Here is a 72,089-nt window from a genome sequence, read left to right as displayed (position 1 = left end):
TGGGTAGAGTGTTAACAAGAATCCCATTGCCTAGAATTGTAACTACTGCATTAGCTGCAGAACTGTAGCGTTATAGTTTTATATATTTCTTTGACCATAACGCTACAGATCCAGTAATACAAATACGAGGGGTGATCAAAAGGTTCGTAAACTATCGACATAAAATTCAAACCGATTGACGTAAATCAATGAATTTTTTTCATTTAATAAGTATCACTTTTTCTATCTATAATATAAACCATAAATCATAAGTTTTTTAATGTATTGTTAATGTTATTAAGCAATGGCATGTCCAAGCGGCGCAGCTCCAACATGAAGCATTTTCTACATGAGTGTAATTGAGAAAAACACTTTTGATATGAGCATTTGTCATCCCAAAAACGTGTCAAATCACTCATGTGGTATGACACGATTGTTTCCTAAAAAAGGTTCAATTTTTACCTCATTCTGTACCTTCTATAAAATTTTGTAACAAAAAATTTATTTGGAATGTCCAAATAATTAAGGGGTTAAAATGACGTCAAAGGGTGTGTGAGTGTGTCATTTTCCAACATTCTTTTAAGCTTCAGCCCCTGGGAAAACTGGCATAGACCTAGAAAATGTTTAAATGGGCTACAGAAAAATAAAATGTATTCAAAGTACTTGTTTTTAAATTCAAAAACAGATTCAGGGAGAGAAGAGAAACACAGTTAATGTCGATTTGTAGACAGGGTGCCAAAAGTGATTCACGTCGAAAAATGACGTTGATCATGTGTGGTAGACATTGAACTCCGACAAGCAAATTAAGCAAACTGCATAATCAAGCGAGGATCTTTTCCTTTGCATACATCTATATACATGTACAATATTTTTGCATTAAAACCAGCTGTTCATGACATTGTAAGGTCATATAAACAAAACGGGTTTAGATCTTCACTTAATTCTAAGGTATCTCATCAAGATAAGTGTATTGAGGCAGAGGGAACGGACATTTAGAAAATAATGACGTTGTCAAACGTCTTGAAAATAAACGGTGACAGCGCCGGTTAATCATATAATGTCTTTATTTAATGATAATTTGGCAAATTATCAACGTATCAAGCTAAAATTTTCAACACTTCTTTAACTTTTGTTGCTTTATGTTCCTTATAAATTATGTAATCGACTACATTGTATTAATTTTTATTGCATCAGTCCACGAATCTTTTCATAACCCATCGTGTAGTGCATTTTACAGCGCAAGATTTTCTGCCAACGGTTATGGTGAATTTCTCAACTTTCCAGCATAGGTCAATCAGCTATCTTTCATCACCTAATTCTAAACATTCTATTACGAACCTGTATGTTTTATACACCTCCTAACTCATTAATAGTCATTTATATAGATTATCAGTAAAATTTAAGATTCTCAGAACTTTTTCGTCCAGTATAGTGTCCATAATCTATATCAACAATTTAAATATTAAGTAAACATTTTTTTTATAAAAGCATATGGTCATTGCCAAAACAATGTATATTTTTTCCTCAATATTTTTTACCGAGAGAAGAAATGTAGAAACAAAAATCATTTAAAAATATGAATAATTTTATCAAATTGTTAAGAAATGGCTACTTACAAATGTTTATACCAATGAAAAGCCGAAGAAAGTTCATGAATAACGACTGAAATATAGCTGAAAGGTCACTGTGAGGCGAGGGATAGGTAAATGAAAGATACCTGAAATGTTTCCGCCCAAGGGTAACTGAAATATGCCTCAATTGTGTCTGAAAAGTAACTGAAATGTTACACATATATATCTGCCATTCAATGACTGAATGGCCACTGAAAAGTATGAAATGTTGAATGGTTTCCTTTCTTCCTATGAAATCATTATTAACTAAGGAGTTGACAGCAACAAATTGAATACACACTATTTTTTTACTATACCATTTACAATATAAGGCGAAGGCAAAAACTGACACCTCTCTATGAAGTTGCTGGTGGATACCATAAGTCAGTGACAAATCAACGCTCAAAATCAAATTTTAATTTATTTTTCTTTTTACTACACTTACACAAGGTCCTTTAAGTTAAAATTCTGGTCATACTGAACTTTGAATCTGTTTGTGAACTGAACTGGATATATAGAGTTTGTCATTTATTTTGATACAAGCAGCAGTGACAATTTCAGCAGTTTTAATTTAAGTAAAGTGATTCCAGGTGGTCTCTCAGAAGGGTTAGCAAGAATCTGTGTTTCGGTCAGACCTCAGAGCATTCTGCTCTGATTTGATCTTTCTATCCTGAAACCTTGAAACACACACACGCATAAATATCTTTCACTTGAACTTAATTATTAAGTACATCAAAAACTTCCATTAAATCTTGCCTCATAGCAACAATAGATGATGTCACAAGAACAGTTAGACACATGCTGACATACGTTTTACCCCATCCTTCCGCTAAAGTATAATTTTAGAAATTTAATTCCTTTTGATATAACTTCAAAGTAAAATATTTTTAAACAAATGGTTAAATTGTATGTTTAAATAATTAGAAGGACACACACTGGATTTGAATAGAATGTTACTTCCTTGGAAGTTGGCACTTGCTTGTTTGTCTGAATTGTCATTTCTATTTAAAGCAAAATAAGGATTTCTGTCTTACACTTACCTATGGAAATTTCCTTTTTCATTTTGACAGAGAAGGAAGATATCACTTAAGTTTTTAACTTTTCAGATGCCTTAGAGTAGTAAGAGTCACACACGCCGTATGCTAATTGTCAAGTTCGGAAAAACGGAAAAATCATAATAATAAACATAATACCACTCTTAATTTTCTGTTAAGACCTATGGAGAATGGGCTATTACATCCAGTATTCTGATCTGTGTGGCAGCTTGAATTTTGTGGAATGGATCCACTGAGAAAGATTAAATTGTTGATATGCATTCAAAGCAGACTGGTAATTTCCTGAGATTTGGTGACAAATTCCAAGAATCTGAAATGAGATGTCTCTGATGTTCTTGCTTATAAAGTCTCCTTGTCCGTCGTTGACTATGACCTGAAGATTGTATAAAGCTGCTTGAAAACTACTCATGTCAACATGTTTGTAGCATAAGAACCCTAACATGTATAATAGGACCAAATGCGGTATGCGTAAAGCTGGCACATAGTTTTGAAAACTAATATTGTTCAAGCATTAATTCATTTATGTATGTGACTTTATTAAAAAGTCTGACGCGCAGGGCTACAATTTTTCTCATTTTCATACTCCAGGAATGACCACGGGATACTTCAAGGTACATTTCTGAAACTTCTGAATCACGTATGGCTGTGCGAATTTGTCTTTTGTCATCTTTAAAATAAATAAAGCCTCGGTATATCTACATGTTTTGTAATAATACATAACAAGATACAGCATGTCAGAAATATTTCCAAATCTTGCAACAAATTTCAGCATGTTGGAGGACATTTTGTCAACAATGTAAACCATTCTGTTGGTCAGTTTTGGTACATTAGAGCTTAAAACATGTGATACAAAGTTACCGTATGTGCTGTGTAGTAAAAACGCAGTTCTCTGAAGAATTGAAACCGTTACTTTCTGTAACATGAGAACTTGGCACTCCTTCAAGGGTAAACTCATGAGCTGTTCTATCGAGTTCAGGACCCTTGCATTAACAGAAAGAGTAGTTTTCTGATTTAATTGTATCGTACGTACTTACTTCGCGAAACAGTTATTTATCGAACTCATCCTCAGAAATAAGTGTGTTTTCATCCATAAATGCATCGAAAAAGGGGGTTATAGAAAAAGTGCAAAGTGTGGGACCTCATGGCCGAATTTTCAAACATACATACTAAACCTTTCTCATATAATACATTTAGTCTGAGAAAAAAGTTTTCTTTGTGCTGCACCAAAAATTCTAGTATGAAACGTTATTTTCTAGAATAAAGAAATTAGGACAGTAACCTTCATACACCCATTTTAGGATAACCTTTAAACACACCCAGAAACCCTCCAGAAAATTTTGTGGACACAAACAAGGAAAAGAATTGTTTTGAATTGTCCAAAATACAGCTGTTTTCATATAATAGAAACATAATAATTTGTTTTCGTCTGGAATTTTATTGATAACCTTCTTCAGGAAAAGCTTCAACAAACCATAAGTTAAGAATTGGCAGTGATTCATCGAGTGTACCAGTTTTTGTTCGGCCAAAGAGAAAGAAATTCTCCATTCGATGTCTTCATTATTTCCAAATTTGTGTCTTAGGGCAACGAAGTGACAACCGCCTTCGACTATATATTTAACAATGTTAGATGAAGGCCAAAATTGGCACCTTTTTATCCATGAAAATGCTGGTGGAGGCCAAATATTACTGACAAAACATTCAGTAATGTCAAATTCCTGATCTCCCTTATTTATATTCATACATGGTCCATGTATTTTAATATCACGTCCATTTTCTAAACAATTCATCTTTCTGCGTTATGAACTGGATATAAAGAGTTTATCATTTATTCTTACACTGGCCTTGAGAAGACATGTGCATTTATCAGCTCCATGTATAAGTAGTTCAAGTAAAGCAAATCCAGGTGGAATTTAAGAACAGTCAACAAGAAAATATGATAACTTGGACTTCACCGAGAAATGGGGACATCATCTGTTGTTAGTATGAGACGACATATGATTTATATTATTGAGACTTTATGTAATAAATCCGACATGAAAGATGGTTATATGGTGAGTGGAAGTAACAAGGAAGGTTTTAGAATGGAAGAGTCCGATGTGGACGTTATGCTTTGGCCAAAACACGATCTTGTGATCTGGGATTTAACTCAAGCTCAGCATCATTATTCTTCCAAATCCCCCCCTCCCTTTTTTTTTTGCTATTTTAAGATAAACTTATAAAAATGGCTTAAATCTCATATATTTACATTCAGTGTAAGTTTCTTCATGAAATCCATTGGATCAAATTGGGAATCTACAACATTCAATACCCTATAAAACTCACGAAACCTTGTCACTGAGCGGTAGAATACACAGTAGGAACTATATGCATTTTCAATACTCTAGGAACACCAAATTGTATATTGTTTTGACTCAATTTAAGTAAAAACAATTACCCTGTTAAATTATCGTAAAAATACAAGAACTTAATAATTCAGAGTTAAAATTAATTTGTCATTTTCCCCCAAGCAATGATCATTTGCGTTAATTAACTTTCCGCGTTATTTTCTCAACCACTGTTTTTTTCTATCAATTCATGATGCTAAATTGTTTGTTGGTTTCTTTGTTTATTACTCTCAAACCATACAATGGTACATGAGGTACATTAACACATTTATATATATACAGAATATCAGTTCAAGTAAGGAAGAGTAGTATATATAAAAAAGAAGATTATTACTGAAAATATGCCAATATTTTTGTAATTTTTTTTAATGTTATTAATACACATATACTAGAGCTTTTTTCTGTGATGTAACTATTTGATTTTATTTTTTATTCTACTTTATTTTCCTTGTATGTCTCTGCGTTTCATGCATATTCATTACCTTTTTTTCTTTTCTTAAAGCTTTATTTACTATATTGTACATTTATTTTAAAATAAGCATATTTTTTAGCCCCTTAGGATAATTTTTTATTATATAAGGTGCTCTAAAAATGTTTTATTTATTTAGACCTATTATTCAATACTTTTTTTGGCACGCCCCCATATTAATGTTTTCATAATTCGGTATTTGCTCTAATATGTACAGTTTGTTTTATTTTACCAAATTTTGGAGCATGATACATGTAGCTTTTTTTTTATTTCTTCAATCCCCCCTCTTCCCCCGAAAATACAAGAGGTAGAAAATATCTTTTTAATCTATACATTTTAAACTCTTTATGCTATATAAACACAAAACATAACAGCATATTCACCTGGGGCCACTTACAGCACTTTAAAAGACACTATCGAAAAAGGAGCTTTTTAAAAATATCTAGACGCTATTTTATCTCAACAATCGGCCATATTGTAGATTCTATTTTGTTTAAGATATCGAGCCGTTCGAAGGAAAGGTTTTACATGGATTTGGGTAATTATGAATATAATAATAAGGAATTCATTCATACATATTGTATGTGTACTTAGATACAGATTGTTTAAATTCTGGATTAATTTTTCTAATATAATAATAAAATGGTACTAAAACGAAAGTAAACTGTAGGCTTTCCAATAAGGTCATCATGCACGTTTGAATTGCATACCAAATATACTTGTTAGAAGGAGTATTTAATTGTCCAAATATCATTTTTAAGAAGACATATAAAATTTTCATAATTGACCTAGTGCAGCTACAAAACATCGTCTACAATCAAACTTGAATAGATACCATGCTATTCATATTCAGCATTGAACCTTACAACGAAGAAAAATATTAATGTAAGCACCAGGCATTGATTAAGTATTACAACTTCCTCTTTGCCTGTCTAGAACATAATTAAAAAAACATTTGACTCTAATATTTTAAATGCTATTGCAACAAATACATATAAAAACAATCGCCATCAAACCATCTGATGCCCACCCGATCCGGAAATGTTGGTGTAGTATAGGCCATTATTTACACACTGAATTGTCGACGGATTTTTCCGTTATTTCTGATCCTGACAAGGAGCACACGACGGGTGTGACCGGTCGGCAGGGGATGCTCAGTCCTCCATGGCACCTGATCCCACCTCTGTTTTCTGAGAGGTCCGTTTTGCTCTGCTCCTATTTTGTAATGTTTAATGGACTTTTGAGCTCGAATACTAAACAATTATGGACATATACAATTCACCTCGGTCAATGTTGATATTTTTCTGGTGAATAACAAACCATATTCACCACCGAAAGAGTCCATAATAAAGACATTGAAGGCTGCATGATGATACCACTTTCATTTACGAACTTCTGTCGTGGAAAAATTAAAAAAAAATCCAGATTTCAAGTTATAACTTCCGTGTTTTCCTATTGCTGTTTGTAAGACATACAGATGTTTAGAAAATAATCCTGCGATAGGCTTGGCTAATCTTTTTTCCTGCACAGATACACAGCTTGCTCCGGCCGTTGCAACTATTGTTTACAACGTTGTTTGAGGTGTTGATTGTGACGTCACAATGCCGCTGCACGCGCACCGACCCTCCGGTGAATACGGCTTCAAAACCAGTGAATATGTAGTGTTATGAACTGTTTGCGTTTGTATAGATTATATAGGAACTATAAATAGACTACATAATAAAGTTCGTTATCTCAACATATTTCATACAAATAAAGTTACATGTGAAAGTATGATATATGTAAAGAAACAAAATGAGAACTGTATCGTTATGGTTTTATATATTAGTCTTGGACCAATCATAATGCTACAGTTCTGCAGCTACAACCAAGCCAAATCAGAGAATCCCTTGGTAAAGGGGATTCAAGTTTTTTTTTTTCAAATGAAAGGACACATTCTCTTCCAAGGGGAGATTAATTAGATATACTAAAATTTTTCTAGGGTCATTTACAAATCTTCTTCTAAAAAACCACTGAGTCAGAAAAGATGAAACTTTTGTGAAAGCTCCTTGACATAGTGAAAATTCATGGATAATCAAACCATGACCTCTATTGTCACTTTGGGCGATCACACTTTTACATAGGTGAATTTAGGAATCAAAAAATCTGAAAAACAGGACAGTCAGGATCAGTCATATTTATATGGAAGCATCCATAGGTAGTGTGGATTCATATTTGATTAAATCATAACCCCCCTTCCCTCACCGGAGGTAGGGTGGGGCCACTGTGAGCGATCAAAATTCTACATGGGTATAAAAAAGAAAAAAAATGGTACTTTTAATATCTTCTTCTAAGGAACAGCAATGTCATAATCAGTCATATTCATATGGAAGCATCGTCAGGTAGTGTAAGTCTGTTCAAATCAAAACTCCTGAAGGTAGAGTGGGGGATACTATGAGGGATCATATTTTGATATGGGTAAAAATAGAAAAAAAACAATTTAAAATCATCTGCTCAAGAAGAGGAAAGTCATGATTAATCATATTTATGTGGAAGCATCCTCAGTAGGTACTTAGATTTTAGATTCAAGTTTGCTTAAAACATAAAACTCTGAGGGTAGGGTAGGGCTTCTATGGGCGACAATGCAGATTCAACTCTGCTGGTGATGAAGTTTCTCAGGTAAGTGCTGAACATGTTGCCCATGGGCCTCTTGTTACAAAATGTTAACATTATCAACGCCTATCTTTTTTGCTATGGAAGACCATCCAGTAAAATCCCCTATAAAATTATAAAACTTTGAATATCCTTTTTATCATTAAAAGGTAAAATCAGTCAAGCGTAAAATGAACAGAGGAATGGACATGTTTGTACCGCTGATGATTTGTGTAATTATTGTGAAGGTAAAACGTTTTTAAACAATTTTCAAATATAATAAAACACTGCTACCTTATATAGATAGAAGTTTATAGTAGAAAAATATATTGACATGTAATAATACAAACTACACAATTATTTGTTAGATAATATGGATAGAATTTGTTTCTCTCTCTTGTATTATGAAAAGCAGATGCAGAAGCTCATTTTAAGTTGAGCTAAGGGAACTTATTTCAGTATTGTTGCAATTTTGCAATCAGAATCAGGCAAAAGATATATTGATTTTTCACTGAGATAATCTAAAAAAGATTAATTTATTTAGATTTCTTCCTTGTCACAACCATGCCAAGAGTCACTGAGAACAGTTGTGTTCGTTAAATCTTGCCCAGGAAGTCAAGAAGAATGGAAATATCGGGCAGCAAGAAAAAATTGTTCAAATATGCCCCAGTCCTGTGTGACATCAGAGGAATTTTTATACCACTGTCTGATTAATGAATTCATTAATGATACACTAGAAGTATGTGCACCGGAAGCTATCATATTAGGTAAGTTTTTTAGTATATTTAAATAGATTAAGATTTGAAAATGTAATGAAATAAAATTGTAGTAAATGAGGAAGATGTTTCTTTTTTTTTTTAAATATAATCTAATAATTTAAACTGCCTGAACACAACATGTCAAAAAATAAAAATGAAACTGAACTTAATATATTAAATGAAAGAATATTTTGAAAAAAAAGATCCTTTTTTCCCGCGTATTTTTAGTTATTTTTCAAATTATTATATACGATTTTAAGTCAATGTCCAAATGTGTCTAATTCTTATACAAATAAAATCATTGTAACAAGCATAAAATTATAAATATATTTTAGGTCAAAACTGTGCAGAATTCAACATGCATGGGGCAGTTATTCAGGATAATCCTTATGCTAAATGTAACGACTCAGTTCAACCTTGTCCATTTAGGTACAGCTCAACAGAGTCCTATAAATGTAAGACAGGCGAGAATTATAGACAAGTTTAAAAGACATTGATGCAATTCGTGCATATTTATTGTATATGTACATAGTTGAACATATATAACAGGAAAGGGTTATATAAACACAAAAAATATGGATTGTGTATATAATAGAAAAAGGTTGTATAAACAAAAGAAATGCATAAGTTAAAAATGATGACAATAGGAACAAAATATTAGCATTTTCTCTCTGTATATACACCGAATCATTTTTATAACTCGTAAAATGTGTTTTAAAATTTCTGTAGTTATAAAATAGTGGCGGAATAATGATTTTAACAGGATGATCATTTCGTCTTATTATCTATGTTAATAATATCAAAATCTTACGCTATTGGCTCAATATTTCAGATAAAAAATGTTACGATTACATCAAAAGAGAGGTCAACACAACAAGGTACTCTAATTTCATTTTTCTTCGAATTTTTTCGACTTTCTCAGATTATTAAAAAAAAATCTTGTATATTTTTATTATTTTACAGAGACCAAAACAACTGCAGAAGTGAATTAAATGTATGGCTTATAATTTCAATAATATTAATGGTTCTGTACGTTATATCTATAATTGGAGCTATACTGCTGTTCAGATATAGGGTACCCTGCATGGAAAAACCAACAGGTAAATCAAACTTATACAATGACCATTACAGCATTAAGGGTATGTTGAAGTTAGTTGTAAATATAAATTTGCTTTATGTACTCCTAAATTCAGACAAAAGACAGAGACAAAGCAGAAAGTAATCCTGTAAATTTACAGGATTCAATAAATGTAAAACATTAGATCCAAATTAGGCATAATACTATATTATGCCCCCACCCCTTTTCCGTGAAAATTTAAGGTAAATATTTTAGTGACATGTCCTTCAATAACATACACAGAAAATAAATCTTACATGAACTTATAAAAAACATGCTAAAGATTCTTTTACATGGGGGTTCGGAGTTTTTGGAGAATTTTTCTCATTAACGAAAGGATTTTAAATACTTGTTACCTCATCATGTCTGATGTTCAGCCCATTTTATGTTGCAATGAATGGAATATATTTACAACTAAAAGATACCGAATTCATTAATATAGGTAGGGAAAACACTCGTGACTCAAAGATTTTTATCTTTCATTACAAATTGTATTCCCTGAAGGTACAGTGTAATATGTTTTAATGGTTTCCTTATGATCACTCAGACTTATTCATTTATTTATATTATCATCAATATTTGTTATAACTCATTTTGTTTTTCATAATTTGCATGATACAAATCATAAAGGAAGAATATTCTAAGCTTATATTTTCTCAAATACATGTATACGTATATAATTATATTTTTTACCAGAATCACCAGATGACGACAAACAAGGAGTAAAATTTAGTGACATTTCAAAGAAAGGTATACGGTATATACTTATAGATACTTAGATAAATTAGATGGCTTAGTATGATGTATGAATTAAACATAAAGATTTTATATGGACAATGAAAAAAAAATATACAGTGGTGTTTTTGACTGAATTAAGTAATTAAATTCGATTCATTCTCAAATAATTTACGACGTAAAAATTATATAACATTTTTTTTTTCTTTTATATCTTTGAATTCCAGTAATACAATCGCATTCAATTTCCAATAAGTATAGAAAATAATTATTGTAAAAATATAAAGATCTGTACAAATTTAATTAATTTTAAAACATTATGATCTTTTCCCACAAGATAACGACGCGAATGACGAGGAGGTCGGACCAAAAACCCCACTTATCAAAGATGAACATACAAATGAAGAGGGTAAAGAAGGCCCATCATCCTCAAAACCTTCTCAACGTCCAACGAGAAGTATGGATGTTTTGAAATAATATATCTTAACGTTTAGACAGATTGCTTCTTCAAAGTGCAAATGTAGAAATTTTCAGTTGCAAATGTCTGAATGATAAAGCTCTGCCATTTAGGCACATGTACCTGTCCAGACCTTTAAGTGAACATTCAATTGACTGATTGACACAGTTTCATTTTGTAATGCAATAAGGAGCTGAATGCCACTTTGCCTCCGCAACTAACTACATGTATGTCGTAAGTTTCTGGGTTGAATAAGCACACATTGAATATTTTCTCCCTTTTTATGAAATCTCTTTTTTGTTATCAATCTATTTGTATCAAACTAGAAAGATCCTATTTCGAGAGCAGACTTATTGCTTAATTCTTGTTTTGCGTCCCTTGTGAGAATTTCCTTCTTTCATGTAGAAGGTGAAGATAACGAACAGTGATCGATCTCGAAAAAATCTATAAACAATATAAATATTTAAAGAGGGCATAAAACACGGACCGCTGGAAACTCCAGAGGTGGGAAGCATCCCCTGTTGATGTAAGATGACACAATATACCGATGAAGGGCTTCAAATTCAGACCTTTTCTAGGCACAAAATCATTGAGCAGTGAGTGTTTTTGAGATTACCAAATTAATGTCTTCTTTTCATCAAGTATGTAAAGTAAAAATGTTAAGAATGTGAAATGTAGCGTCCGTACCATTTATTTTTGAGAATAAGTCCGGATTTATTTGCAAGTCATAATTGATTTTTTTTCAATTCATCATTCATTAATTTTGTGATAAATTTATGTAGACTTGACTCTAATGCATGCTTAAATGTAATAGTTATTTCGAGATATTTTTGGGTGTAAACATTATACATGTACATGGATAAATTTTGTACAAACTTTCTATTTAAACTTATCAAAATAGAAATTTTGAGATATCCTTCAATCTGTATTTTTTTTTTTTATAGTTATACATGTAGGAGGCCTATACATTTTTTAAATGATTTATTATAATTTGATATTTTTATTTTTGAAATGTTCGAAATTTAGAATTTAAAAATATCTACCAACATTACAGATCTGTGAACATGCATAAAACACGGGCACCCTCAAACTCCAAAGGTGTTATCAGGGACTTTTTCTGTATATACAATAAATTTCCAATATATGATCTCACAACAACGTTAATCAATAACAGGTACATGAAATACATCAATATCCAGAAATCGTTTAAGAAAAGCTTTGCAATTTTAATTTTTTATGTTTTAACATTGAAATTTTTTAAGGATTTTTATTTTTTTCTTTTAATGCTAAAGGTGTGTAAATAACAGATGTTTCTCTTAAGAAGGTGAAGGCAACGAACACTGATCGATCTCAAAAATCTATAAACAATACAAATCTTTAAAAAGGGCATAAAACATGGACCGCTGGAAATTCCAGAGGTGGAATCTTATGCCTAGGAGGAGTAAGCATCCCCTGTTAACCAGTCTCAACCGATGTAAGCCCTATGTGTTGATCTGGTAGACAGAGCATTCAGTAATAAAATTCAGTATAAAAACAAAGGCCTTACAATTAGTATGAAACATGTCAGCTAAAAAATAAAACCAAGAAATGATAGATTATATTTGCTAAGAAGGTCATAATAACGACCATAGAATTTACCAAATGCCGACTTAACAGGAGGTCGTTGAAATTCCTGTAAGATCAACTTACCTGTCAGTAGCCTGCCTCGGTTGAAAAATTGATCGTAATCTGAGCATGATCTTGAATATTGAATAAGTCGGGACTTGTAAACACCATATGTAGGCGATAGCATAACATATATACGAAAGTTGACGATGGAAAAGTTGGAGTCATCTCGTTTGTCATACAATTTAGCTGTTAGTTGGCCCTAATCGTCTCTAGTCAGTAAAACATCCAAATAGGAAACAGATGTGACAGATGCTGTGGTGTCTTTCATTTCAAGTTCACTGAGATATATCGAATCGACATATGAATGAAAGTAACTATTTTTAATTGATAATACATCGTCGAATTATCTTAATGTCGAGTTGACAGCCGTAGCAAGTGTTTTGTTTAATTTTCTCATGTAGAAGTTTTTAAAATAAATTCTGCTTCATAGGAATATAAAACACATTCCTGAAGCACACTAGCGCTGATTCTATTTTTTATTTTATATTAGCTAAATGGGTATCATCGATTTACATTGGTGACAAATATTGTGGACTGGCCTACTTAAACCCTAATTCTCCGGAAGATGTTATACCCGTTGGAAATGTCGAAAGAATCGGTGTTCTCATGAATGAAAAGGGGAAAGTAGAGGAATTTGGAGACAACGCTCGCGAAAAGTATATTGAAAATTGCGAAGGAAGCGACAAAAGTGTGTTTTTAGATGAACTGGAAATTGATAAAAAAGTGGTAGGTTCAAGTAAATCTATCAGCTTTCTTTCGAAGGATGCATTAAATATTGTGACTATAGTCAAAATTACAGGGTTCTGTTTCTTTTAATATAGTTTGAGAAGCTTAATTGTTATTATATATCATTACAGACAGAGACTGGAAAGAAAAAAAATGGAAACAACAAAAATTTATCAGGAAATGATCCGTTATTTGCGTCGGAGGATTTACAAAGAAATTTCAACATCGAAAGATAAAAAAAAAGAGGAAGATGAGATACTTCATGTTATCACAGTTCCTTATCATTGGCATGACAAAATCGAGAATCTAAGAAAAATATTCGAGGAGACTTTGGTAAAACATCTATTTCTAATACTTACATGAACATTCGATGAAATGTATGGAGATAACGAGCAAAATTCTAGCCCAGAAGTCCATTAAACAATACAAATTTTGGAGCAGAGCAAACACGGACCTCTAAAACATTCAAGAGGTGGGATCAGGTGCCATGTATAAAGACTTTCCTTTTAAAATTATGCAAAATGGTTCATGTATTGATGAAAAAATAATTAGTATACAGCATATTTTTAGTGTGCATGTATATACTTATCAATGTCAAATCTTAACCAACCAAAGCAATGATTTTTTTAATGACATTTGAATGGTTGGCGTTTTGTTTGTCTCTTTTTTAAATCGTTCCAGTTGTGGTGAACATAAAACAAATTTCAACAAAACCAAAAGAAAAAAAGAAAACAAGCAATCACATACAAAAAAAAAATTCTTCTTAAATCAATTTTTTTTATTCGCGTGGATCATTTTCTGTGGATTTAGTAAAAATCGGGGATAATGGGCACACCCCCCAAAAAACTTAGCTAACTCTTATTTCTAATCTTTCTCCCTATTCTTCAGCGGGAATCCTCATGCCATTTACAATGTTAAGAGTACGTTAATAATTCAAAACAATTGCTAAAATGTGAAAAAACCCTTTAATTTCTAATTAATATTTTACTCATCGGTATTTTTGAAAGTCGGAACTTTTAATTATAAGCGTTTACAAGTTACAAATATTATTTAGTAGATGGCATTTAAATTTACATGGTGTTAAAGACTGATTTTCACATGCACAGCGTGTTGTTTCAGGACTTGACAGTGACATCCAGACCCCCTTGTTTTAATATCTCAGAAAAAACCACCCCGGCATCCGATGCCTATTAGTTGCTACTATAACAAAGTTATTGGTGTTATTTGCAAATAAATAAACACATTGCAAGCAATTAAGATCTATCTAAAGGGAAAAATAATGGTAACGAAAATAGGCCTTGTCACAAGGATTGCATATGCCATAATACAAACAGTTCAAGAGCGTCTTTTTCAAAAGTAGGTCAAACCTTATAGACAAGGTCATGATGTCAAAATTGTTAGGCCTAAAGAAAGAACTTGCCACAAGAAACACACATGTAAATTTGAAGCATCTAACATGCTGTTTTCACAAGGCATTTTATAAGAGTCGAAATTCCAAAAGAGCCATTGAACACATAATTACAAAGAAACGTGTAATTTTTTTTCTTCCACTAAAATATATAAGGTGATTTTTTGTATACAATGCCTAATTAATACACATGTACTTGCAAAGTATTTGCAATTTTATACTTCACGAATATCAGAAGCTGATATAATGAGGGACTTTAAAAGAAAATAAAGGCACGAATAATCGGATAAATATACCTTACATGACTATTTTTTTGTATTTCGTGAGCTTTTCAGTTACATGGCACATGTACTTAACTGCTAACTTTAAGATCCTGAAGGATATACAACCGTGTTATTTGAAATCATTTCATGCTACTCACTTATGTTATAAGAATAAGCATAAAGTTTTTATAGAAACTGTAATTACTTAAATCACCATAAACAGTTTAGACATTTGATTCCAACTTTGGTGTGTCCAGGGTTCGTGGCTTTGCCCTGTTCTTGATTTTTTTTTTCACAGAATTTATAAGATTGGTCACTCTTTTCCTCGCCTTTTACATAAGCAATGTGGTTAATATGCTTAATTTTCCTATAATTAATAGAGTGGTCATGACAAAAAGGAAAATCTACATATACAGCTGAGAGAATAAGCCATTTCTCCATACATTCATGAGGTTAAAGCTTCAGTATTGTGTTTAAACTTCAATGTTGACAACTTGACATTCAAACAACATACAACATACGCCAATCTACATGTTGGATCAAGTAAGTGTATCTATTATTACAACAATAATAATTCTAAGAGTCAAAATAATCTCAGATACTATAATATTTTGCAGTCATACCTTGTAAACAAAATTTGGGTTCCATCACAGGAAAAAAAAATAGACCTTAAGACTAAAAATGGGCTTTCAGTTACTTTTAGAGGCAATTCAGTCGATGAATGACATATTTTAGTGACCTTTCAGTCTTATTTCCATGATTTTCCGTCGTCTTTAAATTGCCTTTCAGTGTTATTCAGTTATATTAATACCATTATCATCGAAAAAATTAAAAAAAAAAAACACCATATACTGAGTAAAATGATGAACAGTTTATAAATGAAATTATACAACTAAAAGATAGCTGTAAGGCAGCTGAAGGCTTCTGTCGTGGTCATTCAATTACCATTTCGTCGACTAAGAGGTGTAATTTCATCTTGTTTAAATGAATCGTTTATTCTAATGGATGTTTGAGAGAAGCTTTGGCTTTTGCAGTTACATAAGGACAATATACGTTATTTCTGTTGCGACAAAGATATTTAGCTTAACTGTTAATTAAAAGATAATAATGGGCCTTTTTTAAAGCGCGTATTAAGTTGTTTAGGAAGTGTACAGCAACTATCCTATCCTCAGGCCCCTCCTTCCCACTTTGACCAGCTTCTGTCAGGTTTTTTTCCCCGGAATGTTTTTTCTGTCTTATTTGATTTCTTCACTAAATGATATTGGAAGGAGATATTACCCCTTACGAATAAGGTACTGATTATTCAAAGTTATGCACTTCTATACCTCCCATCATCCCTTGTGTTGATTGTATACCGGTAATGTTAGTGTCCCCAACACCACACCTATAACAGCAAATTAGGTTTTCCTACCTATTACATGTATCTTTGGCTCGGCTTCTCCGTGCATACGCAGGTTTAAAAGTCAAAGTAAGCCGTCGACTATGAAAGTCAGCGCTTCTCGAAAAAGTCCAAAAGTCGTTCTCTTTTTATATTCAAACATTTGCTAGACAAAACATTAAATTAATACGTTCACACAAGAAATGGTATAAACCAAAGAAAAACATACATTTTTTCATGAAAGTAGCTCCCAGTCTTGGCAATTTTTCTATTTCCTAATCAACGTCCTGCTTATATTTTACGACTACCAACAACGGGGCATGAAATTGGATATTTATTCATTTTAAATCAAATTTTATTTTTTTCAACATATGACAAGAATCAAAATTCAAATACAGAAATTGTTGTTTTAGAGTACTGCAACCTGATGTTCCTAAAGGTCGAGGATTTCAGTAAACCAGATGAGATTTTGGGGGAAACAGTCCAAGAAAAATGGGATACCACACCTGAAAATCGATTTATGGATAAAGTTGCGGAAGTATTTTCAGCTCAAACTGTAAAGGTATGGAAAGAACAACATCATAGTGAGTACGTGTCGTTAATGTGTCAGTTCGAAGAGCAGAAGAAAAAAATGTGCGAAATCATGGATGAAAATAAAACATTTGAGTTCAGTCTATCCGTAAAACTCAAGGAACTAAATGATTTGAGTTTAAAAGACATCGAAAAAAGTGCTAAAAGAATACGAGGCCTTGAACTAAAAAATGATGCAACAGGATTTAATATGTCCTGGGCCTTATTAAAAGAGTGTTTTTCTGAAGTCAGGAGCAAAACGCATAAAATCATACAAAAACACGCAGAGACATTTAGGAAAAATAAAATTCGCTGCGTAATAAAGACTGGGAGTTACTCACAAATGAAAACATTTTTATTTGAGGCGGAGAAAATATGGTTCCAGGACCTTAATGTACCAATAACTGTGGCGATTCCAGTGCATTTAGGTTCAACCTTTGCCATGGGTGCTGCGTATTTCAAGTATAAATTTCCAGACTGGAAAATTCAAAAAGGACTCACCCGGTGCTAAATTAATATTTCTTTTAAGAATTGTTTTTACGAAATGTTTTAGGTGGGAAGCATTTCAAAACTCCATAAGCTAGGTAAGATAAATATATTTTCATATTGTAAACGAATTTCTTAATAAAATCCCATATTAACATCAGCCAGTGAAGAGGTTAGGAAAAATAATTGTAGGAGAGGAGGACAATACGTAGGACCACATCGGGATTCGAACCCAGGCCCATGAATCTATGATCAAATGCTCTACCAGCTGAGCTATCTGGCCACCTGCGATTGAACCAGTCTAACTGCTACACATTAAAATGCAAATGAGTCTGGGTGAATAAATACTTATTTTTTCCCTAAAATTCATACTTTTTTTTATTTTCCATAAAAAATGTACATGTTAATATGAATTGATGTTGCATTTATCTTGCCTTGATAACATTAACAGAACAAAAACTGAAAGCAAACTGGATCTCACTTTACTGAGATGACGTGTTTTCCTCCTACTTTCACGACCTCTGTAGCAATTGATAATTGACGTATCTGGCCGAACTAAGAAGACACGATTTATATAATAATTAATGTAGACAGCAGAACTTCTATCTATCAAAAATTACATGTATACTGCTAGAATTTATTTTGTTTTGTAAAGATTTTTACAAAACATTGTAAGGCGTACAACTGTGTATTTCCAAAGGGCGTCCTTAACCTAGCTGCAAATGCTTATTTCTACCTTAAGATTATAGTTACTAGTATAAACATGTCTGATAATAGATTTGCATTTTATAGTAAGCATGAATTTTGCAAATTAGTGTGTAACATACTCCTGTTTATTCATGCAATTGATGTGTACGTTCTAATTATGTAAATTTATGATATATATAGTTCTCTTAACCTTTTCCAACTGAACTGAACCAATTGATGACTGACGAATTGTGCGTCGTGTGTTAATTTGTCATATTTTTAACTGTCTTCCGACAGGTGGGTAGGAGAGTACTTTTCTGAGTATAGTATTTTGCTATGGTAAATTACCCCCCCCCCCCTCCCACACACACACACATTTTTGTTGCTGTAAGGTCGAGCACTTGCAATTTCCGTTTTTTTTTCGGGGGGGGGGGGGGCTTGTCAGATTATTTAGGGAAGTTGGCCCCCCACTTTTTGGTCAGTGTAGGTTTTTTTTTTTGGCTTGTCAGATTTTTTGGGAATTTTCCACCCCCTCCCCCTTTTTGGAACCGTCGCTACGGGTCTGCAATGTTCTTGTATTGCCAGGAGACAGTATCCATATCTCAAAAGATTAACCCCGATTTGGGGGTGGTAGTGGGTATCCTTCAATTGTAAATTTCTCCGTGCTTTCTATATTAATACTTCTTAAGTAAGGGCAGCTATGTTAGTTAAGAAGTTCATTGTAAATTGCTTTAGAAAATACTTGTACTATTTGTATCACTTACGATGCTCTAATAAAACAGATGTCCCAATAACTGTATCTCACTTCCATTTTCAATGACAGTGTAGTGTTGGGTGGAGCCGCGAGAATTCCATCGCCATTGAAAGAAAATATTTTAACTCGCCTAGTTCTTCGAGTTCCTGCTCTGCTATAAGAGAGGTTCCGCGGGTCGATAGTTCAGACCCTTGGTTGGGCAAAAGTGGGTAACCTTGTCTTGTATACATGTATATATACATATCAAACACTAAAAAAACACTGATAACAAAAACAAAAAAGCTTGCACTACAGCTAAACAATTGAACTCTATAAAGTTGCAATTACAATTTGCATGTTGAATTTTAAAGTTAAAACATACGGAGTCAAAATAATGCCCGGCTCTATATAGCACGTAAGATCTGTCTGATAAGCCCTGGAGGGACACTGACTTACTTGTTATGACTTATTTGTTATAGCTTATTTGTTGCGAGTTATTTGTTATGACTTTTTATTTCTGGTTATGGCTAAGTATAACGTAGATATGGAGAACGTGTATCTTGACTTGCGTTTTCTTGAAAACGAAATGTTTAGTCCTAGTTTTACTATGTTTTTTTTAAAATAATTAACTGTAGTTTAACGTCCATTACAGTTGTGATTATTTAGTTCTTATCTGTTATATCTTGTCACTAAGTTGCTATAACTTAATTGTTATTTGTTCATTCTTATTTGTTCTTTCTTTTTACTTAATAGTTTTTTCTTAATTCTTTTTTGCAACTTCCAGTGTGCATAATGATTGAACACGTGAACATAACTACTTCTTTGTCTTGTCGTTGAGATAAAATTCAAAGGCAAAATATTCTTTTCTTTTCTGAAATTACAGGTAACCTCCATCTTGTACGCCACGTTTTGGATTAAGTAAACGTGTGATAACAATGTAAAATAACAAGAAATAACAATTAAGTCATAAGAACTAAGTCAAAACACCTAAGAAGTAAGTCAATGTATCTCCAGGGCTTCTGTATCTACGAGTATGGTACACTCTGCCAGTCTATTAAAGTGCTATTTAAATAATTGAACGATTCTCCACTTATTTTATCGCTTATTTATCTACAACATTGTTTCTTTTTATCAATTAGTTATTCTATATTGATAGTGCAGGGCTGTTCGATTTAACACTTTTCGTTGTTCATTAGCGATAATTAATTCGTTCCATTATCCGGAAGAAGTATAAATAAAATTGCTTTTGACTTATAACTGCGCACGACCACAATCCTTTTGCTCAGACTTTGTATTCAGGTGTACTGATAAAACCTACACTCTAGACTTTCCTGTCATCTTCTATTCCTTTCTGAATATTCCATATACATAGGTAATCATAGATTACAGAGCTCAGCTCAAACGAATATTGTCTTTAAATAAGGCAAAATCCCACACTAAACTAATAATCTAGGAGTGTGCATCCCTAGATGCATCATCCGTGCAAGTTTGGTTCAGGTAGGTCTTAAAGTTTTTGGGAATGGACCTTCTTCAAAAATTTTATTCTGGTCATTCATCGGAAAAATGTAGGTCAGATCCCGCATCTAAAGCAAGTCTGGTAGTGTTCATACCTAGATGCATCATCTATGCGAATTTGGTCCAAGTAAGTCTTATTGATGATTGGGAATGGATCTGCTCCAAAAACCTTAACTTGGTCACTTTTCTGGAAAATGTAGGGCAAATCTAGCATCTGATGCAAATCTGGTAGTGTGCATCAATAAATGTACCTTCAATGCAAACTTGGTTAGCATAGGGTTTAGCATTCGAAGCAAGTCAAGTAGTACTAGTGTGTGCACGTGCATCCTTAGATGTATCATCTATGCAAGTTTGGTCCACATAGTGCAAATAGTTACTTTAGAATGAACCTGCTCCAAAAACTTTAACCTAGTCACTTATCTGGAAAATATAGGTCAGATCCAGCATCCGAAGCAATCCTGGTAGTATGCATCATTCGATGTATCATTCTTGCAAGTTTGGTCAATATAGGGCTAAAAGTTACTTGGAAATGAGACCCACATCAATAACTTTAACCTGGTCACTCATCTGAGACCCACATCAATAACTTTAACCTGGTCACTCATCCGAAAAATGTAAGTCAGATGCAGCATCCGAAGCAGGCCTGGTAGTGTACATCCCTAAATGTATGATTCTTGCAAGTTTGGTCAAAATAGGGCTTATAATTACTTGGAAATGAGACCTGCTCCAAAAACTTTAACCTGCACCAAAAACATTAACCTGATCATTCTTTAGCTGAAATTGCAGCATCCGAAACCTTGATTGGTGCGATGAAAGAGACTAGAAGCATCATCCATGCATCTCTGATTAATGTACGATATATATTGAAATACTTGAAAAGAAATCTGCTCCAAAAACTTGAACCGGCACGCCGACGCCGAGAGTATTACCTAAGCCCCCCCCCCCCCCCCCGAAAAAAAACTTCGTTGAGGTAAGCTAAAAATGCAATTACTGACAAATCTAAATTTTATATATTTTCTTGCTGAATGATAGGCACAATCCAATAATATTGGTAATATCTTCTGATGTTGATTATGTTTGATAGATAATTTCATAAAGAAAATAATAATGAACATTTTAAGTCATTATTTCGTTGCAGTGAGGTATTGGTTTCTTTCCTCAGAGGCAAACAACTGAGAATATTTAACACTGCATTCAGAGTCAGTGTCTTTTCTGAGGAGTTGGTTGTCTTCATCATGATTTTTTGGTTCAATATACCCATGTCCATGAGAGAATGAATTAGTTTTACATACTAGCGGAGAATTTTCCACTTTCATTTCATATCCTTGAGCATTCTGATTACTATGATCGATTTCAGAATTTTGACAAATTCCGTGCAGTTGTACTGCATATACATTCTGAGCTGTGTTGTATCCTTTTTTTTGCATTAGCTAATCCTTCGAAAATGATTTTGTCCGTTTTCACATTCAACTCAATCATGTCAAAGTCTGTATATTCCTCCAAGCCAACAGACGAAGTTGGGTGTTTTGGTCTTGTCTGTTTTTTACAGCTTTTGTGAACGAAGAAAATGACGGTGAAAATTAGGGTTAAAATTATGCAGGTGCTTAAACTGGAGACAATAATGAGTCCTAGTTCCCATGTATGTGTCTCATTTTCTTTCAGTATTTGTTTGATGTCTTCGATTGATAGTTGATAAGATGTTTTTCCACCACCTATAGCACTAGCTTCACGCACAGGGTTAATTGTTATATTTTCTGATTCTTCTGAGAGTAATGATGACCTTTCAAACTTTGAAGTTTGTCTGTCTGTTTCGCTTTCTGTGAATTCGTAAAAAAAAAGAAACAAATGCCGTGAAAGAACATATCATCTATGCCTACATGTACATGTAACGACCTACTCATCATTATTGTTTTATTTTATTTTAATTAAAGGACTTATCGCATGATTTTTCAAAAATCTTAATTTTATGAAAAATATTATCTACAACCTTGTTTATTAAAATTCTGAATACAATAAACGTTGTTGAAAGCATATTTTAAGAGATATTGAAAGTTAAAATTCAAATACGACAATATGCATATTTCAGTCGGATTTCGGCGAAATACTGCTCTGACGTCATAGGCGACAATTCAGTGATAGAGAGATGAGAAGTTGCACACTATTTACGAAGTTATCAACGACAAATGCAGATTAATTATGAAAAATGCTGAAAAAATTAATTCCTACCGTGATTTTCAATTACTATAGAAACATTAACTAGTCCTAAGGTATAAGAATTTTGAGATATTTTAGTTTTTTATTTCAAACATTTAGAATCTGTAGGTCTGATTACGGCAATGTTTCGTGATCGGAAAATTATTTTTCAAGACCGCCATCCTTTACAAAACATATGAAAGCATACTTGCATAAATTAATATCATGTTGAAAACGAAGAATAACAAAGTTATGTAATATTAAATTTGTGAATCAAATAAGTTAATACATGTGATAAAATGACAAATCAAATTGTATTGTGATGGCGAGTTTCTTCGTCTTCGCCGCGTCTCCCTCGCTATCGTCGCTGCTATTTTTACAATGTTAACGGATTTTTCAGATTATTTCTTGCTGACAATTCTAAAATATAAGGTTGGATATGAAATTTCATATCGATAAAATCAGTGATTTGGTCGTCCATAACGCAGAAAATTCAGGTTGTATCGCGTATATTTTAGTAAGATTTACGTGAAGAGCTGATCAGCCATTGTCGCCTTTGACGTCACAGGGTCACGTGATCGCTATCTAATTAACTTAGATTTTTAATTCAGGGGTTTCCATTTGGGTCAATAATTGGTTAATTACCGCGGTTTATCAGCAGTAAAAACACAAAATTTATAAACTGTGGTCATAAGGAACGTTATACGCTTTTAATTTCAAATAATTTAGAAACATGCGATAAGTCCTTTAATACACTGTATTTTTATTGCAGGAATTTCATGCATTCATACACGCTACACAATGCGCTGCAAATTAATAACATATTTGTTTTTTATTTAATATTTTAATTATCTAAAAAATCCCCTTTTAGAATAATAATTTAATAGGACTCACGACGAGTGTGACCGGTCAACAGAGGAAGCTTACTCCTCCTAGGCACCTGATCCCACCTCTGGAATTTTCCGGGGTCCGTGTTTATATCCTGTTCACAAATTTGTATTGTTTATTGATTTCATGAGATTAATCACTGTTCATTATCTTCACCCTTTTTTTTATTTAATCAAAAGACTATTGGTAAAGTATAATAAAAAATAAGGGCATTGCTCATTTCTATAAATTCTATTAATCAGTAGAGAGAGAGAGAGAGAGAGAGAGGGAGAGAGAGAAAGAAAGAGAGATAGATGATAGATAGATAGATTTAGCCATAGGCAATGTAATATAACCGAATACTTTAAAATGTAATTAAAATTTACATCAATGTTTTCGACTATTTGTTTTATTTTTTTATTCTAGAAATACCGCTGATGAATTAATATGAAAAGTAGAATTTGAATCCAAAATGAAGATAAGGTACCATCCTTAGCGAATTTAGTTAGTTATTTGCAAAATAGTGTTACTCTATTATATAATTTAGAAAAAAAAATTATCATAGAAATTCAAATAACAAACCTTCGTCGATCTGACATCCAGTAGCAACATCACAGAACACTTCCAAGCAGGAACACCGAAATTGATAGGTTTTCCCATACCTGGGAAATGGGCATTTTTTGGTGCAATTCAGTCCAAAATAACCGGGGCTACATTCTACAAATTAACAAAGAAAAAAAAATCAATGAATAAATTTGTAACCACCTCTAAAATCTTGATGAAAGAAAAATTATATATATATATATATATATATATATATATATATATATATATATATATATATATATATATATATATATGTATGTATGTATGTATGTATGTATGTATAAAAGTAATTTGTTAAAGAAAAGAAAAAAAGGAAAGAAAAAAAGCGAAAAAAGAAGTTACAGTTTTATCCCTTTCAGCAATGTTTGATTAAAAAAAAAAACCAGTTATCTGATGTTTATGTAGCGGTGATTATTAAGATAGCAATAAAACCTCATAACTTTATAAATTCTACTTTTGGAATAGATACAAACCAATACATTCTTGTTTCACTTTATCCCATACAGTTCCAGAACAGCACCCCAATCCATCTTTCCTAATTAAAGGAAAATTTTCAATTAAAAATAGAACGTCACACAGGATGAAAATCCAGGTTTCCAAAATGTGGATCACGGTAGTTCAGCAGGTAGAGCGCTCGCTCAGTGATCGGAAGGTTGTGTTCGAATCACGGCCGCGACTGACCTAAGTCGATAAAAAATAGGTAGCAACTGTTCCTTCGCCAAGCTCTCGGCACTTTGGAGTTAAATTTGCTGGTCTTTCGGATGAGACCTTAAAAACCGAGGCCCCATGTCACGGTAGGCGTTGGCACGATAAATATCCCTCACTGCTCAATGCCGCTGAGTGCCGAGTAAAGGTCTAAATTTGAAGCCCTGCACCGGTATATGGTGACGTCTTTATATGATCGAGTGAAAAATTCTCGAACGGGACTTAAAACAACACACAATCAACTAATCGATGAATCAATCAATAAAAACTAATAATAATAACCATCACTTTCATACTGCGGACGTATTTTTCCCGCGAGGATTTAATTTATCCTATGTACTCTTTCAAAACTTTTTCCGAGAAAATTTGTCACGGAGTATAGTACATGTAGAAGTGCAGTAAAAACATAAAACTGCAATAAAGGAAATCCGTGTAATTTTCTAACCGTTGAATTAACAGAGATTGTGATTTCGAAGAATTATGAAACGTAAAAAAGCACGTTAAGGTATTAATTGAAAACTTACCCAAAACAGCGTGAATCAGCAAACGTAAAATATGACAATAAAATTAAAGAAATGATTAACAACGCCATAATTCATGTAAGTTCAGATTATAACTGTGCTAAATAATTATTCTCTTTTATAATTATTCCGAATTTCCAGAATTATCTAATTGTTCTATTACTTCCTTTTTATTCCATTATATAATTAGACAACCCCGGAAATAAACTAGATTTTTATAATAACCTTGTTTTCAAATACAACCTATCACTAGACATATTTTGACTGACATATTTTTAACCAATTGGTAGTCCATTATTTTTATACTAAATCTGAGTACAGATTATTCCGTACATCTAACCAACATACGAGGGTTGTTCGAAAAGTTCGTGGACTACCGTCATAACTTTTTTACTTAACGTCATATTAAATCCATATTTGGAAGAAATATTTCGACAGTAAATTCAAATGATGTGTACTAAAATTTTTTAAAACATCTTGGTTTATTTCAAACTTATTAAGACTTTAAAAATGCGAATATTGGTTCACGGAGCAGGTCAAAATTTTGTAATTTACAATCAAGACACTAAATAATGCCTGAAGTCATCTCTTCTGTAGAATGATACAAAAACGGAAAAATTCTACACGTTCTAATTAGGAATTGTTTCATCGTTTCTGATTCCACTTTATATTTTGCTTCGTTGAAAAGAAATCAGTTTCAGAAGATAGGTAGTCCTCATTGAAAAAGGCAAAACGATGACGTCGTAGAACGTTACGGAGCAGCAGTTAACCATATAATTTTGTGTTGTACTCTGGAAAACTCCAGGAAAAAAATCTTTGAAAATGGCAGAGAAAGTAGGAAATATGTCAAAAGCGAGCCATGCATGTATGTGTACATGGTACAACCGGTATTTGAATGATAGACTACTCTGCTTAGACGATGGTGATCCGGATCCGGAGAAAACGAATTATCTGTAAAAAAACAATCCTACCAAAAACATTGAAAAGTTTTGCTAAGAGTTTGGCGCTTCACAGATGCTGATCTTGTGAAAGCACACTTATGCAGTAAAAAATATAACACAGACAAACAAAATGATGCTACTGGAACAATTGTTAGGAAAATAGATTTAAAAAGATAAAGAAATGTTTTTTACTGAGTGCACTGGTATTGGGCAATAATGTGCGAAATGTATAGGGATAATATTTTTTAGAAACCTCATGTCGGTATGTTTTTCACGTTACGGTGTTGTTGAAGTTTGCTCCTTGGTTACAAAACGTGTTGATCTTAAAATTAATAACATGAATTCTATATAATCACATGGAATGAAACTTCATACTTAAACAAAATAAATATTTTTACATATGATAATGTGCTCATTTTAAATTTCTTGAAGATTGTATAACGAAAATTGGCATAGTCCACGAACTTTCCGAACAACCCTCGTATAGATAGGGCTCACAGCTGGTTTGACCGGTTAACAGGGGTTTTTTATTTCTCCTAGACATCTGATCCCACCTATGATTTTTCCAGGGGTCCGTATTTTATGTCCTGCTCACAGATTTGTTTATTGTTTAATTGTTTTTGATACAAATCACTGTTCTTAATCTTCGCATTTTTCATGTTCATTAAATGATAAGAATTGTAATAAAAAATATGTTCTTTAAAATGAAAAGGAGTCACTTGCAACACACGTAAGATTCTAGCTCGATGATATTATAATAATCATTAGCAATGAAATGATATAATCATTTTTGACACCTTTGCACTTTTAATACACATTTGGCAGACATTGGATGACTGAGATGCATGCACGTCTTTTACTAAATTAAGGGACATTTTCCTATTTTCTTCCATGTATTCATTAAAACAAAGACTTTGTTTTGCTTCTCTTCAAAGCAAAAAGATTGATTTAAAAATATATATATATATATACCTATAAATATCTAGCCGTAAATGTTTCTTAATCAAGTTTTGTTGAATTTAATCCTTTCTCAGTCTGCCTCTAAATATGATACAGATATTTACATATTTCAAGGAATCCCTTTACTCTGTATATATATATATATATATATATATATATATATATATATATATATATATATATATATATATATATATATATATATATATATATATATATTTTCTTTAATGAATGACCGTTAAGGTAGTTCAGTCGTTAGAGCGTTCGATCTGTAATCAGAAGGTCGTGGGTTTAAACCCTGCGACTGACCTATAAAAGTAAGTAGCAACTGTTCCTTCGCCAAGGGCTCCACACCTAGGTGAGAAAATTGAGAGTCTTTTGGATGAGACCTTAAAAACTGACATATTTTAACTAATTGGTAGTCCATTATTTTTATACTAAATCTGAGTACGGATTATTCCGTCAACCCAACCAACATATAGAGCTCACAGTGAGTGTGACCGGTCAGCAGGGGTTTCTTAGTCTCCTAGACATCTGATCCCACCTATGATTTTCAAGTGTCACCGCAGGTGTTTGCAAGATCAGGCATTGAGTGCCGAGTAAAGGTCTAAATTTGAAGCCCTTCATCGGTATATAGTGACGTCTCCGAGTGAAAATTTCTTTAAGGGATGTAAAACATACAACCAATCAAGCTTTCTTAAATATAATAAATCGCTACCAATCATATGGAAAGCGTTTAACTTATGGATTACTATGTTTATTATAAATGACATGTATATTAATAATGCGTTGTTTGTTTGTTTGTTTGTTTTTTGTTTTCTTTTTTATTAAGACTAACTTTTAGACAGCCGGTGCAGTTTAACATATTTGGAAGAACATTTAAGGGGACTAGCTTATTATTCAGCAGTCTGTAATTCTAATCTGTAACTTTAATCTTACAACGCAATACCTAATGGATATTTTAAGATTTTATTTTCTTTTTTCTTCTGCATAAACTTCCTCCCTTAATTGCGTTTTAAATTGTACCAAGAACTTTATGTAACTTTTAAATTGTTTTGCTCATGCTATTCATATTTTATTATGGTTTTTGTTTTGATCACATGCTTAAAGCGATGTACAAGTCCTGATTAAGGTTTAAGATGTTTTGTTTATTTTAATATTTTGCAAAAGTCATCTATCAAAAACATTTTTTGAAAGCTCTATAATTTTCTTACGTGCAACTATCAGCATTCAGATTTCGTTTTGTATCAGGTGAATATTGAACTGATTTGTTTTTATACACTTTTACTAACATCCTTACCGACAAAGTTTTGCATTATTGTAAAACATGGTTAGCCAAAATCAATGATTGAATAAATCAAAATGCTGCTTGATAATTCTTTTAACAGATCCTCGTAGTATAAGTGCTTCTTATAGATACTTAACCATTTCAAGCTGTTCATGATTACATAAAAAATACAGACTTCCCTCTAATTTTGGAATAATTATTTTTTGGTTGCAGATTGTATTAATATGAGCAGTAAGTACAGTCCTAGAATATTTCATCATTGTTATTACAGTCTCTTAAGACGTAATGTTTATTTTTTTTAAATGAATTATCGCTGAGAACAACGTAACTTAACAAGAATGATTTTAAATTTATACAGTAAAACTTGTCTACTCCGGCCTGGACTGGTTCCAAAGAAATTGGCCGGATTAGACAACATTCTGGAGACAACATTTTAAACAATTGATATAACTGAAAGGGACAAAGTTTACATCGTATTAGACAAGATTTCAGAATACACAACATCCGGATTAAACAAGTTTCAGTGTATGACCAAACTTCCCACGACTTGCATTCATGGAAGTATGAACTAAACATAAAGAATTTTGAATGTAAAATTCAATCGGTTTGGTTATAACTTTAGGGTTCTGGTTTTCTCGCCCTATAAACCGTTTACAAATCTTTTGACTCATATCGGAGACTATGAACAACCTATGAACTTGTAATATGCATTGCAGTGATGATTAGTGAGAATAATGTAGACCTAAGTGGGAATACTTGATTACCAGAGAAAATGGTTTGATTAAGTCTTATATCAGCAAACCTTCTACATGGAAAGATTTACAATAAAATGAAGAACTAGATTACTCCTGAATCCAAAAACATTGGTTGTTTTATTTGAATATGGTTGCGGGACCTTCACTTTTTGTCTCTCGCATGGTTATTTCTATATTCTGTGTTTCACTTTGCCCACTAGGCATGAATGCAATATCTATTTTACTTTCTGAAGTATGTATTTATAAGCTCTCTGTGGCTGTATGCTGAATTTACTGCATTTTTCTAAATTCAATTCCACTTTCGAAATTTAAATCAACTGTTAACTTGCAAGGTCCTTTGACTTTGCTGAGCAGCTTTATTTCTGATGATAACAACAACTCACAAAGACGTTACGTTGTCTGTACTGTAATATTCGACTCTAGTTTGTCGTAAAGAAACTGCTGTTTTTCAAGATGTGATATTCGCTAGAAGTTATAAATCAATCTAAAAATTATTTATTTTATAACCTACAAATATTTTAGTTGTGATAAAACTTTATTCGTTAATGATCATTAGGGCAAAAACCCGTGATGACGAAACCACAATTTATGAAAATTTGCACTTTCAGTCGTCCAAATTATATCACAATCTGGGGATACAATAATATGCATGCATTCTTTGCAATATTGGTGACGTTTTGACGCCGTTTTCTCAACTTCTTAAGTGTGGGCTGAATCTATTGTGTGTTGGTCAAATGTCCAACATAAATAAATAAATCGTTTCCTGACATTGGCATTTCTCAAAATAGGAGTGTGTACCGGAAAATATTGCAAGTAAAAAGTGAATTTTATTGAATTATCCCACGGTACATTTGTTTTTAGATAATACTGCATCAATCATAAAATCAATTATGTTACATTTCTTCCAGTCCTATATCTCAGTATCTCTTGGAAGAAATGCACGAAGATGATTAAGATCCTCTTTCCTGCCTGTGTCAAATCGATAGTAAATATTTAATAATACAGTTAGTATTTATTTATTAGATTTATTAGAAAAGATTAATATTTTCATAAAACTAGAACATTGGAAGATTTGAATTTTTGTGAACTATTTTATTTTGATAAAATTTAATTTATATATTAAATATAAAAGTTAGTGTTTAAAACGTTAAAATAAAGTTATGGCTTTAATTTTTTAATTTGACGCAATGTCAATGTTACCAATACATGTGCCATGTGCAACATTAAAGAACACCACTGCCATTGACTTTTTGCTGTTATGAATATCTTCATATAGTTACTAATGTCCAAATAACTGTATTTCACTTCCATTCTCAATGAACATGTAGTGTAGAGCAGCACCGCGAGAATTCCATCGGCATCGAAAGCAAGTTTTTTGACTTGCCTGGAAAGCTGACCGGTCTAGCGCGCTGTTCCTGTACTGCTAGGAGACAGATTCCGTAGGTCGAGAGTTCAACCCCGGGCTGGGCGAAAGTGGGTATCCTTATAAAAGTGAACTTCTTTGTGCTTTCTCTATCAATATTTCTTCACTTAGGGCAGTTATGTTAGTTTAAGAGTTGTTCAGGAGTACTATGCAACAATGTATTCAAGAAGTGGTGTAAATCAGATGTGGATACGTAAAAATTCCAAGAAACTTTTGGAAAATTTGAAATCAGAAAATTTTACTAAAATCAAGAACATAAAAACTTACGACTTTTCAACTTTATATACAACCATTCCCCAAAATGAATTAAAGTCCAGGCTTTTTGATATCATTGACAGCTGCTTTTACAATAACAATGGAACTCGTATTTTTTTTTTACCTTGTCATTGGTCATTTACAAAATTATTTTGTTATATAACGCTCTAATTGTACACACAAGTACTCTGAAGTTGATATTACAAAGATGCTTGAGTTTCTGATTGACTATTTCTATGTGGTTCTTGTATACCAGGACTCACGTTTTTCATACTAATTGTTAGGCCATTATTTACACACTGAATTGTCAACGGATTTTTCCGATATTACCCGATCATGAAAAGGAGCACACGGAGGGTGTGACCTCTGATGTTTTAGAGGTCCATGTTTGCTTTAATCCAAAATTTGTATTATTTAATAGACTTTTGAGCTTGAATACTGATCGTTATCTCCATACATTTCATTGCTTGTTTATGACCTTTCTTATTGTCCTTTCAAAATTTGTTGAAGTTCAATTCTCTGCAACACGGGTGTACGTGTACTTCAAAGTACATTATGCAGTATATAAGGTTTTGCTTAAAAAATTATGATCTGATTTCTATATCAATTTTTAAACAAATAAACTAAAGCAATGTCCATGGTTCTATTTATCGGTTTTATCATAGCCACTAAGACGAGATTTTTAAAAATCCTACAAATTATAACCCAAGTAATGTTGAACATCTTTAGTTTGTTTTCGTAAAAACTTGTAATAAGAAGTTTTCTTAAAACATCAATTTAAAGGTATGACCAAAATTGACATCATACTTTTCAGCAGACTTAAAAATTTTGTCACACTTTTTTTCCTTCAAGTTGGATCTGTCTGACTAATATGCTTAATTCTGTACATGTAAAACTACGTCTATATTATTCTTTTGAGCTTCCCGCCTTATGTTGAACGATATTTGAAAAAAAAACATTGACTTTTTTCAAGAAAGCCACTTTTTTGTATTTTGAGTTTAAAAAAATATCCGCTCCTACCTCGTACAACTTTTCTTATTTCATTTGATACTTAATATTTTTTTAAGTTTGCCTTTCAGCCATTCACGGATTTCTTTCAGAAACATTTTTCGATTTGAAATATTTTTGATTGAATTTTCCACAAAATCATTCCAATATTTACCAGTAAAATATGTGATTTTTAATATATATATATATAATCATTCTAAAACTTCACAAGAATAATCAATTTAAAGTAATTGTTTAAATACGTTACAAAAGGTAAGTGTTGAATGCTAAGATTCTGTGAACTTCATTGTGGTGTTGTAAAATATATTTCTGAAACATATTCGATTCATAGCAAATCTAGGTTGCCTGATGTCTACATACAGTTCTGTTAATATTCAGGAGATGCTTCTATGACATATTATTGCAGCCTTAACAAATTGTAGACTTTAACATTAAATCATAATTCTGAGCTTTTGAAAAACATTTGACAGAGAGGGTAATTGTGATACATGAACAGAATGTTACAAATAACATTCTAGTATTTATTCTGTGACACCAAATACATTTCTGTATTGCTGGAAAGCCAGACCTGTTACACATTTAAATCGTTGTGCTGAAAATACATTTGACGCTATCGATGTGTCATACTAAATGGGGATTGATTTCAGCGCGCCACTTATGCGTAAAAATCAGGCAATTTTGATGGCTATACTGATGAGGTGAGTACGACACGTAGCAATATTTAGCTACTTAAGAATTTCAGTCATCCAAGAAGATGGATGATATATCATTAAAATGGGGTGAGTCGTTCGCATGAATTTTCAATTATGTGAAAGATAAGAACAACAGTCATTAATTCAAAGCTAATTTAAGTTATCTCACGGTTTGCTTATTTTTAAAATAAAAATATTTATTTATCATTGAAAATTATACCTGAAATCAGAAAAAAAAAAAACCGCAAACACTGTAAAACACTCTATCTATGACATATATTACGTACCAAGCTCACTCTCTGACAAACTTATTACTTGCATGTAAATAAACATACATGTACCCATTGATGCACCAAATAAATCAAGAAGAGAAGATGATGTAATGTAACAAACTCAATACTGTATGACTTGGCATTGCCACCTTGATTACAAAAATCCTTCCAAATACATGTATTTTTGTAAACGAAGGTAAAATAAAGTAAATATTATTCATCATTGATTAAATTTAGAAATGGCTTTTATTTTTGTTTCAAGAGGTCTACAGAACATTGAGGAATTCTCTGACTTTAAGAACCCTCTATACACTGCATTCTAAAGAGCTCGAATTCAATGGTATTCTTTGCAGTTAGAGTGATCTGCCTTTAGACCTAACATAAAATAAATTGAAAACAGAGGTTTAATTATTACTCAATTTGTAATCAATTCAATTATTCTTATTATATCATTTGGCCCAGATGAATCAGTTGAACAATTTATTTGCATATATTTCTTCGATTTAAGTAAGCTAAAGTGATTTCAGTTCCCTCGCACTTCATTGTCTTAATTTTAAAACTTTCCGTTGGGTAAATGGTAGGTACATGTACCCTACGTTAAAAATTAAAGAGATAAATTCCATATTTACATCTTTTTTATGATAAAGTTTCCTTGGAGACCAAAAAACATGTTTTATTGATGTACAGAGGATCTCTATAGAAATAATAAGATTATTAAAAATTTATTTCTTATATATGTATATATTTCATACCGGAATCTATTTTCAAAAATACAATATCACATTTAAACATATCTTAAACTTACTATTTCTTTACATGATTATTAAAACTTAGAATTTGTTTACTTTATTATTTTACATTTATATGGATCTATATGAAAAATATCCCAAACTCAATTAAAGATATGCTTAATTGCTACAATAAAAACAATAAGATATCCTTTCATTTTAGAGTGCAAAATAAAGTCAATGAATGGAAATTTACAAACCTAAAGGAAATGCTGTGAAAATAGTATAATATTACAACACTATGGAAATCTCTCTCAACACAACCTTAAAGGTACCAAAATGTTCAAATTGTCAGGTTAACAAAGAATACTACTGCAAAACGTGTAAAGGAAATCTATGCGTTCTTTGTAAAGAAAAACATGTGACCGACCTCGATGGCAAATACCATGATGTAGTGATTGACTGCTTAAGAAATGAGGACTTTATGATACCGGAGTCTTGCGAGAGACACTCAGACAGAAACTACAAATACTTGTGTCAATCGTGTGAACATCCAATTTGTGAGAAATGTAATGATCATCATCACAGACATAAAATATTGGACATTACAATTGCTTATAAAACTCAAAGACAACAAAGCTGGAACAGATTTGTTGATATCAGGAGCGAACTGCTACTGTACAACCATGCCATCATGGCTGAAATAAAATCTGATTATGGTAAGTGTCAATCAGCTCTGACTCAACTCCAGTTAAAAATGACATCACAAGCTCAGACGCAAAAGACTCTGATAGACATAGCGGTAAAAGATACCAAAGAAATATTCATTTACTTGAATTCGAAATTTCAAAAATCAAGACGAACAATCAAAGGTATAGAGACATATGTTTTCGGTTTTGAACAGTCAACTAATAAACCAGTTCAATTTTTATCATTTATAAAAAGGAAATTCATTCCCAGGATGAAGGGCATTCCAAAAACCCTTGTTATTTCCTTACAAAATGAAATGAACTTAAAGGAAATGAGTAGATTACTAGGAAAAGTCCACTTTATTGAGACCAGAAAAAGACGGGTGGAAAATGACCGACTTCTGAGACTTGTGACTAGACCAGTATTACATAATACTATCACTATTCCATGCACCAGCTGCAGAATTAGTATTTCTTTTGTGACGTCAGACCGGATCTGGGTAAGTGGTTATGGCACGAATCTTTTCTTGGTCGACTCTACTGGTAGCATTTTACACCATCGGACAGATGTACAAAATGCCTCTTGTTGTTCCCAGACAGTGAGCCCAAGTGGAGAACTAATTTATATAGACTTGGATTTTAATATCACCAAACTTTGTAAGGACAACGAAACAAAAATTATATTTATGAACATATTTGAAGTAGAGAAACCATGGAATATTTACTGCTCTTCAGCCTCCGGAAATCTGCTTGTCCTGATGAAAAGTTGTGATCATTTATATTTCAAATGTGAAGAAGCTTTTATAATGGTATTTAATAGATTTGAGCAACTGGTCAGAGTCATCATGTTTGATATTGTCAGTGGTCAGAAACTTTATAATAATCCTGAGCTTATCACAGAGAATCAAAACGGAGATGCTATTGTTTCTGACCAGATTTACGGGAATTATTATGAATATTCATATTTAGTTGTGACAGACCGCAAAGGAAATTATCGCTTCAGTTACTACGGACCAACAATTGACTCCCAACTAAGTGTGGAGCCTTGGGGAATATGCACAGATTCGCTATCAAACATCCTGATAGCGATTCCATAACAAGAACAGTGCAGATGATTGACAAGGATGGCATTTTTTTCTTTATTACTAACTAAAGAACACGGTATAATACTTCCCAGGAGTCTGAGTTATGATGACAGATCTCAACTTCTCTGGGTTGGATCATCGGACGACAACAAGTTGCGGTGTTCAGACATATCAACAGACAGAACCACCTTGAAAAAAGTTAAAAAAATAAGTAAATCAATAATTTATAAAAATATTGTCCACAAATTATAATGTATTTTAACTATGTGTAGTGTTTGCATGAGTGTTGTGTTCATGTATGTTTGTGTACTTAATGTCAGCAGGAAGTGTTAAATCTCAAAACATTAAATGAATTTTTGGTGGAAATGTTTTTAAGTATGTAGAAGCACACATCAAGCCTTTTACACCAATTAACAAAACCTTTCTTCACAATTTACTTGTACTAAGTCTTTCACTAAAATATGGAAAGACCGGAGAGCCTTTTCAATACCATTTGTGCAAAATTAATTCAGAAATAATCAAAAAACAAAAAGTTAGGTGTGTATATTAAGTAAAAATAAAGAATTTTCATTCAATCTGCTGATTGAAACACGAAATCACTGTCAGTTATGTTAATGCAGTATATCCTTTATTTTACTGTTCTTATGCTATCGTAAGCCTGTGTCCTTTACAATCGACCGATCTTGTCTTTTTCAACGAAAACAAATTAATTACTTTGTTTTAGTATTAGGAGAAAAAGAGCAAAAAATAGCATTGGTTTTATATGGGTCTGTTTTTCATTTTCAGAAATTTCACTAATAACATTTAACACATTTTAATAATAAGGATGCATTGTCTTTCTTTAAAACTATTTTATTTTTCCTTACCAGTTGTAATATGTTTTTTTTTTTTGTTCGTTTGTTGTTTGTTTTGCGTTGTTTTGTTTTGTTTTTTTGTTTTTGTATTGTGGGGTTTTTTTGTGGACAGGAACATGCTTAATTTGAGGTGCTTCATTAAATCGTCTTTTGGCAAGAGCATTCACTCAATAGATCTTTACCATATTCTAAAATATAGAAAAATATATTTTTTATTTGAAAAGTGCTGTGACTTTTGTGACTGCAGACTGGATTTGTTTTAGGGACACTTTTTTTTTTAGACCGACCAAGCTGGTAACATTACACCATCGAACAGATATATAGACTGCTCGGTATGATACAGACACAGACGATGAAACTTAATTGTTGGAGAACAGATTTATATATACTTTGAAATTGAAATATATGCCCCTTCCAAAAAATAATTAGATACTGAAATGTGCTTTGGGAAATCTTAAGGAATAAATTAGAATAAGCCGTGCCCCGAGTAAAGGATATAACCCACCTCCATCATGATATGTGAAAAGATCGCAGTTTTTGCCCCCCCCCCCCGAAAAAAGGGGGAAAAAGAAAAGAAAAAGAAAAGAAATGAACTTCCAAAACCGATACTAGGACATACATTTTACCGCCAAAATACCTACCCGGAGCAAAATAGTAAACGATCACTCCTCAGAAAAAAATTACTTCTCCTTTCAAAGTGACTTGGATAAACGCGAGTCATTGTAATCAAATATGGATATTACGAACAGCAATCAAACTCAAGAGTCTATTGAAAGTATACAAAAAGAAAACAGAGCAAACACGGACTTCTAAAGGTCCAGGCTTTTTGATATAATTGACAGCTGCTTTTTCAATAAAAAATGGAACTCGCAAATTTATTTACCTCGTCATTGGTCATTTTGCAAAATTTAACTTTTCAATCGTCAACTTCCCTTACTTATGCAGCAATATAGTAGTGCCCTCATCACCTGCATATGGGGTGTATATCTCTCAGTAAAGCATGCTCCACGTATGTACAATTTCTAAAACGAAGTAAGATATTGACAAACAAGTTGATGAAACAAGAATATCGACAGTCTCTTTGAAAGTCATCATTTCGTAAATTCTATGGTCGATACAATGACCTTGTAAGCAAATACAATCTATCATGAAGTCAAATACTGACTGACGTTTTTCATAGTAATTGTTAGGCCAATATTTACCTAGTGAATTGTCGACGGATTTTCCCGTTATATCCCGATTATGACAAGAAGCACACTGCGGGTGTGACCGGTTGGCATGGGATGCTCACCTGGGGATGGCACGTGATCCCACCTCTGATGTTTTAGAGGTCCGTGTTTACTCTGCTCCTGATTTGTATTGTTTTAATGGACTTTTGAGCTTGAATACTGTTCATTTTCTGCACATATTTCAAACATGTCGAGTTGAAGGCCACAACAAGTGCTATCTTTTTGTCATTTACAAATTTTTTAATAAATTCTGCTTCATTTGAATACAAAAATAGGTCTGATAATAACAAGGTGCAATTGTTACCCATGGGTAAAAATAATGACTTCAAATTAATACCCATCTTTTTAATTTCACCTTCAGAGTACATGTGTGTACAATTGGAATGTCTTTAACAAAATAATTTGCAAATGATCAATTAAAGGTATTTGAATTTACGAGTTACATGTTTTTTTAAAAACAAGCAGCTGTCTATGATGTCAAAAAATCCTCGATTTTAATATATATTGGGAAATGGTTGTATAAAGTGTTGAAAAGTCGTTCGTTTTAATACGTTTTATTAACCATGGTAAAATTTTGTGATTTCAAATTTTCTAAAAGTTCCCTGCATTGGAGTTTTTAAGTATCCACATGTGATTTACACCACTTCCCGAATATATTGTTGTACAGTACTCCTGAAGTTTCTCCTTCACTGATGCTTATATTTTAGTGAGGAATAAGGAAAGAGGCTTGGTACATTGTAGAACTTTAACTGGAACCCGCTATGTATCTTTGTTTGTAAGGATATTTATGAAGCTTAGGAATCCAGCATAAGTATGGTAATTCAAATTCATTTTGATTGTTGGAAATATTAAAAATATTTAAAACTGACAGATGATTTTGAAGAATTTCCTCCTTAGAAAGAGAGCTATGGATATAATTTGGATTACCGCTTGCAGAATTAAATCCCAATTCCTCTAAAATACAATTAAATTAATGAGCCTTACAAATAAAGACATTATTGTACCCTGCTTTGTCAGCTGGGACCAGTATATAATGATCGTGTACTCTATCTCATTCTTTTTTCACTTCTGAATTATTGAAATCAGAAGGATAGATGATTTTCATATTGCCCCTCAGTTGCTTAATGCTAGATTTTAACATCCATCTGATACTTTTAAACCATAGCGACTAAGTGTCAAGGTCTTCTTTTTCAGGTTTGACCCATCGCCTGGCGTTATCTTCAACAGCATTCATAATATTTATGAAATTATAACGCAAGTTGAAAGATCGGAGTTCCCTAAACTTTGGCCCTTTTAAAATAAGTGATTATGGTATTTTAAATGTAATACTTTTTTAAAAAAAAATAAAGCAACTGTATTGAACTTTTACTTTTAAACTTCCTTTTAGAAATTTTCAGTATGATATTTCCTTGATCTACAAATATTCGTAAAACATTTGATCATTTACTTATCTAAAAAAAAAATAGGAGGCGAGGACAATCCATGCTCTGGGATAATTTAAAGGTTTAAAGAAAAGTAACATTTTCCAAAAAAGTTGTTTTAGTAATGTCATCTTTATCAAAGCATTTGATTTCTTATTATTTTGAATTACTTATTAACTAATATTACATTTCAATGGCATGCGATATAAGGAAAAAAGAAAGCTACACAGAATTCGAATTCGCACGCGTTCACCAAATACGCTTATCTGAAGGGCTTAAGTAAAAAAAGTTTGTAGAAACATATTTTTCTGAAAAGTTTTATATGTATACAATATTGGTTCAGACTGCATTTTTGAAACATAACATAATAAAGAATTTGCATTGAATTTACATGTACCATCATAGAATGGGGATGACCCATTCATATTCAAAATCAATTTTTAGGACTATGATAAACCCATTTTCCATTAAATATACTGAAATGTTTACTTAAAAATAAATTTATCAATCTAAAAATCATTTTACAAAATTAGCGAATAAAATGTGTTAAATATGTCACTGCTGACAACATTATTTAAAAAAAATATATATATAACAATTTTTTAAATTTGGAAATTGAGAAATATATTGTCTCAAAGCGGAGGATTGTCCTCGCTTTGTACGACCCCTTTCCTTGCTTACGTTTACTTAATCACTTTTCACTGTGCATAATATCAATATTAAAGCAGGCATGAACTCTTAAAAACGCAACATTTGCATCAGTGTACGACTTGTTTCATACCAACTATTCCGCCATATTTGTTTCAGATACCTTGTCTTATTGTAACGATATATACCCCAGTGCCCTCGTTACACTTGAGTGCAGAGTTTTTGGTTTGGCTATCGATGCGTGCACATCTCCGATAGTAAAGTTTTTGGGAACACATGAATTGACGGAAATATTTTAAAACCAGAACAGATAAAAACAGTCAAAACGATGAATTATTATTATATGAAGATTATGAATAATTATCGTTTTGAATAATATAAATGCAAGTTTGGAAGACAAAACATAGTCGCCCATGTTTTTTTTAAAGGCATACCAATATATGCAAAATAAGCTTGAAATAATACACAGTAAAACTCGTACAAACAATTTGCAATTATCTATCATAAGAATGGAACAAACAACCATCGCATTTGCTATGCATGTCCATATGCATTCAAAAACAATTGATGCATATCAAGAGAATTCTGTAAAATTATTCATACCTGGAAAAAGACCACTGTATTCGTTCGAAGATGTGCACATGCCGAGTGATTAACATCTTGTATTCTATTTATTGAAATATGCATCACAAAAAAAGTAATAAACACCATAAATACTCAACAGCATGGCCGTAGGAACCGGGGGAGGGGGGGGGGGCACGGGGGCCCGTGCCCCCCCCCCCAATAATTTTGCCAATGTATTATAGAAAACTTAGCTACTATATGCTTGTGCCCCCTCAATAAAAACGGCTGATGACCTTTTTTTTGCTGTCAAGGGATTTTAGTAGTTGATAGTACCCCCTCAACTGAAAATGTTTGGCTGTGCCCCCCCCCCAAAAAAAAAAAAAAACTGAAATTGCTCGAAGATTTGACTATAGTGCAACAAAAAGTGGAGGGGATCAGCTTTTGAGTGTGCATTTCATAATAAACAGTAAAAGAGGGGGCATCCCCAACCCACTCGTTCTACAGGCCTGTCTTTTACGGTTGATTTTGTAAGGATTTTTTAAAGACTGGCTATCCCCCCTCCCACTCTCATCCAACATCATTGTACATTGTACTCAAATATTTTTTTCTGCCGAAAATGATAGTATGAATGGAATTTATCCCTCCCCTGACTACGGATTTTTTTTTTTTTTTTTTTTTTTTTTTTTTTTTTTTTGAAATGCCTGTTTTCCTTCTTCACTTCCCCCAATTATTAAAAGCCTAAAGTTTTTCTTTTGCTTGTCAATCATTTTACTGCCCCCTGCTCCCCATTTTGAAAAACGGTACTACGTGCCTGTTTTATATGCATGTATAGGAAGCCTTTCCAGATTGGAGAGTTTCCGCAGGCAGTCTAAAATTTGGTACCTATTCAATTTCTTGTATTTTGAGAAAATCTTAAAAGATACCGGGTAGTTTAAGGATTACTTGAAACCTTAACCGCAAGATTATGGATAAATACCCGGTATCTTTTGCATTTTCAATACAAGTATACTCTCTCTCTCTCTCTCATGTGTAAGCATTCATACATGTAAGAGCAATAATGCTTATAAATCCGATGTAGTAAAAATCATGGGAAATGCTATTTGTCTTTATAAGGGCAGATCAAGGAATTTTTCTGGGGCAGGGTGGATCAAACCTGCCGTAAAAAATGTCTACATTTTTGACAAGCCAAAAAAAAAAAAAAAAAGAAAAAAGAAAGAAATAAAGAAAAGAAGAAAAAACCTACACACCCAACCGAAAGGGGAACTAAATAATTGTGAAAACTATATTTCACGGGAATGGAAACATGTGGACCCTTCTGACGTACTTTCCAGAGGAAAAGAAGTCAGGTTTTTTTTTTGTTTCTTTATACCTTTTAGAAGCTCTGAAGAGCACAGAGGGTTCCTACCAGATATTTTTAGACAAGAACAAGATGTGTTTGTGAAACACTGGTGCCCCCGTATGGCAACTTATAGGGAAGGTTAAATTTCTCAAATGCAAATCAAATACCGGTATGTTGGTACCCAAGGTAAGGTCTTGTACCGAAAAATATACCTGTGAAATATGAAAGCCCTAGCAACAGCCACTGAAAAGATATGGAAAAGGTTAATGTTTTTCAAAAGTAAGTCAAACATCAAGGTCATGGTAAAAATTAATTGTGCCCAAGGAAAGGCCTTCTCACAAGAAATACACATGTGAAATATGAAAGCCCTAGCATCAACCGTTTAAAAGATATGGCCAAGGTTAAAGTTTTTCAAAAGTAGGTCAGGGCTCTAATTGGTGACTAATTTAGTCGCCATGGCGCCTAAAATTTTTGATTGGCGCCTAAGTTTTTTTCATAAGTCGCCAAATTGGCGACCATTTTAAATTGACTTGGCGATCGTTGAATTCCAGAAATTTTCACATTTTTAACAATTTTTCTGAAAAAAGCGAAAAGAAATTTAAAAGAAGAGTAGATTATTTTTAGCAATGGACATTTCGTGTATTCTTAGGTACGTCATTGGTCCCTATATTCTATTAACTTGTAAAGTTGGCGCCTTAGAAAAATTGCCTGGCGACTAAAAATTTGCATTGGCGGCTAATTTTTTTGATAAAGCACCAGCTGGCGCCTAAATTTTAGAGGCCACTTAGAGGCTTGTAGGTCAAACTCCAAAGTCACGGTCAAAGGGTCAAAGTTGTTGGTTTCCTAAGTAAGGTCTTGTCATAAGGATTGCATATGTGAAGTATGAAAGCCCAAAAACGAACTGTTCAAAAGTTATAGCCAATGTTAAAGTTTTTCAAAAGTAAGTGAAACTCCAAGGTCAAGGTCAAAGGGTCAAAGTTGTTGGTATCCAAAGAAAGGTCTTGTCACACGAATTACACATATGAAGTATGAAAGCCCTAGCACCATCTGTTCAAAAGTTATGGCCAAGGTTAAAGTCGGGAAAATTTTGTAAAACTGGGTCAAACTCAAAGGTCAAGGTCAAAAGGTCAAATTTGATAGTATTCAAAGACAGGTCTTGTCACAAGGAATACACATGTAAAATATGAAAGCCATAGCCCCAACTAATTAAAAGTTATGAGCAATGTTAAAGTTTTTGCGGACAAACAGACAGACAGACGGACGGACAGGGAAAAACTATATACCCCCGAATCCTCGATACGGGGGCATAAAAAAATATCAAAATAGAATTTAATTTTTTTTGGGGGGGGGGGTTGGTGGTGGGGGGGGGGGGGGAGATGTACACTCTTGGAGGCAAGTTGTTTTTCTTTCCTATAAACTTTGACTATTAATTATATAGTATTTAAAGAAATAATACACATGCACGCAACCATATTTTAATCATTCAGTCACATTACAAAATTTCTTTAAATATCTAGAATGTGTAAATATGTGTAGTTGTTAAAAAAACACTTATGTAATGTAATAATTAGGTCTTTTGCATCGCCTTGTGATATCTTTTGCAATGCGAGGATTGTTGAATCACCCCACTTTACATTTGGGTACACGGTAGAACTATTTCAATTATCAATATTACTTTCATATATTCTAATGGTGCAATACTTACTCAACTTCAATATATACAAAATCATGTACTGTAGATTATTTTATTACACATAATTATGTCTGTGCTTCTTGTTAATTGTATCAATCGTGCTTGTTATTTGTGACGCCTGAAAGGGTCCTGATTTGAAAATAATCTGTCTACAGAAACAAATTGTTCAGTGTGTGTAAATTTAAGATATATCAGTTTTATATCTAAAATAGTTGAGGCCAGTTTATTGCATGTATTTAAATATATTTGATCAAGGAAAATCCTACCTTTTTGTTTAAAATATAATGAAAAGTATATTCTACATATTCAACCCCCATTCATTTTCTTTAAAAGATGTAAGATCCGTAACAAGAATGTATGTTTATTTAATAAATTTGATGTACTGGAGCCACATTCATGAATATATTTACTACATGTACCGACAACAGTTAGTTCGATTTCTGAAGCGTTTTATTTGCGTAGCTATATATTGTCTAATCAGGCAAATACCAGTGTTATTTCCACCTTCGATATATTTTCCCTGACCAAAAATGCTGATCTGCAGGGACCACTTGTGTTCAAGTGCTAGTGACAATGTGTTTACCGTTGTGTTACAAATGGAGTTATTTCTACTGTGATGCATATTTCAATAAAAGGAAAATAGGAAGTCGACATGTGCACATACCTGTAGCGATAGCAGTATTTCAGGCAGATGAGTTTAAAGCGTTCGACGCGTTTTCTCCGCATGCATGCATGTATAGCTTGAATGCGTAAGTTGCATAGTACTGTAGTATGTGCTTATACCGTGTAGCATGCTTAAAGCTCAATAGTACAGTGTTATTTGGGGAAAAATGCATGTGGTAGCCTTTTCTTCTTTATTGTTCAAATATATATGTATATCAAACTTGCATTTGCCGTTTTGATTTTTATGCAATGCATCTAAATTATTCAAAATTTATATACTTCTTTCCAGTTTTCAATTAAATTCCTAGTTTTGGTAGGATTGTTAGATTTATTGCATGTTCCAAAACTACTTTATCGGAGATGTGTATAAGCCTAAATGTTTTCGGTCAGTTCATGGTGTGTTCCAAAACTGCTATCGGAGATGTGAACACGTCGACAGCCAGGCTAGAAAATCAGTCAAGTGTAACAAGGGCATTAGGGTTTTAAATAGCCGGTAAAATAAGTCAGCGAATCTGAAAGAAATATGGCGGAAAGGGCAGTACGGGGATGAAATAAGTCGAACAAGGATGAAAATTTCGCATATTTAAGATTTCATGTAAGCTTTAACCAAATAAGGTTATACAAAATATACATTAATAGAAGACAATTAAGATACGCTTTTTTAAATCCACTAAAATATACACTAAAATAATAATGTACACTAAACAATACACTTATTTTGGTTTGGCTAACTGCTGAACGGAATGAAAATCAGGGACTTAGAACTCACATTACCAGGCGTCTGTCGATCTGCCCGTACATCATACTTCATAGTTCTTTAACTAAGGGAACACAAGTCTCATGAAGTTGAACCTGATCTTAGACCTGATGTATAAATACGTGTAACACAGGTAATTGATGAAACTGTGAAATGTTTAGTTTGTGTCAACTTCATTTGTTGTGTTTGTAAAATATATTTCTGAAATTTATTCATGTCATCGCAAATTTGAGTTGCCTGTCTTAGACGTGGATGTGTCTGAGAATTGATCGCCAGATAGCATACAGAAAACGCCCTTCATCTTTCGCCTGAACTGTCCATCAAAATAAAGGTAAATAACTGGATTTAATAGGTATCCGAAAAACACGGCCCTTCTTAACATTAGAATGAAATTTTCTTCGACCTTGTCCTCTATGCTCTCCAGAGGAGGCGTTTTCCTTGGAATGAACGTTGACGCTATATACAAAAACCACGTCAAAATCTGTGTAGTTAAGACAGCCAGAAACATTTTTGTTATAATGTTTTCTGATTTCAATGCTTGTGTGAAGTTTTTTGATACATTTCCAGAAGACTGTGGTTTTTCAGTTTTTATCTCAAACCCAGATATTTCCTTTCTTGTGGAGTCCCTTTCCTCCGTGTCGGTTTCGCTTGTTTTGTTATTTCTTTGAAACACTTGTTGATTTCCGATATCAGATTCAGCTTGACGCAGTTTTATATTGTTTAACTTCACTTCATGGTCGTCCCTATTTGGAGAGAAACAATTAATCCAACTGTCTGCGCAGCGTATTTGTGTAGAAGTTGAATTTTCAACACTCAAGTGACTATCCACGTTTTCTTTACCTTTGAGATATTCTGTCTTCAATGATTTTGCTTTGCAACATTTCAAACAACAAACATATCTAAAATGAAAGTTCCGTTCTTCATTTTGTGTTCTTCGAATTCTTCTCAATTTTAAAGTGTGTAATATCATTGCATACAAACCAATAGTTATTGATATTGCTACCAGCGAAAAGACGCCGGCACAGTATTGATAAACGAAGAAAAAGTCAAAGTCTTCCTTTGCAAGAGAGCATGTCCTCTTCTCATTATTGTCGTTCCAGAAAATCGGAAGTGACATAAAAGTTGATAAACAGGCAATAAGAAAAAGACAAATTCGTTTGCGTCGGAGATCCAGTTGCATCCCCAAGGGTCGGCATATCATAAAATATCTCTGTACTGTTATTGCCATAATTATCAGTGTAGATACACAATGGACAAAAAACAACAAGAAACTCAAGAGATTACACGAAATTCCATTAGGATAAGTATACATCATATTGTTAGAGATAGAAATGTCTACTGCGTGCACGAGACATCCGGATAGATCGGCTATTGCCAAATATCGAATAAAGTAACGCTGACCATCACGATCTTTGATTTTTACTGCGTACATGATAACAACAAAGAGATTCCCTAGGGATCCAGTGAAACACAAAATCAAGAAAAATATCGTGAAAGGTAGGACCGATGTTGAATAATTTTGTGAAAGAAGTTCAGATGATAGAGTAGTATTCATTTCTGAATTGCTTGTACGGGTTCTAAAGGGAAATATCTTTATAATTCAAATCTGTCACACCACCTCGCCTTCTCCAACATCTACATTGACAATGCTTAAAGGTGAAAGAAGATACTCTTCGAACTTAAGTTTCGGCAAAACACAAGTTTAAAAGCTTCGTGTCCTTCTGTTATGACTCGAATCTGTAAAATAGAAAAATTAATACAAAGAATATAACTTTGTTTGATGTGTTATTATTTTACTTCATTACTTATCTATCATAGTAAACGTTCTTAGTATAAAACACACCTATGTGTAATGCAGTTACTTTTCTCATCAGATATATTCAGGAAAAAGTAGGGAAAAATCCACAAGAGAGAGAGACTATAAATAATGAATACATCTACTTAATAAAAGAAATTAAGAGAAATTGCTCTACTCCAATTTTGTATGATTCCAATGTATTTTTGAGCTTCATAAGTGTCATTATTTTTAGATTTCATTTCTTCAGCTATGATCACTTTTGACTAGAATTGGATCTCTGGACACCTGACACCTAACTTTACATTTTTATCAGGAATATATAATCATTTTCATACTCATGCAGTTTGTCATCAGGAAGTTCAAGAGTAAAGATTGATTGATTGTTGTTTTACATCCCTTGCAAAAACTTTTCACTAACATGTAAATGAGACATCTCCATATACCGGTGAAGGGCTTCGAATTTGGACCTTTACTCGGCACTTAGGGACATTGAGCAGTGAGGATTCTTTTTCGTGCCACCGCAACCGGGACACGGGATGTTGATTTTAAGGTCTCTTCGAAAGACCCATGACTTTCACTTCTAGTGTCTGGAGCTTGGCAGAGAAACAGTCACTATCTATGCTATGTCTTAGGTTTGACGCGAATAGAACCTGTTACCTCCCTATCACGAAAGCGAGCGTCCTACAACTAGGCTACCCGACCGGTCTTCAAGTGTTAAAAGCGTATGCTTCACTTTATGATAAGGTCAAATACACTACCATCTTTTTTTTGATCGGCTTGGGTCGAACACAGTTGATTCCATATGAGGTATCCGGCAGATTTAACTATCTGCGCACACATTACGTCCTGTACTACTTTGTCTACTATGCGCCGACAGCTTCGTGTAAATCTTTAAGTTAAGTACTAACGAGCATTTTTGATGCATTTACCTTGAGATGCAAACGTTTATATAGTCACGTGGTGAAAAAACTTAAAATTTTCTTTACTTGCGTAAGAATTTCATTTGGAGGTACAACTCTTAAGGGAGAAGTTTATCTTTTCATTGGTGTTTTAGAAAGCAATAAAATATGCAAGTCAAATCGAATTAAGAAAGTGCGACTCTTCCCATTCTGTCTATTTACAGCATTGTGGACTTTCAGTTCATTATCGTTTATAAAGAAGTTTCAAATCTCACCATTTCAATTTATATGTATTTTGACTTTTACCGTAATGTAGATTTTTAAAAAAAGTGCTTGACACTTCACAAAGCCAAAACATAATACGAAATCACATCGCATCCATCAACTACTATGATTTAGAATGTATCGATTGGTTTTGCACCCGCCTCATAATTCGTTTGGTGTTAAGCGGGAAACACTCATTCAGCAAATTTTAAAAAAAAAAATACAAAGTCGTTTAAACTATCTTCATAGGCCAAACTTTGCTAGGGATATTTCTGAACATAATTACTTATCCTGTTAATAAGAAAAAAAAAATTGACTAAGTAGGGAACTGAGCAAAATACATGCATGAGTACTAAAGTTTCATTCCCTTGCAACTTAAATTAATAGCTCTGTAAAGGTTTGATAGTTAACTAATCATTAGTTATTTTTCTTTACAAAGATTTATCCGGTTTGATTTTCATGTCTCTCATCCTATTACACAAAAATGTGAACGTTACATCTTTCCAGTTACAAGATGATTTTTAAAGGCTACACTACCCTATATAACAAGAATTTAAATTTTGTATGCCTTTACATGCCATACTCAGTTGAGAAAGAATTGTGAAATAATATATATATATATATATATATATATATATATATATATATATATATATATATATATATATATATATATATATATATATATATATATATATATATATATATATATATATACATATGTTGTGGAATGAAATGAAAGACGTCTTAATCGTATAGTGGTTTATTTGAGACTTGTTGTTATCTATAGAGACGTAACGTAAAGTAATGAGACGTCACAACAAAGTTAACGTTACATAAACTCGCGGATAATCCATGATAACATACTCATAGTAAAATATTGATTTAAGTCAATTAAAAAAGATAAGAAATGTCTAAAAACTTATTTCAAGATATTTCATAATGCTGACTTTACGATTTCATTCCAATAATCCCTTTAAAAGGAATACTTTTTATTTATTTTTGAGGATTGCGTTAATTTTGATCATTTTTGGCAACGCTACTCAGGCCACTGGGAGGCAAGACCATTAAAACCGTAATTCAGTTCTCTTTTATTTATAGATACTACAGCTGTACATGTCAAAATTGGTTGAAATTTCTTTAGCAGTTCTAGAAACTTGAAAATACTCAAAAGTTTACTGCTGAATCACGGCATTCAGACACAAGAAATTGCCTAAAATTCATATTTATAGCTAAGATACTGATAGCTGAAGTCCTGATAGCAAACATTGGGTTGGCGCTTCACGGGGCTAAACACTTTCATATTTCAACAAAATATTTTATATTTGGAATGGTCAAAGCTAGTATGCTATCTTACAACGCACTTTGAAAAATTACGCACTCTGAAAAAAAATTCAAAGTGCGTTAAATTTGGGACCAAATCAAAGCAGTTTGAAACAAAAATATTTCTTTTCAAAGTGCGTTAGTATCGACCATATTAACGCACTTTGAAAAAAAAAATGTGCACGGATTGGTCAATATACTTGCAAAATTTTAGGTATAATAAATAAGTATGTTTATCTGGTTGAATAACTTTTCGGTGATGATTTCACTTCAGGATTTTAGATATAGACGCTTTAGTATTAAAGATATTTAGGTGTTTTTTTATTCCCAACGTTTCTCCTAAATATTAAAAAAAGAAAATGTGTCTTTACGAAAAAAAATAATGGATGAATGATTGTTTAATAGCACAATTTCGTTTCTTTTTTATTTTATCCAGTTCGTAGTTAGTTCGCTACGATAAGTGACTTAAAGCATCTTTTTTTTCTTAGAGAAAGGGAGCAATTGTGATTTTTTCCATACCATGAAAATTCTCTCTCTCTCTCTCTCTCTCTTTCTCTCTCTCATATTCATTCATCTATATATTATGAACGTATATGAAACACTGGTTGACGCATTTATTTGTTTCATGTACTAAGAAAAATAAACCTTAGCCATATTACTCACTCGACTGAAATTTTTACCAAAAAAATATGCAGTCAGATTACTTTGAAATCTGTAATTTGATATCATAAAAGACTAGACATGTCAAATAGCTTGTTTTAATTATCCTGTAAATGCCTTTTTTCTAAGGAATCATTGTAGATACATTTTGAATAAAGAGTATGCAGCTCGGTGGAATATAAAACAGACAAGCAACGGGTCATATAACTAACGTGATCAGTTGTACTAAAATCTACGTCCAGAATTTTTATACATATTTTTTCAAAGTGCGTTAAGTGTCGCCATGGTGCAAAATGTTGATCTACACTCTTAACGCACTTTGAAGAAGAATTTCAAAGTGCATGGATTTCGTCCCAAATTTAACGCACTTTGAAAAAAAATTATCAAAGTGCGTGATTTGTTCAAAGTGCGTTGCCACAATGATATTTATACAACATCAATAATTTAGCTGAAATGTTTGTTAGGAGAGTTTCTACGAATTTTATCTGAGACATGCTCGTAAAAGCGTTCACGAATTCTCAGCTTCAGATGTAATAGCAAAGCGAAAAATAAAGGCAATTATTATATAAATTATATATAATATTTCTTACCTGCTTGGTACGGCCAGTTCATTTTTCAAGTTTATCGGACTTCTGAACAAAATAATTTATCTAGATGAATTTACAGTGGTTTGACATTTCCCATTCCTGGTTTTTTTCTTCCTTTTTTTTCTTTTGTGTCCTATTTTCTTTTTTAATTTCCTGTCTAACTTCCTGGTGAAATATGAGCTTCAAAACAAACCACTTATAACTATCGCCATTGTGTTCTTTATCTTTTCTCCAAATATACCATCTGCCTAATTTAATATGCCTTCCTATTTTTTTTTTTTCCATATCGTTGTCATATGTGAAATAACTTTTAATACAGTGTAACGTGGATGAGTTAGGCTTCCTTTTCAAATCAAAACTAAGAGTTGCTTCAAGAAAAACAAGAATTTATTTACATAAAGAAACAACTAATAAATCACACAATCACACACATGCACACTCACTTAAATGATCATAAAAAATGTTATTTACAATGAAAAAAAAAAGATCTTTAACAACTGTAACCAACACGTGTTCTCAATTATCGATCTCAACTCAAACCTATTAAAATGTTAACAGAATTGTCCATATCAATATGAGAGTTCACTCAATTCAGTTCAACACTATCCTCCGTAACTGTAGTCCTAGACTGTTGCTGGGGATCAGTGTCGATTCACAAATACTAGTGATTCCCGCTCGTCTAATTCACGGACATCATCATCGACGTCTTCTTCATCAACATTACCATTGTCATAGACATCATAGTCGTTATCATCATCACATCATCTACATCATTGTCGTCATTATCATCACATCATTGTCGTCATCACCATCGACATCCTCGTCGTCATCAACATCATCATCCTTATGATGAACACCGCAGCATGGTGCTAAAATATTAACCCTCCTTTATCAGTAAATAATTATTTTCTCTACATATGGCAATACTAAAACACAATTATACTGGCTTTAATTAATAACTATGTAGTCATGTTTGAGTTCAATATAACATAAACACTAAGATATTTTCAATATCATCAGTTTGTTTACAGTTGACATAGATACAAAATGGCTGACAATACTTCTGGTCACCTACTTCCGCTCAGACATTTAAATGAAAAGTAATACAGCGAACAAAAATACAATAAAATAAGAAACAGGCTGTTCTTTAAATGTGTAGAATTTCTCTAAATGCGCCAAAACTTCTGACAAGATAACCTATTTAAACACTCTCGCTAACGTCACACCTGAACACACACACATATAACTCACTGATGAATGCCTGCCAAGGTGAATTTATAGAACAAATGTTAAAAGTACATTAGACATAACTATAAATACTGCAAAATAAACTCACCATGGCCTGTTTTCCGTGCAGAAAAATATAAAACGGTTATAGTTAACCTGCTGCAAGTTTTAGGCACATGCTGGTGCAAAAAGTAACCAAATTTGTCCTGTCCCATAGCCGAAATACGGCTGAAATATTGCCGACTCGGCGTTAAACAATAATAATCAATCAATCCTGTCCCGTAACTCTATGTCTTGCACTTTGGACAGCTCTGCCGGGAATGACGTACAAGCTATTGCATTTACATATAAGGTAGTGACCAGAGAATTTAAAAAATATTGACCGTGTACGAGACTGTTGATACCCTTGTTTCATCGCTTCGTTTGGCTGTAGCTTGCTGTCAGTCATTTTGGATAATATTCATAAGTAGAACATACTCTTGCGTATCGAATCAATTGAGAGACATAAACTCAATACCCAGGTGATAGAGTATATTGCTACAGAAGGTCTGTTGAGGATATTATAGCTGAAACCATCACGTTTATCATAAAGTTTAGTTGTATTTTGCCATCATTGTCTTTCTCTATTGACACATCCAAATATAAAAAAGACGTGTAAGACTGTGGTGTCTTTCATTTCGAAGTCTATGGGGTATAACAAATCAATGAATGAATGCAAATGAATATTGCTAATCGGTGAAGCAATTTATCCAAATGTCGCATTTAATGCCACAATAACAGACTACAAAGTACTTTTTCCCATGGCACCTGATCCCACCTCCGATGTTTTGGAGGTTGGTGTTGCTTTGCTCCTATTTTATATTCTTTAATGGACTTTTGAACTTGAATACTGTTCGTTATCTTCATATATTTCATGTAAAGGTTTTTGAATAAATTATGCCTCATAAGAATACAAAAACAGTTGCTATGTTAAACTCGGTGTCTTTTCAATAAATAACTTAGTGCCATCCTGATACCTGAACCATTATGTGCTGCCATGAATATTCACTATTTTTGAATCGGGGTGTAAGTAATATATAATAATGAAATTTAGTTAATAATGAGTGGAAAAAATTTTCAGTATATCTCTAAGAACCCATAAATGTAAGGGTTTCTAAGCATGTGACAAATTATATCAATTGAGGCAAACATCAAATTCTTTTAGGCAACTTGAAGTGTTTCTGCTTTCATAAAATGATTTTATCGACATAACATAAGCTCCAGCGTTTGTTATCCATGATCTTAGACACTTGAAAATTGAAAATTTCAGCGGCATTGTAAATGTGTAAATAATTAAAAAAAAAAAACTTCTTGCATCATAGGAATTATCATCATGATGATTAAAATATTAATATATTATTCCACCATTTACATGTACGGTCGGATTGATTTGAGTAAAACAAAGGGAGAAGAAAAGAATTTGCAGAATTGATTTATATAATATAACATTAAAATCAAATTTTAGTTATCAGAACTTGAAAGTAATTTTTCTTCTGAAAATTATTTTCTGATATCGAAGTTAAATTACATTTTACAATAAGCTCGAATTTTCTGTATCATATATATTCTTATTCACCTTTTTTTTTTAACTTTGAGTTAGCATAAATATTCAGAAAAAAAACCAAAACATTACTATTAATATTTAGACATTTTACATATACATTTCACACAGACAAAGCTATTGTGACATAGCATAAAAGACGGATCCCTGGAAATTCCAGAGGTGGGAAGATGCCAAGGAGGATCAAGCATCCCCTGTCAACCGGTCACACCAAAGAATGCTCGATTACACAGAGTCTGCCACATTTGCTTCATATTTGGTTGTTTTGCTGACTATAGTCGAACGAGAATGACCAACTAACAACTAATTATATGTCAAACGAAATAATTTCAGTTTTTCCATCGTTAACGTTCCTTATTCATGAAGTAATATTCTCCAATAAACAGCATATTATGTCTCCCAACTTATTTGATACTCAAGAACAAATTCTGAGTACGATCAATTCTTAAACAAAAGCTGGATACTGACAGATAAGTTGATGTTACAGGGATTCCAACATCCTCGTTTAAAGTCAGTATTTCGTAAATCCGCCGAAATATGGCTGAAATATTGCCGACTCGGCGTTGAACAATAACAATCAATCAATCGTAAATTCAATGATTGTTTTCATGACCTTTTTAACAAATATGACCTATCTGGTTCGTATGATGGCTGACTGTGTTTCATACCTATTGTGAACCATTGTTTTTATACTATATTTGGCAACGGAATGTTCAGTCTACCTAATTAATACATAGGGCTCACAGCGGGATTGACCGGTCAATAGGGGATGCTTACTCCTCCAAGGCACCTGATCCCACAAGAATTTCCGGAGGTCCGTGTTTTATGCCCTCTTCACAGATTTGAATAATAATAATAATAAAATTTAAAAAATGGGTATCTTAAAATACTTTAAAACATAAACTTCCGCATGTAGAGCAGATTCAATTTTGTTCAAATCATGGCCCCAGGGGATAATTTAGGGCAACAACAAGTACATCGAAGTTATACATTAGAGTATATTGGAAAGCAATTTGTTAAAGTATTTCTCTCAAGAACAACAGGTCCATAATTAGTCATATGAATATGCAAGCATCTACAGTTGGTGTACATTCATTTTTTTTTTTTAATTATCCCCCCCCCTCCCCGAGAGTAAGGGTTGAGCCACATTAGGGGATCAAAATTTTAAAGGAACAAAATATGTGGAGATAAATAACAGCATTCGAGCTCAAAAGTCCATTAAACATTACAAAATAGGAGTAGAGCAAACACGGACCTCTAAGACATCAGAGGTGGGATCAGGTGCCTTGGAGGAGTGAGCATCCCCTGCCGACCGGCTCCTTGTCATGATCGGTAAATAACGGAAAAATCCATTGTCAAATCAGTGTGTAAATAATGGCCTAACAATTAGTATGAAAAAAGTCAGTCAGCATTTGACTTCATGAAAGATTGTATTTGCTGACAAGGTCATTGAATCGACCATAGAACTTTAATGATGACTTTAAACGAGACTGCTGATATTCTTGTTTCATCAACTTGTTTGTCAATAGTTTACCTCGTTTTAGAAATTGTTCATACGTAGAGCATGCTCTTGCGTATCGAATCAACTGAGAGATGTAAACCCCATATGCAGGTGATGACGTTATCTTGCTGCATAAGTAAGGGAAGCTGACGATTGAAAAGTTAAAGTCATCACGTTTGTCATAAAGTTTTGTTGTTAGATTACCATTAACGTCTTTTTCTAATAAAATATCCAAATATGAAACAGATCTGTCAGACTCTGTGGTATCTTTTATCTCAAGCTCACCGGGATATATCGTGTCGACATAAGAATGGAAATAACCATGATTGTTAATTGACAATACGTCGTCGATATATCTAAATGTCGAGTAGAAGGTCACAGCAAGTGTTTTCTTCTTTTCACGTAAAAGATTTTGAACAAATTCTGCTTCATATGAATACAAAAATAGGTCTGCTAATAACGGGGCGCAATTGGTACCCATGGAAATTCCAATAGTTTGTTGGAAGACCTGGTCTCCAAAAACCACATAGATATTGTCAATCAGAAACTTGAGCATCTTTTTAATGTGAACATCAGAGTACTTGTGTGGACAATCAGATTGTTTTTTAACAAAGCAATTTTGCAAATGACCAACGACAAAATAAATAAATTTACGAGTTCCATTTTTATTGAAAAAGCAGCTGTCAATAATGTCAAAAGGTCTGGATTTATCGTGGGGAATGGTTGTATATAAAGCTGAAAAGTCGCAAGTTTTTATGTTGTTGATTTTGGTAAAATATATGATTTTTTCTCAAGAACAGCAGGAGCACATAACATCACATTAATATGCAAAGATTCCTGTTCGTAGGGTAGGGCTACAGCGAATCAGATTTACAAGGGAATACGGAGGAACAAATCTACTACGAGTAGCAGGCCAAGGTTTTAGGGATTCTTTTTTTCTTCATATTTATGTATCCTGCGGATGAGGTGGATCTAAAATTGAAAATAAAATAAAATAAAATACAAACAGGAAACAGGGAAAAAAAACATTCACCTTCTCCAGAGCAGAAGGGGAATGTTTCTTTATATATACTGATTGCACTCAAAAGAAGTGAGGATTAATGTTTGATTTCATCATAATCATCATAATTACGAAATAATAATAAAAATACATATTGCATGATACAGTCATGTGTTCATCAGGTGCTCGATGGTAATACGATGTATCTTACCTACAAGCTCAATGGCCTTTAAGCTTTTTAAACACTCTATTCTTAAGAAGTGCTTAATTTTCGAGTAATTAAATGCATTATGCAGACAAGAACCTTCTCTTTAAAAAAAAATCTTATTCGAACAAGTTCATCTAAATTAGAAATGTTTGTTTTGAAATCAACATATTCTTCAATTGTAATTAGTTTATCATTCCTTATTGTAGCTTCTTTACTAAAAATTAAGTTATTTTTTAAACATTTCCTAATTTGAAAGAAAGGAAAGTCCTAACCTTGAAACATTCATATATCTGGCTGTAGGCGTGGAATTCGTGTAAGATACACGTAATCAAATGAACGTGTTAAGTCTACCCGAAAGCAGGTAATCTGCATTTTAAGTACATTTGAATTCAACACTTATGATTAAAATTAAATCATTTTCACGGCTTACTGAAAATTTATAATTGTAGATAATTAACCGATATTTATAAACATCTGTACACAGAAGATCAATAGAAATCGGAGACTTTTTCTCCTGCGTCTAAGCCTCTTACAATAAAGATTTAAATTGCATTTAAACCCAGACATAGAGTTTATTATATACTAGATATCGAACCACAAAACAACATTAATCTGCAGGTTTTGTCGCAAATTATCGACTTTAAAAAGATAAAAGGTTAAAAATTCGGTTTTCCTTTTTTCACCGCAGAACCTCGGGCTTGAATTAAAGTTCTTTAATGAGTGGGGAACAAAATGATAAATACTGAAACGTGTGGCCCTGTATAGCACTGTGTACCATTTCAATTGAAGAAATTGGAAAGTAAATTCAAATTATCGAGCACGGCTTATTGTTATCTTTTTCTACTACGTCACGGGTTCTCGTTTTGGACCGGGTGTTGGGAATGCAAGTGAATTTGAAAATACGTGCCAGGTAGATATAAATGAAATAGGTACAAAGGTACATTGAGAATGGAAATTTGGGTCTGACGGGAAAGGTGAACCAAGGTCCTGGCAGGTGTATCGATTTTTTCTCGGGTGTTGTCAAATCTGAAATCTGTCAGAAATATTTACTCTTCGACAAGAAGTGCTCAATTCTGAGGCAAGTTTTTCGCCAAGGAGAAAACATGAGGACACTTTTACCTGTACAAGATTACTAGGTAAGTAAATTTATTTTCTGAATAATTTAATCAAATAAGCAATATAAATACAATTTATATTAATTTAAGAGATAAGATTATGCGATTGAAATTCTAAATAAACGTACAATTGATGCATTTTTTTAATAAAATATGTGGTCGCAATTTAATGTATAATTCTTAGATTTTTTTCAAACAAGTTTTCCTTTCATTCTAAATGTTACGTACATACTAAATTCAAATCTTTGTAAGTCAATACGGTTTTACATGTACGCAGGGTTGTCAGAATATAAGGAATACATGACGATTCTTAATTATGTCTAAGACGTTATTAATTTTTTCAAATATATGTTTATCCCTCGGAAAAAAAAAAACAAACAAACAAAAAAAAAACAAAAAAAAAACCAATAGTTAAAAGTTAAGACATTGAAGAATGTGAAGTCAAAATTGAGCAAATAACTTGTTTGTTGCATTATCAATCTACACGGTGCATAGATAAACACTGTTCCTCGCCATGGATATCTAGACAGGATTTAATTCACTTCATTTTCTCTAAGGGTTGGGATAAAACTGTATACATTTTAAGATTTTATCACACAAGCCCGGCAATTTATTGTTATGTTAAACCAGAAACCTTAATGATGGTGACAAGATTTTGGTTAACCGAGTTATTCATTATTTTCATGATTATCTTCCAAATACGAAATCTAACGCCATAATGGTTTATACAACCTCGGATTGGAGTTGGCAATACATTTTGAGATCTAAAGTGCAGTTTTTAAATGGGTTAAGCCACCCTTTGTGGGTTTCTCCAGTTCAACTTTACAGTAACAGCGATCCAATTTTCAACGTCTTTAGAGAATAGACGGTCATAAATATATTTGAACAACACATTTCTTAAGAAAGATAATGTGTTACCGGGATTCGCGTAAAATGGGCCCTTCTCCACGAGATTGTTCCGTTACTTTGCCAAAATGAATGATACTATTTGGCGGAGATAAGTCAGATTTAAACCTTACCTCTTTACTGTGTTTACACCGTCTTTCACATCGATGTTCGTATTTACTCTGTAAGTATTGAATTAACTTTTCCTGGGCAGCAAATAATTAGTACAGCAAAATTGATCTCATTATTTCTATTTCTTTCTTTTGTGAAGTAAAACTCAAGAGTTGAGAGGTAAAACGAAACCTTTTCAATACAGTGTGTTTATAGTTTAAAATAGATTTTTTTCTGTATATCAAGCTTAAAGAAAATCTCACCAAATGAAATTACATTGTACATGTAGTTCCAAAATTCCAAATTAAGGCAAAAAATAAGACAATATCTTTTTCAATGCTGTGTTAAGGTGTAGCTGGATACATTTTCACGTAGAACTTCATTTAGAAGTTGTTTTTTCTTCTTTTTTATGATTTCAATATATTACATTTCAAAGCAAGGTTGTTTAAACTTTTTTTTGTATTTTCTGTAAGTATTATAATAAATTAATATATAAAATAATATGTACATATAAATTTGATTTTTTTTATTTATTCGTATTTTAGGTCAATATGATGAAGAATCCATTCTACAATCTGTCCACTGTCGGAAGTGGGGAGAGCGTCTTTATTTATCCGCTGGACGGCTCGGTCACTCTCCTTGGGTCGGGTACCAAAGACTTGGTGGTTCATCGTCTCCGCCCGCCACCAGGGGGCGTTAAGACCAAACATGTCGCCTACCACGGAGTGATGAAGTATAAAAGCCCAGACGAAACGAAGGAGGAAAAACAGCGGAAAGGGATTCTGAAGAATTCTTCAGGAAATCAGTTAGATGGACGCGAGGGGGCATCTCAAAAACTTGACGTGTCTAAGATTCAGTGTGTTTTAAAGAAAAGGAAAACCTCTGCAAATGAGAAACAATCAAATAGCTCATATAGTTCTAAGAGTCAGAAGAAAGTGAAATTTGATGACAAACTTAATAAACTGACTGAACTAGGTATAAAGTATAAAGCTATGGATCCAGACATGCGCAGTCATCCTGGCGATGTATCCCACATCCGGCGACAGCATCAAATTCAGCGAATTCCGGTCAAGTCTTGTCAAACTTCAGAGGTATTACATGATCAGGAGAAAACATCGATGAAAATTTCGGATATTTACGACTTAAAAGATTCCCATGAAAATAGGACTGTATCTCCAAGGTCGCTGTCAAAATCTACATCAACCAACAGCGGAAGTTTACATCGCCGTACGTCAGGGGACTCGTATCCGCTTATTGAGACTGATGCCGAGGATTTTGTGCGGATGGATGTTTGTGAAGACGGAGTAATTCCAACCTACAACCCGCGTGAATCAACTTATCAAGGGGATCGTGATTCAAGGAGTGGGGGAGATATGACGGATTATAGTAACAGGCTAATTGAAAATGGAATCCCCGTATTTACTAAGACTGGGAAGTTTGTTAGGACAACTAAACTCAATAACTATTTTCGTGAGAAAAAATGTGAAGGTGAAACTGACGATAGTATGAAGCCAGACAAACCGAATTATCGTCTGCCTTTAGAATCAAACCGGAAAGACAAATCAAATTCGAACCCAAGAGAAATCAGAAGAGTGTCGTCTGCTCAGAAGTCTTCCATGAAAACAACGACAAACAGTACTAGTGGTGCTAAAATTACGCGGTCAAGCGTGAAGCCGTTCATGTTTACTCGTTACAGTAAAGACCAGGGCGCTCCCCCCTCATCTCATCCAGACATGAACAACAATAAAAACTTCTGTGATGATTTCAAGACTTATGATATCATAAGATGGCTAACCAGTGTCAAAGAGGTTCAGTCAAAAGAGGGTTTCTCGAGCTTCCCAATCGAACACGGTGCACGTCAGTAAACCTTAAAACTTCATGTGTCAGATCAAGTGAATATGGTGCACTTGAAAACTTCTTAGCCCTGAATGTGACTGATAGTTAAATTTCAGTATTATATTTGCAACCCGGGTGCTTCTTAAGTGTCTCAGTTTTGTAATAAGTTATGGTCAGTTGTTTTTTGTGCTTTTTTGTTTTCGTTTTGTGCACTGATTGTATTTTTGACAATTGTTTATCTTATGTAGGTACTACTACATGTATACTAGTTCACATCCTGCTAGTATAAGTTCAATGTGTGTTTTAAATTTGTTTTCAATAATTCATTCCATCTCTTGTAATTCGGTGCAAAATGAATCGTCTTTTGCCAAGAAACTTTCGAAACCTGATCACGTATTTTCCCTCTTTGTATTTTGTTTCGTTCAAAGAATGGGCATCAAGCACTGAATTCCCCCTCCTCATTTTCCCTCCCAGATGTTGTTTAAAGATATTCTGTCCAACTCTGTTATCCTTTTGTAAAGGACTAACTCATATTTATTGTTGGGTTTCTGAAACGCCATGGAATTTGGAAATTTTCATGTATTTACAATGTAATTACACGGAATTAACTTTTTTACTATATTAGACATACATGTGCCACCTTATTTAGAAAGGAAAAGACGAACTAAATTAGGTGTGGTTTTTACTGAATGAGGAATCGTTGTTCTTAATTTTTCGTTTAGAAGGACGCGATTGACGTTTGTAACAAGTACACCGGTCACATGATCAAGTACACCGTTTCAAGGTCGACGAACTGCTCTGTTTCTCTCTTCTCGATTTGTTTCTTTCTGTCAAATTTTCGTTAACTCGAGAAGTTAGAACGATAACGGGCATGCACTTGTAAACATAGGATATCTTTTTCCCCCTCCTCTCTCATTTATACGGAGAGAAAGAGAGAGAAGGAGAAAAACTGGGAGGGAATGATTCTCGTTTGATATCACACAAGGACACTCTTGCATAAACAAATTATGAAAATGAAATGATCTGTATTTTGACAAAATTTCAATCCTATTGTAAAGTATGCAATTACTGTACCTGAGATTTAAATAGATTATAATTAGCTTAAGCTCATTAACACATTGAAAGATTAGTTTAGATTAACAGGCCCCACATGTTATAAAGCGGTTGATGTAGCAGTAATATCTGTTTCTGATATATTTATGGACTGATATAAATGGTTGTTTTATTATACTAATATGTTGATAGTTAATGTTAAATTATTACTGTTATCAGTTTTTATGAATTATGTTAAAAAATTAGTCTCATCACTCTTCCATTAAATATGTTGTCATGCATCTTTCTTCCATTTTTTGTCCTCATTTCATTCAAGAGAAGTTAACCTTTTTTTTTTTTTTTTTTTTTGCTTTTGTTTTTATTATCTGTAGATACATGTATGAAGATGAAAAATACAAACTTTGACCATGATTGAGACAAACTGATCACAAAATGATAAAAGATCTGCATTCATAAAATTCATATAAACTTTTGTATTTAATAATTTAGTATTAGAATATCCAATAAAGAACCTCCCCAGTATTACTTTCAGGAAAGAATATTAATTAATTTGCCTTTAATGAAAGGTAAGTGTGTACTCTTTAAGAGGTTAATCTAGATCTGGTTATGTGTTAATAACAATATTGCTAAAAACTAAAAAGTTCTTGTAATTGCACTAACAAACCGGATACACCCCTCAGATAGTATTTGTTAACGATGCCTTTCTTTCAACATAAGCGGATCAGATATATATACCTGCAGAAAATAGACGAGGGGTGGAAATTGGCATTGTTTGATTACATTCAATGACTAATAAACGTTTGAGGTATAAGTAAATAAAATTTATTACCCTCCCCCCTCTTAGGCCTTGCCTAGACAAAAGGAGCATTTCTTGGGGTGAGAAGCTCGACATAACATTGCTATTCAGCTTGGTATACAATTTGCGAAAATTACCCCCAATTCACGCAAATATAAAATCCGCTTTATATCTATAGTCTTAAAAAGCGTGTTGTTTGTTCTGATTAAGGTAAGTCAGGGCTTTCAAAAATTTCTGGCAATCAAATGGAAAATTATAGAATACAAATAAAAATTATAGAATACAAATAAAAATTATAGAATACAAATAAAAATTATAGAATACAAATGGAAAATTATAGAATACAAATAAAAATTATATAGAATACAAAATGGAAAATTATAGAATACAAATAAAAATTATATAATACAAATGGAAAATTATAGAATACAAATAAAAATTATACCATACAAATAAAAATTATAGAATACAAATGGAAAATTATAGAATACAAATGGAAAATTATAGAATACAAATGGAAAGTTATAGAATACAAATAAAAATTATACAACACAAAAAAAATTATACAATACAAATAAAAAATTGTACGATACAAATAAAAAATTATACTATACAAATGGAGAATTATTGAATACAATTAAAAATTTACAATGCAAATGAAAAAATATAGAATATAAATGGAAATTATACAATACAAATGAAAAGTAATAAAATTGATATAGATAATATACTATATGGTGCTGAATCCTTATGTTTAGAAGACAACTTTTCATTTTTTGATCATGTACATACCTTAATAAGAAACTCAAAGAGGTTTTCACTGAAATCATAGTTTATCATGATATGCTAGGAAGAATAATATCTCATTTTAGGTATGTTAAGGAAATTTCTCAACTCTGAGTCAACTTTATTATGTTTTTTTATGCTCTCTCTCTCTCTCTCTCTCTCTCTGTGGATTCACTTTATACATGTACCAATTAATGGTTTATCTTACCTACTGCTTTTCAATGTTAAATGTACCAATAATTGTTATATGTACCTTGACCTATGGAGAGAACGATTATAGGCAATATGCCTGCTGTTCAATCCATTTCATTTGTAATGAATAAATATATTTTAAACTAAAAGTAATAAAATACAAATGGAAAATTATACAATGCAAATGGAAAAGATCGAATTTTGCAACATTTGACATGCCATAGTAATGTGTCTTTCACCTATATTCAAAGATAGTCGGGTTATAAAATCAAACCGGACGCAAAAAAACCACGGCATTACTTTAATGTAATAATACATATTGGTACTTTTTTTCGTTGTTATATTCTAGGAATAAAAAATATAGTTTTCAATTAATATTTTTAAAACAAATTTTAACACATTCATTCAACAGGCTTTGCCAAAAAATAAAGATATATTTAAGAAGTCAAGATAATATTTACATTGTTTTTAATTCGCCTAAAAATCGCAGATTTTGACCAATATCTCAAAATTTACATCACTGGTCCCAACTTTTTCTTTCATTATTTTGAATTTCACGATACTTTAAACCAATCGGCACTTAAGTCATAAAAAAACTCGATGTTAGAAAACATTTTATTGCTTATTAAATTTTTAATACCCCAAAGTATGATATTTTTTATTGCGAAAAAGGTAACACAACAATTTACATGCATTAATTTGCAGTATTTTTTCAACAATAAATATCATTCAATTTATTTTACATAAAATAAGATTATATGTATTGCTATGATTACATTTGGTAAAATATGATAAAGATTAAGTGATTAACCTGACAGTTACAATTTAAGTGCAAAAAGGTCAGGTTAATTGTACCGTCTCTCAATAAGACTCACAACCCCTAATTTTCTTTGCGATTTTGAGTCATGCTATATGAGTAGTAATCTAAAATACCGGTATACTTCTCAATAAATCCTTGAAATAATACGTTTCACGAGTGATATACCTTAAGAAAAGTGTAAAGTGAAATCCATGTTACTTCCGAGATAATAATTTGTTATAGTATTTCTTCACATTTTTAGATAAATGTAAATTAAAAGTCTATCAGGAGATTGATTTCTCCAACAATTGACATGTAGTTAAAATATCTTTAACACAATTCAACCATTTGGAATGATAAACATCAGCAACATCAAGTTTATAATACCATAAAGTGTTCGAGAAATTTTCTCTTGTTTTCCTGTAAAAATTCTTTCCCAAAAACCAATTATTCTTGCTTTTATAGAGATTGACATTGGTATTCTCCCAAGTACAATTTGGGGTGCACTTTCATCGATACTTAATATGGCAAAGGGATCAGAGTTGCCTCCCGTAGTTTATGAATCGATACAATATTTACACGCACTGTGTCATGTGAAATATTGAATGTTTACATTGTTTGAACCCTGTATTCATTGTGGATTTTAATCATGAAACTTAACACATTGCTTTTCATGTTTAGCTGAGAAAAACAACAAAGAAAGAAAAAAAATCTAATTTCTAACTTGCTTTACACGCTTAGTTTCTAAATACTTACACCAATCTTTCTGACAAGCGGAAAAACCTTCCGAGCTTGCCGGAAAGGCCAGAGAAAATGCGATTGCACTCACATTTGAATATGATTACGCTACTTTTAAGAATTTTTTTTTAAATGAATGTATTTAAATGAAAAAAAAAACAAAAAAAAAACATAAAAACAAACAAACAAAAAAAACAAACAAACAAACAAACAAAAACAAATGAATTCTTTTTTTTTCTTTAAAAATCGATTAATATTATTTCAATTCAAACTGACCTGACATTTTGAATTTAGTAAGAAGTCACTGCCAAGAAGTAAAAAGGAAACATTGATGCAATGTAATTTGTTCTTCTGCTCATAATGTATAAGTCGCCCGCGTGGCGCAGTGGTTAGAGCGTTCGCTCTAGAGTTGCGGAGTAAGGAGTTGATCCTTACGTCGCGGGTTCGAATCCCACTGTGGGACGTGGAGACCGGTCCTTCGGATGAGACCGTATAAACCGAGGTCCCGTGTAGGTGTGGCACGAAAACGACCTCTCACTGCTCAATGGCCCTAAGTGCCGAGTATAGGTCAAAAAATTTGCAGCTCTCCACCGGCAAGTGGTGGCGTCTCCATATGAGTGAAAAATTCTCGAGAGGGACATTAAACAATAGACAAACATAAACATAATATATAAATATATAACATAGTATATTAATAAACATAAAACATGGGAAATTATTAAATATCATACCAAATTTATCATTATTCTATAATTATAGAATGAATTTCAAAACTGCAAAATATTCAAACATAAGAAAACAGCGACACTGACGTACACCTCTTCCTCATACACATGCGTGCTTTATTTCTCAAAACTCTTTCTCTAGATTTCTAGTAAAGGCACAGTGCAGTGCGTACCATGTTTGATGAAGGTGACGGAATCAGCCGAGATTTGCCGAATGAAATTGATAGTTGAACATTCTGATGGTGGATCGATGGGCGCGTTAGCCGAATGATACTTTTTATACATTTTTAATTTTTTAAACATCAACCTAATATTTCGCAATTTTCTCAATTTCACACAAATTTTCTAAACGTATAATGCGTCTTTTGCACAATGTTAGGATGGCAATAAACAAACTTAAGGCTTTGAAATGAATACCCGTTCTCGATTTACTATACAAATTCTCGAATGACGAATAACTTCGCTCTTCGTATTATATACATGTACACGAATTTCAGCGCTAAAACTTGAATTTATCAGTTGATGTGATATGAAAAACCATGCTTATTAAATCTGAATCTTCAGTTTTCAGTTCACATTTCAACGGGTCCTTCAATGGACTTGTTCTTTCTTAACTAAGCAGTTTTACAAGGGAGTACATTCTTTTCGTTATTAGTTTTTCTTTCTTTTTTTCTACACTTTGATCGTTCATTAATCTTTTTTATGTTTCACATGCACATAGTATCATTATAAGAAACAATAGATTGCAATTTAATTTGCTTAATTCATTCAATCTGACTTATTAAATCTCATATGTTATTTTCAAATCTAAATTCAACGAAGATTGTACGCGGACTTTAAAAATCAGCTTAATTTTCATTCCCAAAATGTGGTACAATGCCAGTATAATATTGACATACACACATTTTTACGTCATGAGGTTCGACTTAAAAGTTTCATTAATTTAAAACAAATCCCGGCTGTTTGCTGAATGCGATAGCCCCTGCACTGGAGAACGAGAGAAATACACACATCAAAATTTATTTAATCGGGGTATTGGGGGGATTACGACCCCGCTATACATTTGTATGACTCTATTATCGCTGAAATTCAAACCACTCAAACAACAGTCCGACATTGGTATACATTTCAACTGGTTCTGGAAACCTTAACGATATGTTATCGCTTTCTAGTTACTTGTTCTTTCTTTCATACACTGTTTGTAACTCTGAGATTAGGAGAAAATAAATGAAAATGTGAATTTTTTGAGGTCATGTTGCTGGGTGAGGGGTAACGATCTATTGACTGGAATTGTAAGTCGTCAGTGTTTCATATAAGTGCGCTTTTGATTACTACTGACAGAGGAAAGTCGGACCAAAGCCAACCGATTGAGAGACAGGCACGATTTTTAAGAAGTATGATGTCGACAAATTAAAGATATCCACAACATCTGTATATTAAAGGTAGGAATTGATATTTATTGATGGTGCTATCAAATATTTTATATGTACAGCTATTTACTCAAATGTAACATATAATTATTATATCTTTGTTGCTTTTGTTTTCTATAAGAAATGAGTGTCAATGGAAACTTAAGACAAACAGTTAGTTTAATGTCTCGAGAGAAAATATTTAATGTTGAAAGTACGTGACATTTCAGGTGTTAGAGTAAATCTCTCAAGAAATTGTCAAATTTCTCTGGGGTTTCCAATAACACTTGAAAAAATTCTAAAAAGAAAAATCTGCTGTATTATCCAACACAAAAAAAAGCGAAAGTAAATTATTTGCTATCGTGTGTACATAATTTTGTCTCTCAGGGTAAAAATGTAGCTCATTTGTCAATAATTTTGAAAGGATATTTAACTAGAGTAAACAAAAATTTGTATTGGAAGATCTGGTAATAGATCAATCAGGGACATGGCGCTCATCAATCTGGGATAATTACAATGTCGGGGCTGTCACTGGAGCGATAGATACACTTAAATCGTCTTGTCCTTCCAAGATGGAGACGGCCGCTGGACGCCGTGATTATATCTTTTTCAAGTATTCGCCGTTCATGATATACCCCTATACGTGTGAGTACATGTAGATAATAACTAACTAAACTATTATTCCAAATTGGACATTGTTTTATTGAGTAAAATTATTGAGGAAATGATTTTTTTTATATCCTTTTTTCTATTTTTATGTAAAAAACATTTTCGTTTCAATGTAAAGACTAGTGAAAACGATATAAACGCTAGGCATGCTATAGCTAAGTGGCATTGTCCCTCACTGATCTAGAATAAATTAACAGTCCTGAAATTAAAGGCTTGGTCATATAGCATTGATGAATTAGTCCTGAAAATATTATACATGGATTTACATGTATTTGAGATTTTTTATACAAAGGAACCCTTGTCTTGATATACTTGATCTTTTTGATTACTCAAAGGTATGGAATGAGCAAGTTAATATCGAATACATGTAGTTAAAAACAGTACCGTAGTTAAACAACGTCTTCAAGATCAGTACATTTACAGAAATGGCAAAGTGACAACCGCGATTCGCCTTAAAGTCAGATATCATCAAAACAAAATTTGGGATTTGAAAATCATCTTTTTTTCTTACACTAATTGAATGAAAATTAAATTATAAGGAATGAAATTAATAGCTACCCAATTTATACGGTATAATCTGAGTTGGAACAGTTTACGCTTTTTTTATAAACAGTTTCGCAGTTTATAAAGCGTAAACTGACCCAACCCAGTTTATACCGTATAAAATGGGTAGCTATTAAATTCATTCCTTAATTAAAAATACTTGTTATAAATTTTAACTAAGAACAATATCACTCAAATTTAGAACACCATATCATCGTCTCCCATTGGAAACTTGGAGATGGTGTGGAATACAGAGAGAGAGAGAGAGAGAGAGAGAGAGAATCCGCCATATCTGAAGGGACAATTAGCTTACAATTGTACCACTTTCTTCTAGGTTAAAGTGTTAGGCCTCTACAGAATGTCCCAAAATATGTACTTAAATAACTTTGTAATAGATCCTTTTTTTTAAATACGAAGTTGCAAAATTATTTTCAACTTGTGACTCCAATATTTGATTTTAATAGAGACGCTGTTGATCTATCGAGATACTGTAATGGTACTTTTTTTCCATGGGGTCATAATTCCGCAGAATCACATTTTCTGTTCAATCCGCGGGTAGAAAATTATGCGGATTTTTGAGATTTTTGCCTAAATGTACTTTAAGTACGTTGGGACAAATTTCCTCGGAAAAGTTGTGACCGCGTACTTCTATATAGCGTAAATTCATACCATTCCCCACCCCCACATACCCCTACCGGGGGTGGGGTAAAAAGATCAACCTGTAGAAAAAATAGGTATTAAAGGGGAGAAAAAAGTTACAGAGAACAAATTAAGTCCCAGAGTTTTTAAAGATCACAAAGGTAAATGTATATAAAAAATAACAATGAATAGTTCATAATGCGCCAATTGCAAAAATTTAATGCAATTCATATAGTTAAATTCTCCAAATGTTTACATAGGCGACAAATGGCGGACTTATGGAAACAAAGGACGGGTACTTGTTGTGTTGATTAAAGTCCCGTGTTTTACGTTAATCCTCTTTATCCTTATTGAGTATTTAAAGGCGTTAGACCAATAGAGTATCTGAAACTATAAACAATGGTGTAGATACACAGGCGTGAGAGACAGATAGCGGCCCCCTAATGGAGTATCCACTTAAAGTTTTATTTTACTAGGATTCTTTTTACAGAGGGAGAGGGGATTTTTGTTTTATCGAGTGTACATAAACATAAAAAAAAATGGATTTCGTTGTATTTGAAAAAGGTAAGAAAATAAGATTATTAAAAGCACTCATCATTTTGATGACAAGTAACTTAACTGGAAGGACCTTTAATTTATTTTCGTCAATTATAAAAGTAGCTTTCACTTTATTATTATTATTATTATTATATCATGCTTAAATAATTTTCAGGGATGGTGGGAATGGCCGGCGAATTCTTGTAGAACTTGCCAATTGTTTTGAAACTTGCCAAAATATGCATGCACTGAATATGATTAGTATCAAAGTAATGCGATAAAGAACAAACTTCAACTTATTTGTGCATGTAGCAGACGTAATAAAAAACATGAATCCCTTTTCTAATTACATGTATTTAGACTAGTAAGATAGATCACTGCTAAATAAACAAAATCACTTATATACAATTCATAATAACTCCCTTTAAAGTAGAATTTTGACAAGAGAGGCTCCTTTTTTGATCATTCGTCCTTTCATTCGATACATGAAGAATTTTATTAATTTTTACATTTTTTTTCGAAAGAGTAGACCCTCAGCTAAAACCAACTCAAAACAAAAACAAATTCAAACAGAAATATGCTGTTTATATGTCACTTAATCATTGTGCACTCGAGAAGAATTATTAAACCAGTTATTCAATGTATAAAATGATCCCAGAAAAAACAAAGAACTTGCTTTAAGTAACCATAACGTCTGCCTTTTTACGACAAATCAATGCAATATCTGCTGTTTTATCTTAAATTCAATAGCCCAGAAAAACTTTTACGGGTATTTTATGAGAAGGTAGTGGGGTTTTATATTCAGTCTGTACTTGATTAATGCTAGTTGCTTTATTGGAAAGATATATCAAATATCACCTTAAACACTGGTTTATTCTCTCTCTCTCTCAAATAGCGATTCACATGACTCTATATTATATAGTGAAATTAAAAAAAAGATATTTATTTCTGTTCTTTTATAGATATGTCAACAACTTGCTGGTCACTGTGGCAACGGATGCCGCCACGTTATCAACTGACTTCTAGAAGGGAAGAAATAGAAAACCCGGAGGGGGAGCGGTGTAGAACGCCAGGACCAACACCCCGACCCAAGCGGGGGACGCGGGGAGGGGGAACCACCAGTACAATGAGAAGCGCCAGTTTCACAGAAATCCCCCCGAGGAATAGCAAAAGCATTCAAGGAAGTGGTAGACGATTTCAGTTTCCGAACAGGAAGTCTGGTTACATAGACCACTTTAAAACTCAACAACGTGTGAATTCTGCAAAAGTGAAATTTTCGTCAAATCCTCCTATTTCTCCCTACTCTCCACGTGAGAGAGCATCCACAGCTCCACAATTTCCCGTCACAAAATTAGATAGTCCAGCATCTGGACAGGAAATATCCACACCAAATCTTCACGATATCTGCAGTGAGCACAAAGCCACAGGGGGACGAATTCGAACTCCTACCGGTCGTCAAAGAGAGGCTAGCATGGATCTTGAGGATGCGTCATCACTGCTCGTAGACAACAAGTCGTTTTTAAGAGATACGTCACAGAGACGCTTCAATGTTCGTGAAACTGCGGAGGGTACCATGTATATTGATAATGGAAAAGTGTTCTTCATAAAGAGGTCTAGAAACGACCCAACAAATCTACTGAAATCACGAACAACCGACGGCGGCTTTCTTGCAAGTATACGAAAAGATTACCTCAAGAAGCCAAAATATATTGCCATTAAAGGCGAAAGATTGGAACAGGACGAGAGTCCCGCACTGCAGCACGAACGAGTTTACTACAACCAAAAAGTCGGTCATATCCTCGACTATTACTCTCGGGATGATGAGGATCGACTATCGATTGATGATCTCGCCAAGTACACAAGATCTTCGCCCCGCTCAACATTGTCGCGAAGTGTTTCTCCAAGATCCTCAAAAGTTAGGAAATTGTACTTTGCCCCAGATCAGGAGGAGCTTAGCCCTCGCCGGTCACCTGATATGCTGGAGGATCCAAATATTAATTCATACATGAAAGTTAACTTTCAATCAAAACTGTATGATCGAAAGTTTTATTTACGAACACCTGCTAAAACCGACTTGCACAGCCTGTCTACAGCAGATATTGATAATTGTAAATGTGGAATATGTAAAATTGAAATGCAACTTTCTTTGATGGAAAAACTCGGAATAAGCTACCCACTATCAAAGTTTCAAAACCAGCAAGTGGATGCTCAGAAGCAGACGAATCAGGGCACACCTACGCAGACGATACCAGACGCGAGGCGGGAAACGGACAATGAGATCAAATCACGTCAGAAAGAAGAGTCGTCACGTGCGAAAACAGCGGAAGGACTTCCGGAAACTAATAGACAACACGAAAACAGTTCAATTACGGTAACAGTTCCCGCCATGGAAAGGGAGGGTACTCTGTCAGAATCGGTTATAGATACCTCTAGAACTCAACAACCCACACCTCTCCCGTAAAGATACGTACTCCTGAAGGCGCATTGTTTAAATCGTTTACTGATTTTTTTTTTACCGAAAAGTTTCAGAAAAAATTGGATCCCATGCCTTTTTATGCACATTTACCGCGATCAAAAAAGGGTTTAAAATACGCATCAACGATTACATTGATCATATTGCAAAATCAGCTGTTGTCTAAGAAAGTTTAAAGATAAAAACATGTACAATTGCAGCTGATTACGGTCAGGGTATCCTTTTTAACACACACGGTAAGGGAATCTTGCTAAACGTTTTCCCAGGAGAGTAGAAAAATGAAGTTCCTCTAAGATTGACTTACTCTAGTTCCCTGTATTGTTACACGATGATATTACTATAGTGCTAGATCTACCTGCTGTTCTTCCTTTGTTGCATTGTTATCTGGTTAAAGATAAAAATCAAATGAAATGTGTGTGTCTTATCAATTAGAAAAAAGAGTTGTTCAGTCAACCATACACAAGACTTAGTACAACCTTGCAACAATATTAATTTTGAAAATTGAAAAAAAATATACAATCTAAAACTATCGTTACAGGTAACCGAGAAAATATTGAGCATTGAATGGGCTTTCTTTTCATTGCACTTTGTTATATAAACAAATAAGAACTGAATTGGTGCATTATGGAATTTTTACAATGCGAATGTCTGTATGTCTATTACCGCTTAAATCCACACTCTTTACACTTTCATTTTAATCTTTATGCATTTCATACTTAAAAGATGCATACTAGCCTTTTAAATTTTGAAAACAAGACTTTTACTGCGATTTTTAAGCTTTTTTTTTAATATGCAATGAAAATTTTTCGCAAGAAATAATCCCAGGAGAGACAAGAGGTAACGTTCTTTGTAAAACGAAGTTCAAACTCTGCTGTGCTTACAGATTCTTTCAATATGTCCAGAAATCAAATCAAATTTAAGAATCGTGTTT

The 72,089-nt window shown here is 33.0% G+C and overlaps 5 protein-coding genes and 1 long non-coding RNA gene across 6 annotated transcripts; 5 read left to right on the top strand and 1 right to left on the bottom strand.

Moving 5' to 3' along the window:
- Positions 1-8,716: 8,716 nt before the first annotated feature.
- Positions 8,717-13,825, top strand: LOC133174771 (uncharacterized). The gene is made up of 8 exons (XM_061309867.1): positions 8,717-8,895; positions 9,222-9,341; positions 9,719-9,764; positions 9,850-9,986; positions 10,700-10,753; positions 11,076-11,195; positions 13,354-13,589; positions 13,721-13,825. The coding sequence occupies exons 1-8, from the start codon at positions 8,790-8,792 to the stop codon at positions 13,823-13,825; spliced, it is 924 nt and encodes a 307-aa protein (XP_061165851.1). The 5' UTR covers positions 8,717-8,789.
- Positions 13,826-15,691: 1,866 nt separating this feature from the next.
- On the top strand, positions 15,692-17,172 carry LOC133174816 (uncharacterized). The gene is made up of 2 exons (XR_009719191.1): positions 15,692-15,803; positions 17,052-17,172. It is a non-coding gene; the product is annotated as an uncharacterized LOC133174816 (long non-coding RNA).
- A 16,972-nt stretch (positions 17,173-34,144) lies between these two features.
- Positions 34,145-35,629, top strand: LOC133174770 (uncharacterized). The gene has a single exon (XM_061309865.1). The coding sequence runs from the start codon at positions 34,145-34,147 to the stop codon at positions 35,627-35,629; it is 1,485 nt and encodes a 494-aa protein (XP_061165849.1).
- Positions 35,630-44,946: 9,317 nt separating this feature from the next.
- LOC133174769 (uncharacterized) lies at positions 44,947-46,013 on the bottom strand. The gene has a single exon (XM_061309864.1). The coding sequence runs from the start codon at positions 46,011-46,013 to the stop codon at positions 45,003-45,005; it is 1,011 nt and encodes a 336-aa protein (XP_061165848.1). The 3' UTR covers positions 44,947-45,002.
- A 10,634-nt stretch (positions 46,014-56,647) lies between these two features.
- Positions 56,648-60,058, top strand: LOC133174760 (uncharacterized). Its single transcript, XM_061309856.1, has 2 exons — positions 56,648-56,988; positions 58,509-60,058. The coding sequence occupies exon 2, from the start codon at positions 58,515-58,517 to the stop codon at positions 59,826-59,828; it is 1,314 nt and encodes a 437-aa protein (XP_061165840.1). The 5' UTR covers positions 56,648-56,988; positions 58,509-58,514; the 3' UTR covers positions 59,829-60,058.
- A 6,021-nt stretch (positions 60,059-66,079) lies between these two features.
- LOC133174768 (uncharacterized) lies at positions 66,080-71,146 on the top strand. Its single transcript, XM_061309863.1, has 2 exons — positions 66,080-66,330; positions 69,648-71,146. The coding sequence occupies exon 2, from the start codon at positions 69,650-69,652 to the stop codon at positions 71,144-71,146; it is 1,497 nt and encodes a 498-aa protein (XP_061165847.1). The 5' UTR covers positions 66,080-66,330; positions 69,648-69,649.
- Positions 71,147-72,089: the final 943 nt, after the last annotated feature.

This window comes from Saccostrea echinata, unplaced genomic scaffold (assembly GCF_033153115.1).
Source record: "Saccostrea echinata isolate AGI-Se365-2 ecotype Australia unplaced genomic scaffold, CSIRO_AGI_Sech_v1 ptg000059l, whole genome shotgun sequence".
Taxonomy (NCBI): Eukaryota; Metazoa; Mollusca; class Bivalvia; order Ostreida; family Ostreidae; genus Saccostrea; species Saccostrea echinata.
Note: the sequence above shows the minus strand (reverse complement) of the source record. Positions and strands in the feature narration are given on the sequence as shown.

Bases quoted from the DNA above. Each gene is read 5' to 3' on its own strand.
- LOC133174769 (XM_061309864.1), bottom strand. From the start codon at position 46,013: ATGGCAATAACAGTACAGAGATATTTTATGATATGCCGACCCTTGGGG.
- LOC133174770 (XM_061309865.1), top strand. From the start codon at position 34,145: ATGGAAATCTCTCTCAACACAACCTTAAAGGTACCAAAATGTTCAAAT.
- LOC133174771 (XM_061309867.1), top strand. From the start codon at position 8,790: ATGCCCCAGTCCTGTGTGACATCAGAGGAATTTTTATACCACTGTCTG. The intron at 9,987-10,699 runs GTAAATCAAACT...ATTTTTTACCAG, and splicing joins CTGCATGGAAAAACCAACAG to AATCACCAGATGACGACAAA. The intron at 10,754-11,075 runs GTATACGGTATA...TTTTCCCACAAG, and splicing joins TAGTGACATTTCAAAGAAAG to ATAACGACGCGAATGACGAG.
- LOC133174768 (XM_061309863.1), top strand. From the start codon at position 69,650: ATGTCAACAACTTGCTGGTCACTGTGGCAACGGATGCCGCCACGTTAT.
- LOC133174760 (XM_061309856.1), top strand. From the start codon at position 58,515: ATGATGAAGAATCCATTCTACAATCTGTCCACTGTCGGAAGTGGGGAG.